This window comes from Apium graveolens, chromosome 3, assembly GCF_009905375.1.
Source record: "Apium graveolens cultivar Ventura chromosome 3, ASM990537v1, whole genome shotgun sequence".
Lineage (NCBI taxonomy): Eukaryota > Viridiplantae > Streptophyta > Magnoliopsida > Apiales > Apiaceae > Apium > Apium graveolens.
Window position 1 is genome coordinate 240,647,761 of NC_133649.1, and position 72,089 is coordinate 240,719,849.

The 72,089-nt window shown below is 34.1% G+C and overlaps 3 protein-coding genes across 3 annotated transcripts; all 3 read left to right on the forward strand.

Annotated features, from left to right (window-relative positions):
- Positions 1 to 28,578: 28,578 nt before the first annotated feature.
- On the forward strand, positions 28,579 to 35,959 carry LOC141713203 (mitogen-activated protein kinase 9-like). The gene is made up of 11 exons (XM_074516509.1): positions 28,579 to 29,063; positions 30,281 to 30,689; positions 30,784 to 30,911; positions 31,019 to 31,078; positions 32,220 to 32,369; positions 32,553 to 32,708; positions 32,824 to 32,961; positions 33,052 to 33,125; positions 34,485 to 34,586; positions 34,880 to 35,120; positions 35,600 to 35,959. Exons 1-11 carry the CDS (start codon positions 28,806 to 28,808, stop codon positions 35,669 to 35,671), a joined length of 1,788 nt encoding a protein of 595 aa, XP_074372610.1. The 5' UTR covers positions 28,579 to 28,805; the 3' UTR covers positions 35,672 to 35,959.
- Positions 35,960 to 36,407: 448 nt separating this feature from the next.
- Positions 36,408 to 38,833, forward strand: LOC141711008 (double-stranded RNA-binding protein 4-like). The gene is made up of 6 exons (XM_074513471.1): positions 36,408 to 36,595; positions 36,958 to 37,214; positions 37,314 to 37,524; positions 37,611 to 37,703; positions 37,796 to 37,827; positions 38,525 to 38,833. The coding sequence occupies exons 1-6, from the start codon at positions 36,568 to 36,570 to the stop codon at positions 38,615 to 38,617; spliced, it is 714 nt and encodes a 237-aa protein (XP_074369572.1). The 5' UTR covers positions 36,408 to 36,567; the 3' UTR covers positions 38,618 to 38,833.
- A 544-nt stretch (positions 38,834 to 39,377) lies between these two features.
- LOC141713204 (beta-amyrin synthase 2-like) lies at positions 39,378 to 46,238 on the forward strand. Its single transcript, XM_074516510.1, has 18 exons — positions 39,378 to 39,894; positions 40,233 to 40,418; positions 40,508 to 40,597; positions 40,698 to 40,895; positions 41,799 to 41,883; positions 41,974 to 42,140; positions 42,248 to 42,436; positions 42,550 to 42,663; positions 42,808 to 42,927; positions 43,048 to 43,170; positions 43,256 to 43,354; positions 43,728 to 43,784; positions 44,095 to 44,141; positions 44,217 to 44,360; positions 44,444 to 44,621; positions 44,914 to 44,994; positions 45,126 to 45,209; positions 45,336 to 46,238. The coding sequence occupies exons 1-18, from the start codon at positions 39,694 to 39,696 to the stop codon at positions 45,507 to 45,509; spliced, it is 2,337 nt and encodes a 778-aa protein (XP_074372611.1). The 5' UTR covers positions 39,378 to 39,693; the 3' UTR covers positions 45,510 to 46,238.
- The last annotated feature ends 25,851 nt before the right edge of the window (positions 46,239 to 72,089 follow it).

Sequence of the window (72,089 nt, forward strand, 5' to 3'; positions counted from 1 at the left end):
AAATTCTACGTAATTTATTTTTTTTATTTTACGTGATATAACAGTTTACATCAAATTATTGAGTATGATATATTAAATTTATATCAAAAAATATATAAATTTTTGAAAATTATCCTCAGGGGATAACAAAATATGATATTATTTGTAGTTATAATTCTTTTTTCTCTTAAAAGGTATAACTTGAATACCTTGTAATTATATTCACAAAACTATATAGTATATTTTTTTTGATATTATGTGCATTTATAATTATATCGAATGCAAGTTATAATTTTATCAAATTTATAAGTTTTAATAATTATCTAACAAACACTTTTATTTACTTTAAAACAATCTATTTATGATCAATTAAACTTGAGCTATATAATTTATTTTAGTTATTTTGTTTTTAAACTAAAAATGATTATTTCGGTTAAAATTAATGATTTTATAAGTTAACATTTTGTGAAGATTTAATTTATTTCTACTGATAATGAATAAAATTAAAATATTTCAAGCATTTGTAAAAAATTTATCTCTTCAATATCTAATTGTAAAAAAATGTAATAAATTTTATAGCATTTAAAAATTAAACATTTAATCTTTTTACAAATATCATAAATGATAAAGGATACTTCTTCTTTTTTTAACAGTTGATAAAGGGTATTTCATGCCGTATTTTTTTTTACAAACCAATTTGTTTACTAATAAAATCTTTTAAAAATAAAGTTAGCTTCACGTTTATTAAATTAATATAATATAATAAAAAATTAATTACGTTTTTTTGAAAAAAGGAAATCAACTTAATAATAAAAGTTATAAGGTATCAAGAACTTAAACTGTTTTATCATTTATCCTTTAATTAGGGGATTTTTTGAAAATGATAAAAATATATGTACTTGTTGTTTTGAACTATTCATCCGTGAAATTCTTTATCACTAATCAAAATCACGAAAATCTCCAATCACAAATAAAAGAGACTCAACATAATATAAATAAATTGGGAGATTATTAAATAAATAAAAATTTAATCAAGAAAAATAAACAAAAAAAGAATTGGAACTTTATCCCGACGAAAATCGATGGAAAACCAACAGATTTTTTTAAAAGGAAATTGATTGTTACACATAAAAATATATTTATCCTATATAAAAGGAAAAATAATTGAATAAATTTTGCAACACAGCAACAACAATCTCATTATTATGCGACAACAATCTCATTAATATATTCTTAAAACTAAATAATTACTTATATCTACATTTTTCTTTTAGTAGCTCAACACTTTTTCATTTTCATACTAAATATTATTTTCTTCACAAATTTTAATTTATATTTTTATCGATATAATCTTGCAGATTCAGAAACATTAACTACCGAATAAATATCATATTTAAAATATCAAAAAGATTGATACTAAAATCTGATGCCATTTTACCAAAAAATGAATACTAGTAATGGTTATTAATTGATAGTTGTTATTTATTATGAACCATAGTGAACATAGGGGTAAATATTTCTTGATTTTTTTTCAAAACTTTATAAATCACTCTCAAGAAAATAAAGTTTTTTGTTTTAGACTTTGGAAGTCAAAACACCTTCCTGAAAGATTACAAGAAATTCTAGACTGTTTTGTTACAACTAGAACTAAGGACCCGTGACATGTTTTATAGACAAATTTGCACTAAAATAGACTAACTTATTTTCTAAAGCGCTTTTGGCTATCTCTATTTTAAGTATTACAAATCTGCATATACAATCGTCCAGGTTTGTTACCTCCTTTGTCCGGTTCATCTTGACCCTTGATCTTGCACTCTTCAAGATGCATTTGTAGACTTTTTATTTTATGATAAAATGGTTTATTGAAAATAATCTTGAATTTTCATGATTGATGCATTGTGTAAATGAAGCTATTATCGAGATCTTCAAAGTGTATAGACTTTTCAATATCTCCATTTCTCTACATGTGTAAATGGCTTGTCGGTATCTTCACTTCTCTACATGTGTTTTGACCTGTCGATATCTCCACTTCTCTACATGTGTAAATAACTTGTCGATATCTCCACTTCTCCACATGTGTTTTGACATGTCGATATCTCCACTTCTCTATATGTCAAACTGACTTATCGACATCTCTACTTCTATAGGTCAAATTGACTTATATACCAGTAATGTGACTTCTCTACATGTAAAGTGATTTCTCTACGAGTAAAGATTGACTTCTCGATATACTTCATGAGATTACTTGATATGTGACTAGGGCTGTCAAACGGATAATTCGGATACGGATCTACCTATATCCGTATCCGAATCCGAAAATTCGTATCTGTATCCGTATCCGAATCCGGAAGTATTTAAAGAATAATATCTGAATCCGGATCCGACGGATACTATCCGGATACGGATAATATCCGGATCCGCATCTGATTTTCCATCAGATTTTTTATTTTATATTAAAAATTCAAAAAAATTGAAAAAAATTACAGTAAAAGTTAAAATTTCATTTTAAAAAATTAAATAAGAGTTAAAGGGATTTAATCCTATTTAATTTATTTAAAAATTAATTTTTATTTATCTTTTCAATATATTTGTTATCTTTAAATTGTTGAAATCAACTGATTTTTTTTATATATGTCAATACTGTTTTTACAATTATAGAAAATTTGTATAAAAATAATATTTAAATATATATATATGTGTGTGTATATATTTATATACACATACACACACTATAAATTTAATATAATAAATTTTAAATTATATGAATATTTAAATATAATATATATATTCGAATTCGGATATTATCGGATACGAATATGCCTATATCCGTATCTGTATCCGCAATCGTCGGATTTGAATACGGATAATATCCGCTTTGTTTCGGATACGGATAATATCCACTTTATTTCGGATACGAATGCGGATTTTTTGGACGATTATCGGATTTTTCGAATTTTTTTGACAGCCCTATCTGTGACTTCTTGACATCTGACTTGGAATAATTTTCAATCTACAATATTATTCTTCACCAAGTTGTTTATCATCATTCTGAGGTATGATCAGGCTTGATCTTTCTTTAGAGATTTATTCCTAGCCTTTTGTCTATTTAGTGAAAAATACTTCAGTCTAATTTATTCAAATATTTTTGCAGACTTAAGAAATACCATTATAGACTACATAAAAATTACAAGTCAACTAAATCTTAGAATTGTCAATGTGACTTGATCTTATTATGTTAAGGCATGTCTTGCACAATATCACTGAATCAAACTTATGAAAATACTAGAGATTTATAATCTCGGACATGAAGAACATTAAAATATACCAAATTAAATTAAACTCTCACAATTAAAATAGACTAAACAAAATCCAAATAAATTGAGAGATTACTGAATGAAAACAAAATTTTTAATTAAGAAAAATAAACAAAAAATAAATGATTGAAACTTTCTTCCGACGAAAATCGATGAAAAAGCCTCGATTTTTTAAGGAAAATGATTGTTATAAATAAAAAAATATATTTATAAAAGAAATAATAATTGAATAAAATTTTGCAACACATCGACAACAATCTCATTAATATATTCTTAAATCTAAATAATCATTTATATATACATTTTTCTTTTAATGGCTCAACAAATTTCTATTTTTATACTCAAGAACGTTTTCTTCACAAATTTTATTTTATATTCTTTTCGATATAATCTTGCATATATAGACACATTAACTACCGATTAAATACCATATCTAAAATATCAAAAGAGACTGATACTAAAATATGTGCCATTTTACCAAAATTTGAATCCGAGTAATGGTGATTAATTGATATTTGTTATTTATTATTAACCATCACGTACTATTTTTTTAGTTACGAACATATTTTATTTGTTTGTTGTCTATTAAAATTTATTACTTTCTTGTTTCTTGATAATTATTTTTTGTTTATTTTTCTTAATTTGATATAAGAATACGTTTTTATATTAAATAATTAGCATAATAAAATGTGCGAGACACGTGCCCTTTTTTAGGAATGTTCAGGAATACATTGTATATAATTTTTAAAATTTCAGGTTGCACGATTTTTTGTTAAAAATAAAGTGTGTACCACTGAAAACAGTTTATACTCAATGATTGTTTAGACTACTGAGTGATAGTTGTTGTGCCATGTTTACAGTTTTTTTTTACAGAATTCTATGATTCTAGTGATTAAAAATATTTTAGTTGTACGTTGTTATTCCCAAGCAATGCAACAAGAATTACAAAAGAGGGGTTGAATGTAATTCTGGCTCCTTTTTAAATTTTAAGACTGTTCTTACTTAATATATATAACAGTGTTTAATTTTGCAAGAAGTGCGGAATGAAACTTGAATTGAAATCAAAACACAAAGATTTAAAAATTTTCTGGTGGATTTGAATTTATCCACCAGAGATAAATATTAGTATGAGAACTTTGTGATGCTTGAATAGCACACATCTGCTTACAAGAGAACTTACAAACTTACAGAGAAATTATTAATAGATAAAGCTTTATCTATCTCTCTGAAAATAATGATTACTTAGTTATTAGTTCTACTTGCTACACTTGGTTTATATATTACCAAGTTATATGACAGTAAGACAAGATAATAAGAAAAACTATATCCAGTCTTACTCCATGCTGTTTCACTACTCTATTTTAACATCTTTGAATATCTTCATAATTGCATGGAAATGGTAATGCTTTTTTGTTCTCTAAAACCTGTAATTAGGCTGCCAAATTTCATTTGCAAACACCCGACACATGTGATTGTGTTGTCACTATCAACTGATATTTTGAATATTATCATCTGTCGGGATTATGTTGATCATCCGTTGGGAGCCTTGTTGATTATCCATCGGGAGCCTTTGTAGATCATCCGTTGATAGCCTTTCTGTCACTTGACTCTATTTCACTTATACAAAATTACAAGACATCTCATATTTATAATTAGTCAACCTATTATGTATATCCTACAGAATCTACTAGACTAAAAGCATTGTTGTTTGCAGAAATATGTTGCAATACTTATTGTTACATAAGCTACACTCTCGATGGATGTTCAGTTGTCATCCGTCGGGACTATAAAGATCATCTGTCGGCACTATATTAGAACACCCATCGAGAGCTACAAAATCACCAAGTTAAATCTACTAAGGTGTTTTGTTTAACTTATCATCAAGTTCACAACATATACCTAACAATCCCCCCCCCCAATTTATGTCTACTGGAATTGTAGCCATAAATTAAGAGAAACTTGATGATAACAAAACACCCTAAATGTACATATTGAAATATAATAGATAAAACTAATACGTGCTACTTTTTATTTGAAAAATTAAACAAAGTAGAGTGTACCAAGAGTTCTCACAATCATTATCAAGGTGCTCCTCTAGTCTGAGCAGATTTTTTCTATTTCCTTGATGGTCTTGATTTCTTCCCAAGTTTCCAGTTATTTTCTTCTATTTAATTTTGGAGTTGCCTGTGGAATTCAAATTCTTCAGCATTTGACAGATCTAGCTTTTCTTGCATTTCCAGTAGAGTCTCTTTGCTTGAGATGCTCAATTGGTCATCCAATCTGAAGAATCTTCTAACACCTTTATCATCCATGAATTCCATCAGCCAGTAAGGCCTCAAGTGCACTATACTTCATGTGAAGGGAATTGTTAGAGTTCTTGGAAGTGCATTTGAGGCTTTTCTGCTCCTCAGTTCTTCTATCTTCTTTAGAACCAATTTCTTGGTTGTCACGTTGAATCCAAAATTCTTCTTGAAGGATGAGAAGATCTTTATCAAAACATTACAACTTTCTGGGAGAATTCTGTGAAGGGGCCATATGATTTCTCTACCACCTTTGTATTTGAATACCAATCTTTCAGGGAGATGTCTGTGAGCATCAATCCCTCTTACTTCTTCCAATTCATCTAGGTAGAGATTTATATCTGAAAATTTCTTGATGTCATAGATATATAGAAGATCTCCCTTATTGACAGTTGGTTGAGCTTTGGCTAAGGTTTTGGTTCTGAGAGTCACGAGCTTGATCTTCTTGATTGCTCTTATCTTTGTCTTCTTTGCTTTGTTGAAAATTGGTAAATTAAGCTCATGTATAGGCAAACTTTCCCAGTCTATTGGCTCATCCTTGGGAACTATAGGCTCACCATGAAAATTTTTTATTGGATCCACCATAAATTCCTCATGTACTACTAAGGGCTTGGATGTTTGAGTTGAAGTTGTAGACTGTTTGGGAATGTAATCTTCCATTTCCTCATCACTGAAGTCCAATTTTCTTTTGGAATGGAGCTTGTATCTGAACTTTATTTTTTGTTAAGGTTCCTTGTGCATTTTCTCTAGCTGATCTTTAGCTACTACAGGTTGCTTTTCAGAGATTTCAGTTGCAGCTTTCACAGCTTGAAGCTTGGTTACTATAGCAGCTTGCTCTTTCTTCTGTTTGAGCTTCTTAGCACCTAAAACAGCTTGCCTCTTTTCTTGCCTGATTCTTTCTGTTTCCTCCTTTTTAGCTGCTGCAAATTAAGGGTGTCCAGCCACCATACAGATCTTTTTACCATTCTTGTAGATTTTGGCAATTATCTTCTTTTGTACTGAATCAATTGGATCTTTGAAGAATGCAATGGACCTTGACAACAGCTTCTTTTCATCTGGTTTTGGAGTCTCAAACATGAGATCCAAGGGATTCTTGTCTGATGACTTTGGATAATTTCTTTTAGGCTTCAAAACCATGTTGGCTTTTGGAGACTTAATGCATGAAGTTTGGCCCTTTTCAAAATAACTCAGACCCATTTCATTTACATAAATTTGCTTGACTTGAGAGTAGTGATGAAAAATCTTGTCTGGTTTCTTTATCTGACCAAATTTCTTCTGAATTTCTTCATCAATCTTCTTTCATTTATCATCTAATTCTTTTTCAGCTGCTACAACATGAAGCCTTTTAAAATCTGACTTTGAATTCAACTTAGCAGCTGCTATCTGGATCAGATCAATGCTGTCCAAAACTAGTGGCTTAGGATAAGTAATTTCTGGAATAATTACTTGGCTGACTTGTATATTGAGCACACTCTCCCCCTCACTTGTTGGCTCTCATTGACTAACTGGGACTATTGGATCTTTCTCCCCCTTTTTGTTAGCATCAAGTTGAGTGGAGGTAGAAGTTTGTGTATCCACTAGCTTTTGAAGCAACTGGGTTTATTGAGCTTGATGTAAATGAATTGCAGTGAGAGAGGCTTCCACTGCTTTTTGTCTTGTATCCAGGGAGTCTACTTTGGTTGCAAGATTAGAGTTTTTCCTCAGTTTTCTGTTGATGTCAAGCATGGTTGTGTTTGGAAATTTAGCATCCAACCTCTCAGAAACATCCTTCTTGACCTGATCAATCTCTGTTTTTATTGCAGTAACATCCAGATTGTGTTGAAGAGATTGAATTTGGTGCAGTTGGAGAGAATTGAGATGAGCTTGAAGAAGCTTCTTGGTGTGAGCATTAGTTGTGGCGCCCCAAAAACCCGGGGTCAGGAAACTCGGAGGCCACGCCATCTAAACTACTACAACCACATAACTCACACTACAATATATAAATACTCACGCTTTACGACCCCACACTTAACACACACACACACACACACACACTTACAGGTTATTATCTTGGAAACGAACCATTCATAGCTAGAGTAATTCAATCATAGAGTGATAATTATTACAATCCAAAAGTAATTAAGTCTTACCGGGGAGTAACCTTTAAGTAAGGCTAGTCCGTCGGTCAAATATACGTTTCTTGTTTGTTACCTTACATAAGTCATACTTATAAATAAGCCGAACTAAAAACAACTGAAAACCAACCCAGCTTATTCGGACTACCTGTGGTACAGCACCAAACAATCTACGGAACAACTGGCCATTTCCTACCCATTTCCTGGCTGTGGTTCTCATGGTAGGCATCATGATTCACTGTTGTGTTGTGTCAATTTAAGAAAACAAGGGTGAGCTATAATGCCCAACATAATAATGTACAGTATGAAAATGACTGTATGATAACTTACGTAAAACATCATATATGATAGTTATGTTTTATTCAAAATTAGTTTTCCTTGGTGATACACACCTTCTTATGAAAACAGTTCTTTAGGGGATTTTATTATCCTGTGAAAACCTTAATAGTAAACCCAGCACCAAGACTTGGGTTACGGTATTGCATCACAATTCCAATTGGAAGAATTAGGACACCCGTTGGAGCCACCGCATACGATGATCAGTCATAATATGATAATAGTAACCTTTTCTACTAGTAGAAGGACGACACCTTCGTATTCTGGTTATCACCCTTTCAGCATTCGGGCTACGTGTCCCATTTTTGGGTATACACATACTTCACAAGTTCCTAAGTACAAAGAGTACCTTCGCCTGCGGTACCTTTGGTAGTCCATCTAGCACACATAGTACCAGAGTCTACCCCTCCCTTGTCCTTTAAAAAGAATTCTATCAATCTCGAGAACTCGAACCACATCGAAGTTCCCCAAGCGTTTTGCTTGTTGATAGAAACAGTTTATCTTACTAAGATATAAATATATATATGTATATACGTACTTCCGAGATTTTCGGAGGAAGTACTAAGGATGTGAGTTGACCGTTGTCAACAGATAATTTAATAAGATGGAAAAGTTTCTCCTTGAAACTATATTAAATAAGTCGGGATAATAATCTCCGACGATCTGAAATTATTCGAATGATTTTTCGAAATCAGAAAGTATATTTTTAAATCATGATCTATGATTTTTAAATTTTCTGGAAGCTACAGATCCAGAATACCTTGACAGAATTTATGAAGGACCGCATAAGCCAACCAAGCTCTCTGTTGTAGTTGCAGATCAGCCAGCAAAGACCATACCAAAGGAGAAAAGTGAATACACGGCTGAAGATATCTCATCTATTGCCAAGGATGCAAAGGTAAGGCATTTGCTGCATAGTGCCATTGATAATGTCATGTCAAATAGGGTAATTCAATGCAAGACTGCAAAGGAGATATGGGATGCTTTGGAAACAAGGTATCAGGGAACTGATGCAATCAAGAAAAACAGGAGGACTATACTCACTTAAGAGTATGAGCACTTTGACTCAAAAAGTGATAAGTCATTAACGGACTTATATGACAGGTTTGTCAAACTCTTGAATGATCTGTCACTGGTGGACAAGGAATATGACATTGAAGATTCAAATCTAAAATTCCTTTTAGCTCTTCCTGAAAGTTGGGATTTGAAAGCTACTATTATAAGAGATAACTATGCTCTTGATGAAACTACTCTTGATGAAATTTATGGAATGCTCAAGACTTATGAACATGAGATGGATCAAAAAAGCAAGAGACATGGGAGAAAGTCAAGAACAGTTGCTCTTAATATTGAGGAGGAATCCCCCAAAGTGGTTGTCTCAAAGAAAGGAAAATGAAAAGCTCTCATCATAAAGTCTGATTCAGAATCATCAAGTTCTGATGATGATGATTCAGAAACTGAAAGTCTACCTGAAGTAGATGCTGATGAAGAGATGATGAAGCTGTGTGCTCTTATGGTGAAGGGTATCACAAAGATAGCCTACAGGAAATTCAGAAGGGGAAAGAAGTTTTCAAGAAAAGGTAGAAGTTCTGATAAGAAGGGCTTCAGAAAATCTGAAGGCAAAGGAGGAAAGTCTGACAGAGGAGATTACTCAAATGTCAAATGCTACAACTGTGGTGAGAAATGTCACATATCTCCTGACTGCAAGAAAGGAAAGAGTGACAAAGGCATGGCTCTTGTCACAAAGAAGAAAAGCTGGACAGACACTTCAGATTCTGAAGATGAGGAGAACTATGCATTGATGGCAAATGTTGATAGCAGTTCTGATGCTGCTGAGTTAAAGATACCTCAAACAACTTATGCCTTTCATACTGATGATATTACTGAGTTGAGATTATATCTTAAGACCATGTTTATTAGCTATAGGGATCAAACTTTAACATGTGAAAGATTAACTTCTGAAAATCTTGCTTTTAAAAAGAGGAATAATTATTTAGAAAAAGAATTAGTTATGTTCCATCAAACTCAGAAGGATAGAGATGATGCTTTCTATGTTAGAGATAATTGCTAAAAATGAATAAATCTCTAAAAACTGAGTTAGAAAAGGAGAGAGAGATTATCAGGACTTGGACTAACTCTGGAAGAACAACTCAGAATATACTAAGTAGTGGGAACTGGAAAGAGGGCTTAGGTTATGGAGATGAGAAAAGTGAAAAAGGAACTGAACAAGTTAAGCCAATTATTGTTAAAGAGACTACTAAGCCAAAGGTAAATCCTGTTAAATTTGTAGCTAAAACTGTAAAGTCTGATTCTGAAAAGAAGAAAGATATTGAGACAGAAGTGATAGCAGAGTCAACTTCTGACAAATTAGAACAGGATAAACCAACTGAAGTTAACATAGGCTTAATGACAAAGAAGCAGCTTAAATATAAGCAGAAAGATATTACCAATGTAAACAAGGTAAAGGCAGCTAGGAAAAATAGGAATGGAAAGGAAGGAGTGAATAAAAACAACAATTATATGCCTGTTCCTAATGCTCCTAGAAAGAAATGCTATAACTGTGGAAACTCTAACCATCTGGCTTCTTTTTGCAGGAAGAATAAGAATATAAACTCCTTACCTTCTAAGTCAGGAGTTAAGAGTCAGTCTGTTAGGTTTAAGTCACAAAATCCTTATTTTTCTTGTGGTAGTACATGGCATTCCATTTATACTTGTAAGGAATATCATAGTTTGTACTATGATTATTATCAGATAAAACCTTCTTTGAAGAAAGTTGCTTTAATTACTTCTAGTGTAAAGTATGATGCAAAGTCTGATACTGTTAATACTGATAAGAAAAATGTTAGCATAAATTCTCATGTTAAATCCGCTGCAAATGTTAACAAACTTAAAAAGGCCAAAGGATCCAAGCAAGTCTGGGTCCTTAAAACTAATCGTTAGTGGTCTTTGTGAGTGCAGGGCAACAGGAAGAACATCCTAGTTCTGGACAGTGGATGTTCAGGACATATGACTGGAAATAAAGCCCTGCTATCAGATTTTGTGGAGAAAGCTGGCCCAGAAGTTTCTTATGGAGATGGCAACATTGGAAAAACTCTGGGATATGGAAAGATCAATCTTAGGAATGTCATCATTGAAAAAGTAGCTCTTGTCTCAGGAATTAAACACAATCTGTTGAGTATAAGTCAAATCTGTGACAGAGGTTATCATGTGGATTTCTTTGAAGAACATTGTGAAGTTATAAGTAATTCAACAGGCAACATGGTTCTGAAAGGATACAGGCATGGTAACATTTATGAAGCCAGACTTTCAACAAGTACTGATGGTTCTGCAATCTGTCTGTTGAGTAGAGCATCAATTGAAGAAAGTTGGAATTGGCAAAAGAAACTCTCTCATTTAAATTTCAACAATATTAATGAGCTTGTAAAGAAAGATCTTGTGAGAGGACTTCCAAAAACAGTATTTGCTCTTGATGGCCTTTATGATTCATGTCAAAAGGCAAAATAAAGAAAATCTTCTTTCAAGAGCAAAACAGAGTCATCAATTCTTGAGCCTTATCACCTACTGCATGTTGATCTATTTGGTCCAGTCAATGTCATGTCTATTTCAAAGAAGAAATATGCTATGGTTATAGTGGATGAGTTCACAAGATACACTTGGGTGTATTTCTTGCACAAGAAGACTGAAACAACATCTACTCTAACTGATCATGTCAAACAGCTGGATAAATTGATTAGAGATTCTTTTAAAATCATAAGGAGTGATAATGGTACTGAGTTCAAGAATTCAATCATGGAAGAGTTCTGCAAAGATCATGGAATCAAACAGGAATTTCTGCACCTGGAACTCCACAGCAAAATGGAGTTGTAGAAAGAAAGAACAGGACTCTCATTGAAGCTGCACGAACTATGCTTGATGAAGCAAAACTGCGAACCTATTTTTGGGCTAAAGCTGTGTAGACTGCTTATTTTATACAAAATGCTACACTCATAAACAACCATGGAAAAATACCATATGAGACGGTGAAGAAAAAGAAGCCAAATCTGAAATACTTTCACGTATTTAGTTGCAAGTGTTTTGTTCTTAAGACTCATCCTGAACAGCTGTCAAAATTTGATCTAAAAGCTGATGAAGGAATTTTTGTTGGATATCCACTTTCCACAAAAGCCTTCAGAGTCTACAATTTAAGAACAAGAGTTGTCATGGAATCTATCAATGTCTCTTTTGATGATAAGAAGATTACTGGACTTGAAGATTTCGATGATCATGATCAACTGAGATTTGAGAATGAAGATTTAAATTCTGATTCTGGAAATTCCGATGACTTAAATCCTGATCCTGTAAGTTCTGATGGATTAAGTTCTGATGTCGTTGAAACTGTGGTAGTAACTCCAAAGGAAAATGCACCTGTCTAGGGGGAGCAAGCTGAAGAACCTACCACATGTCAAGACTCTCGAGAAGCATCAGAACCTGTTTCTGGCTCTTTAAGTTCAGATTCATCTAGTTCTGATGAGCCAAATTCTAATAATTTTGGAAGCTCTGATTCTTCAACTCTTGAAAAATTAAATTCAAATTCTGAAGTCTCAGAGAGCATAACTACAGGGGGCATCAGAAAATGCTGATGGAGACAACATGGATCATGGGGGGGGGATCCAGTTCTAGAGATCAACTTTTATCTGCAAGAAAGTGGACTAAATCACATACACCTGATTTAATCATTGGAGATCCTGAAGCAGGTGTCAGAACTAGAACTGCAACTTCAAATGAATGTCTTTATCATTCTTTTCTATCTCAGACTGAACCAAAAAAAGTGGAAGAAGCTCTTCAAGATGCTGATTGGGTGCAAGCAATGTAGGAAGAGTTAAATGCATTTGAAAGAAATAAAGTCTGGATCCTAGTGCCAAGACCAAAGAACAGATCAGTTGTTGGTACAAAATGGGTGTTCAGAAATAAAACTGACAGTGATGGCATAATTATAAGGAATAAAGCAAGACTAGTTGCTAAAGGCTACTCTCAACAGGAGGGTATTGATTATGATGAAACATTTGCACCAGTTGCTAGATTAGAAGCCATAAAGATCTTTTTGGCTTATGCTGCTCACAAGAAGTTTAAAGTCTTTCAAATGGATGTAAAAAGTGCTTTTCTCAATGGAGAATTGGAAGAAGAGGTATATGTTGAACAACCCCCAGGCTTTGTAGATCCTAAATTTCCCAATCATGTCTACAGGCTTGACAAATCACTTTATGGCCTTAAGCAAGCTCCAAGAGCGTGGTATGAGACTTTAGCTCAATTCCTTCTGGAAAGTGGATTTCACAGAGGCACAATTGACAAGACTTTATTCTACCTCAACCATGGAAATGACTTACTTTTGGTACAAATATATGTTGATGATATCATATTTGGTTCTACTAATTCCAAACTGTGTGAGAAGTTTGCAAAGCTAATGCAATCAAGATATCAAATGAGTATGATGGGAGAACCCAGCTATTTTCCAGGCCTTCAAGTCAAGCAAACTGTAGAAGGCACTTTTATCTGTCAATCCAAGTATACCAGAAATTTACTGAAGAAATTTGGAATGCAAGATTGTTCAACTGCATCCACTCTCATGGCCACTGCAACCAAGTTAGATAGGGATACTGGTAAATCAGTAGATATTACTAACTACAGAGGTATGATTGGCTCCTTACTCTATCTAACTGCAAGTAGACCTGATATCATGTATGCTACCTGTCTTTGTGTAAGATTTCAGGTTGATCCAAGAGAACCTCACTTATTAGCTGTGAAAAGAATTTCCAAGTACCTTAAGGGTACAGCTGATCTAGGTTCGTGGTATCCTAGGGAATCAGATTTTAAGCTAATTGGTTACTCAGATGCAGATTTTGCAGGATGCAAAATAGACAGGAAAAGCACTAGTGGAAGCTGCCAATTTCTTGGAGGCAGATTGGTTTCTTAGTTTAGCAAGAAATAAAAGACAATTTCCACATCAACTGCAGAAGCAGAATATATTGCTGCAGGAAGCTGTTGTGCACAAATTCTTTGGATGAAGAATCAATTACTGAATTATGGGTTAGAATTTTCTAAAATCCCTATTTACTGTGATAATCAAAGTGTTATTGCTATGACAGGTAATCCAGTTCAACACTCAATGACAAAGCACATCAGCATTAGGTACCATTTGATAAGAGAACATGTGGATGAAGGTACAGTGGAATTGCATTTTATTCCAACAGATCAACACCTAGCAGATATCTTCACAAAACCACTATGTGAAGCTACTTTTATAAGATTGGTCAATGAACTTGGAATGGTTTCAGGTTCTTTCTCTAAATCTGCTTAGTTTTTGTTCTCATGCATCAGACTTTATGATCAGTGTTTACAGATTATATTATTTATATGTAATCTGTGCTTAATTTAAAAATTCATTAAATGTTGATTGTTATCTGATGTGGATTTATATACTCTAATAAGTGTTTTGAATGTTCTGTGGCTATTCAATCCAATGAGGATAACTGTGCTAGATGCTGACCTATTAGTCTTTAACATACTAGAAATCCCATGTTTGAATTAGTTGTTTATGTGGAAACTCATTAACACAAGCAGATTCTGATATTGAGCTTAGTCAAGTTTACTTTGTGTATCTTATTACTAAGTCACAAACTAGATTCTTGTTTCTTATCTGTTAAATTCTAATGTCAGTAAATCTTAAGAATGAACTAAGTGCCGATAAGCCTCATTTATCAAAAGAAAAGAATAAAAGTCAAGTACTCCTTTACGATATAGAGTAAAAATGTGGAAGGGAAGACCCAAGTGCATTGCTGGTATTAAGTAATATGCATTAGAAAAGCAAAAAAAATTCTTGGTGACTTTTCACACTCTATGATTACTGGAGAAATACTCTGATAACAACATAAATTTTGATAAGCAGTCGTGACTCACTTACACTGAGAAGCCACTGTAAAAAGAAATTTCAAAAGATGCATAAAATGAGCACAAACAGTTGAGGTGGACTCATGCATAAATTTGTTCTATAGTAGACATCATGACTGATGACAGATTTTAAGCATTTTTCTTAGTTATGCCTTATTTCTAAGATGTACTGAAGTTGATCAGACTTTAATCTTTATCTAATATTTTGCTGAATGCACACACTTTCACTCCATATGAGTGATAAAAATTACTGTGGTGATTAAGTTGTTTTTGACAAACAGTTAAGTGTCATTTGCATAAATTCCGAGGACAAGTTCTGATGGAAGTTCTGATGATTAAACTCTGAAGAAAACAAGTCAGTATTTGTATGAAGAATCACAGAAAAAGATATTCACTTTTTGAGTACAGAAGCCATGTTCTGATGATTGTTAAAATCTGATATAAGTTAAGTTCTGATATTAAATCCTGATGGAATCTTTGATGCTTACGTAGCATTTTTCTTTACTTGACTTATTTGTGGTAAAATCTGAAACAGTCATATTTAAATCAAAATAAATTTGGGTGAGATAAAAATAGTCATAATCATTATGAGTTAGTGGTTAACGTGTATATCTTGAAAAACTGCATGTACACGGTAATTATTGCTTATTTTACGTGCCCATTAACTCCTGCTCTAACCGTTTATTGACTGTTCACACGGTGCTAGGTGTAAAGTGTATCCCATGTTTCAAAAATATAACTGTTGAGTTGAGAAAGTATATATATGGGAGTTAAAAGATTTTCTAATCTTTTACTTACTTTTCTAATTTTTAGTCTCTTTTACTTTCTCTCTCGCTCTAATATTCTCTTAAGCGTTTTATTTTAGGACTTTTAACAAACACTTTGCAAACACTCTCTCTCTCACTTAATTTCTTACAGAGATGGCACCAAAGGACGTAATTTTCAATGGGGCTAAGTTTGTTCCTAACAACTACTCCGCCATTCTTAGCAAGGCTGAAGCTCCATCGGAACTTCACTTCATTTAGGATTTTCTCGCTAATTATGATATTGGGTACGCTCTGACCCAGCCTGATGCAGTCTCTGGAACTCAAGTGCTGGAGTTCTGGAGAAGTGGAGTATATGATGATGGTGGTGCTAAAGGGTCCCCAAGTATTATCTTTTCATCAGGGGAGGATGAACATGTCGTGACATTGGCCACGGTTCGACAAGCACTGCAGCTTCCTGAGAACTGCGTTTACTCTACTGTTAAGGAGCCAGTTCTTCAAAATATGATGGCCAGTCTGGGGTATGAAAAGACATTGGCAAAGCTGGGTCAATTGAAGAGACCTTACCTAAGGAGGGAATGAAGTTTCTTCTTTGACTGCATTACCAAGGCTTTTGCAAACAAATGTTCTAACTTCGATGCAATCCCCATATTCAGTCAACTAATCGGGTATGCTCTCATTAATCAAACTGATTTTGATTATGCAAGTGTTGTCTTAGGTTTCATTGGGGATAGGATGACAAAAGACAGAAATACTGTTTATTTTACTAGATTCTGTCAGCTTATTTATAGTTTTTTTTGTGATGATAAGCTTCAATCAACTTGTGAATTAATTCCATCATTCAGACTAGCTAAAAGAGCTTTTAATGACTTATTATCTACTGATAATAAGAAGGTTGTGTTAAGACCCCTCCGAGTTCCTTTATCTGTCAAACACGCCTTAATAATCTATGATCCAGTTAAATACACTGCACTATATCCTGATGTCCAACCATCAGAACCTCAACCATCAACACCTACCACCTCTACACAAACACCTCAGACTTCTGAACCATCAGCAGAAACAACTTGACCTTCATCTTCCAAAACTTCTAGGAGGACAAAGTCTGTTCCTCAACCTCCACAAAAGAGAAGGAAGATGATTCTCAGAGATGAGTCTGAGAGTGAAGAGGAAATAATTGAAGCACGAGTTTATGCATCTGAACCTGTGATAATTGAAGCTGAGAATGTTACTTCTCAGAAAGAAAAAGCAGCTCAAAGTTCTGATACTTTGAAAAGGAAATCTGTAAATTCTGATGCTTCTGAAGCAACTCCTTCATTGGCAAGGAGATTGAATAAAATGAAGGCTAGGAGGTATTTGGCTAAGGCTATATCAGAAGATACTGAAGAAGCTGAGGAAGGGGATCAGGAATCTTTGATCTCACAAGAACCAATTATCATTGAAGCCCTTCCAGCTCAAGCCAAAGACACTGATAATGACACAGTTGTTACCCCTCATGTCTCTCCTATTAAAGCTACAGATGATGCTAAAGAACACACTGATAATTCTGAAATAGATATTCATAATTTGAATATACCTGAAGTTCTGTATCTGGAAGCTCCATCTACATCAAAGACACCAACTCTGGAGATAAATTCTGCTGATCAGAATTTAGATGATGTTATTCCTGAATCTCCAGTTGCTTCACATACTATTGAGCTATCAGAACAGAATGAGTCTTCCTCAAGTTCTGATGACAGTGTTTCTGTTGAGACTCCAGTACCTACTCTGGGCAAGGAAAAATTGGTAAAGAAATTTGTTGAAAAGGAAGCACCTATTCCTTGGGAGGATACTCACAGAGGTGTTGAGTGGACCAAGAAGTGGAATGAATCAGATTTTATTCCATGTTCTAAAATTCTGACAGAGCATATTGCAAAAGCTGATGAGTTGCTCACAAATGTTGATTTCAAAATAAAACTCAAGATCATAGCTCTGTCTACAAAACATCTTCAAGGTCTACATACATCTACTCATAAAAGGTTGATACACTCAGGGAACAAGCTGATAAGTTCAATCTACAGATCAAGCTTGACAAGAACAGGTATATCATACCTATTTCTGAAAAAGTTGCAACCATTAAGAAAACTCAAGAGAAGCAACAAGCCCAAATTGCTGAGATTCTGGCTAATCAAGCTTCTCAAAAAGCTCAATTGGATGAAATCCAATCTTCAGTTAAACTTCTTCGTTCTCTCTTACTTCCTGATGATGCCAAAAAGGGGGAGAAGGTAGTTAAGTCCAAATGCTCACCTACTCAAGAACTGAAGAAAAAGGATGATAAAGGTGATGACCAGGGAAACTCTGAAAAGAGCAGAGGTCAAAGAAAAGTTTAAGGAAAATCTTCTATTCTGAACAAGTCAAGTTCTGATGCTGTGAATGCTCAAAGTTTGAAGTCAAGTGGTGATAAGCAAAGTCTGATGTCAAGTTTTGATATTCTAATTAAGTCAGGATCTGAAGACTCTCAGAAGTTTTTATAAACTTTGAAGTTAAAGGGGAAGCAGACTATTGTTTATTACAAAGATCCTAAAATCCAGACACTTGATGAAGAGATAGAAAGAAGATTATTTCTGAAACACAATCCAGGAATGGATTTAGAAACTCTCAAGGAGGAAGAAGCTAGATTTGCTGCTGAGAAGATAAATCCTAAGTCTAAAGCTTCTGATGCAAAGAAACCTCCAAGGCCTAAGGAAAAAGGCATTGTGATCAAGGAAAAGTCAAATTCTGAAACTTCAAAGTTCAAGACTAGATCACAGACTGAGAGTGATCCCAAAGACAAAGGGAAAGGAAAATTTTATGAACCAACCAAGTCACTGGACTTGAAAACTTCTCAAGATCTGATGAAACCAGTATGTAAAATGGTTCAAGTAACTGATGATAATCTTGTTGAAGATGAAACTGTTCAAATTCTGAAAAGAAGAAAGATAATTGAAGATTCTAAAACAACCTCTGACACTGCTCAAGTTGTTATTCAGAATAAAGGACAGGAAGGTACAAAAGAAACAGCAAATTTTGATCAAGCTATCAAGACATCAACTACTAAAAATGCTCAAGTTGATTAGGATAAAATGACAATTGCTGATAAGAAGAAGCTGTTATGGAAGAAAGCTACTCCAGTTGAACCAAAATCCAATCTCATGATTAATCAACTTGCTACATTTGGGTTGAAAGCCAAGCAACCTAGAGATAGAACTAGATTAGGTTCTGACGAAGAGAAGATTCAAACAGGAGTAGAGGTTACTCTAAGAGATCCTTTCATATTGACAGACAAACCATATGAACAAATCAAACAAAGGCACCTTGACAAGGTGTTGTCTTCTCAAGTTGTGATAGATGCTCATGATAAGGAGAATCTACAAGAGAAATTGATCTTATATCTCAATGATGGAAGGACTTATAGATTAGCTGATACTGATGTATTAAAGAAGTCTATCAGAGAACTTCAACATATTCACGATCTTCTGGAACTAAAATCTGATGTTACAAGAAGATGGTCAGAATACATTTTGAAGGCTATAAGAGATCTATTCAAAATCTCTGGTACAAAGACTTCTCATTACAGTCCAATGATTACTGAAGGTGATGGAAGAGAAATTCCTATGCTGAAGAATTCTGCTAAGGTGGAAGTTATTCTGAAAGGAAGATGCTTATATTATAATGAAAACTCTTCACATCCTAAGGTTATCAGATTTGGTGATGGACTTGAAAGAACATCCATTCAAGCTCTCAGAACATCCATTTATCAAATTGGTGATAGTAAGGAAGAAGAACTGATGCAGGTCAAAGCACAGTTAGCTGAAGTTCTGAAGAAAGCTGAAGATAATCTGATAAATGATTTTGTTAAGAATCATTATGGATTCAGATTGATTCAGTGATGTTGGTAAAGCTGGAAGTTTTGTAAGTTGTAATTAATAGTCTTATTAAACTCTTATTGCATTTGAACTTAAATGTTTTTGACATCATCAAATCTATTAACTTGTATATTCTTGCATAATTTACAAGTTTGGGGAGATTGTTGGATATATTTGAGATGTCATGTCTAATATGTTTCATGTTTAGTTTTCAGATCTTAACTAACAGGAAATATCAGTTCTTACTGGAATCAGGACTTACTGGAAGTCAGGACTTAAGGATATCAGGACTTAGATTATCAGAAGATAATATCAGAAGATGGATATCAGAACTTAAGTACTGGAGGACTAACAGTTAAGGAATGAAGCTGATTTACAGGAAAGAAGATCGAGACTAATACAAGAAAAAGATATGCATGGAAATAGTTAGAGGACTAGAAGAATTATATAATATATCTGGTTGATATATTTTAGAAGACAAAATTATATTCTATATCAATTAGAAGTTATCTTGTAACTGTGTGTCTATATAAACACATACATAGGTTTACTCTATAAGAGTTACAATCATCGAGAAGATCATACAATTGTAACCTCGCAGCTCTCGTGATATTTGTTCATCACTGAGAGAGAACAGTTCCATTGTAACAGAGTTTATTATATCAAATACATCTGTTTTCTGTTACTTATGCTTTAAATCGATTTAATTGTATTCTACACTGTATTCAACCCCCTTCTACAGTGTTGTGTGACCTAACAAATAGTCTACTCATTGATCAAGAAAAATTAGATTAAACTATGATGAGGATGACACATTACACCCCTTTAGTTTAATTTATAATATGTGGTTAAAGGGATTATATTACATTGTACATTATTCACGAAAGGTTTAATCGATCACCTATTCAATTATTATTACTTGGGTAGCAATGATGTATTACTAAGTGTCGCTCATTATTTACGATTTTAAATTAGATTTAAAATTCATTTCCAAATCGTCTTTAAGACGTTTGACATCATTTAGGCCCTATAATCTGCGATTTAATTTTGTCATATTTAATTTCGAATTTTCTAAATTTTACCGTATTTGTTTTTTGTGAACATATCATGATGTATATGATATGTTAAGATCAGATTATGTGTTTAACATGTTCTTATGTGTTAATTGAGAATGGTGGATGTTTATGATTTATGACCTTAGGTTAATGGTTTTGGTTTTTTTAAATACGGCTTGCATATTATTTTATCATGTAATTTTTTAAATTTCGAATTTAACTCTAGTTCTTCTTGTAAGTTCTCTAGATTAGTTTTTATATTTCATTCTTGTAATTTACATGAAGACATGAAGATTTAAATATTAAGGAAGGATAATCTCACATGAAGGTCATCCAAGGAAGCAATACAAGGAAGAGATAACTCAAGAAAGAAGATATGTAACTTGTATTTATTTTCCACCTTAGATTGACCTAGATCTTTGTCATTATCTTAATGAAGATCACATAGGATGAAGCTATAGCAAACCACGTTTACTTTATTTCACTTTACATATATATGCTCATATGATGAATGTATGTGTAGAGTAGTTTAATGATGCTTAATTAGATTAAGGATGTATGTATAGATACGACACCCATGTCATGCTTGCTAAATAAGATAAAATCTGTAACGATTCAAGAATTTAAAATAAAAAAATGATTAGGAGATTATCGTGTTTATGAAACACAGAATAAAATACATTTTTCCTTTATTTTTGACATACGGAATTTTGTCAAAAGCGGGTTCATTGAACTTGTAAGGTTGTGAGTTTTAAGCGAGACCGTTGTTACTACCTCACTACCTAGAAATAAAACCATTGACGAATATTAATTTAAAATATTTTATTCAAGGAAAAATTGGGAATCTCTTTATGATGGGATCATGATCGTTTTAAAATTAACAAAATCCTAAAGTTAATATTAAGTTGATCAAATTCCTTCTAATGAGTCCAATGCGTTAACCCCTAGATCGATAAGGAGTGGGTTCGCCAAAGCGAAGTACTCCCATCTATAGTGGGAAATGCGTTAAGTATATTAATACTTTTTTACTATTGGGTTTGACTTAACTAAGTTACTACAATAGGATTGTGAGCTTAGAGGCATAGAGATTGGCAAGATTGATTAGATAAATATGAACAAATATTGTTCCATCAAGCTATCCAAGAGTTATATACTTGATATAATTGACAAATATTATCTACGTAAATAATCATATTTTAGGAGAAAAGCCAAAGATGACCTAACGCATGAAGAAATATGGATCTTGGGTTACTAGAAAGGATATATAAGATATTCTTTCCGAATTAATAGTTAGGGCTACTAATTTGATAAAAATAGTGGGAGATATATATTGTGAATATATATGAATAATCACTTGAACATAATTTAATGATCATCTGTAGACTAATTCATTTTATGCACTTACATATTGTAGATATCAAATGACAAATAACACAAATAACTTCACCATGTAATAGTCCTTAAAAAGGATAAGCTGACACGAAATAATTTTCTCGACTGACATGGGAACTTGAGGATTGTCCTCAGGTTCAAGGATGTCACTCAAACCCCTCCCTTATTTCTTCTAGCTGAGAATGAAACATGTGCTGAACAAAATGCTTACCAGAAGCAAATTGATTATGCAACTGATGTTTAATGTCTCATGCTTGCAATTATGAGTGCTGAACTTTAGAAGCAACACGAGCATATTGATGCTTATGATGTGATTGAGCACCTTCAAAGGATGTTTGAAGGATAGGCTCGTCAACAAAGATTTGACAATAATAAGGTACTATAAATTTGCATGAATGAGAGAATGAGTTCCAGTTGGACCAAATGTTCTAAAGATGATAGGTATACGTACCTTGATATTTTGGGTTTCAAGATTGGTCTAAAGAATTAGCTTGATTTGATCAAGAAATATTTGAACAACTTCTATTCTCAGTTTGTTATGAACAAAATGAGTCAGATAGATAAAACACCCATCCAGTTGTGAGGCATGTTTAAAATTGGTGAAAACAACACGGTAAAGGCATGAACTTCGTTCATATTGATGTTGTACACATGAAATGCAAGTGGGAAAGGTAAGTGGGCAGGCAAGGTTAAGATTTGATTTTATTCAGTGCAAAACCAGAGTCCAATCCTAATGGGGCTTTTGAAGCTTATTCGTTGTGTTGCTAAAAAAGACAATTGTCACTTTTATGATAATAACCGGATGATTGGATGTTAAACTGTCGAGTTTATTTGGAAGATCTAAAGAAGAAGACCAGTAATGGTCAAGCTTCAGGTTTCGGGTTAGAATTTGAGCAAAAGTTATTTCTCTAGTTGGAGGAACTCGGTACCTAGTTTCTCCCATAAGGTGAAGTTGAGAACTTGGTAAATTGTTATTACGTGCCTTCTTTTAGCGGATGCATATATTAATTTATTGTTAGGACAAAAAGGTACTTTATTTTAAATAAATAAACAACAATTGTTTATTCTATTTCAATGATAAGACTTGTAACGTTGTACACTTAGTTAACAATTTATATGTTCTAAGATGACTCAAATCAAACATTACCCCTAGCATTGTTGTTTAAGCCAATTAATGAGAAACACATTTCTGAGTTACATACAGATGGGTACTTGGATAAGTTTGATTTTGATCATACAAAAGATGCGAACTTTATCTCATTGGCAAAATGATTAAAGCTTCTTTTACCTGATTAGGTGAAAGGGCCACCGAAAGATTAGGACTTATACATAGTGATGTATGCGGTCTAATATGGACGATGGCAAGGGGTGGCTTTTACTACTTCATAATATTTACTGATGACTTCAGTAGATATGGATATGTATATCTTATGAAGAACAAATCCGATTCTTTTGAAATATTCAAAGATTGTAAGGCTAAAGTAGAAAAGCAAACATAGAAAAGTATAAAATTTCTACGATCAGATCTTGGAGGAGAATACTTAAGCCTCAAATTTAAGAGTTTCTTGAAGTAGCGTGATATTGTATCACAACTTACTCCTTCTGGAACATCTCAATGTAATAGAGATTCTGAGAGGAGAAATCATATCTTGTTGGACATGGTGTGATCGATGATGAGTCAAGTGGATCTTCCAATCAGTTTCTGGGGTTATGCTCTAGAAATGGATTCATATACACTTAACCGAGTTCTGACAAAAGTGGTTCAAAAGACTCCATATGAGATATAGACTGATAAACGTCATAGCATGTCATTTATGAAAATGTGGGGACGTGAAGCGTTTGTGAAACGTTTAGCCTCTGACAAATTTGGACCAAAATTAGATATTGAACTAGAGTCGGAACAAGATCATGATGTACATGAAAATGTTGAAAGTAATCTTGTTCAGGAAACACATGTTATTCGTAGATCAAGTAGGATTCACCATGAGCCCGAGAAAAATTATGAATTTCTCTTGTCTCAAGATGGTAATGTGATGCTTATAAATAACGATGAGTCTCTCACCTACCAAGATGCTATGAACAATCCAAACTTCGAGAGATGGCTAGAGGCCATGAAATCCGAGATGGAATTCATGTATCAAAATAAAGTATTGACTTTAGTTGATCCACTCGAAGAAGTAAAACTTATAGGGTGAAATTGACTTTTCAAAAAGAAAACTGACATGGATGATAAAGTACATACCTATAAGGTGCGACTAGTGGAAAAATATTTTAAACAAATTCATGATATAGACTATGATGAGACTTTTTCACCAGTTGCTATGGTCAAGTCCATCAGGATTTTGCTAGCAATAACTGCTTACTTTGACTATGAGATTTGGAAAATGGATGTCAAAACCGCTTTCTTATATGGGAGTCTTGAAGAGGATGTATATATGATATAACCTGAGAGTTTTTTTGATCCAAAATTTTCTAAGATGGTTCATAAGCTACTTCTATCTATTTATGGATTGAAGCAAGCCTCAAGGAGATGGAATATTTGTTTTGATGAAATGGTCAAATAGTTTGGCTTTATTCAAAACGAAGATGAACCATGTATTTACAAAAAGGTTAGTGGGAGCCATGTGACATTTCTAGTATTATATATAGATCACATATAACAAATAAGAAATAACATACCTTCTTTACAGACTGTTAAGACTTTGTTGAGAAATAGTTTCTCGATGAAAGACTTAGGCGATGCTACCTATATATTAGGGATCAAGATCTATAGAGATATATTGAGGAGATTAATCGACCTAATCAGAATACATACATTAACAAAGTATTGCATCATTTTTGGATGCATAAGACAAAGAAAAGATACATTTTGATGTCTCACGGGATAATGATCTCAAAAGGATAATTTCCCTAAATCATTAGATGATAAGGGTCATATGAGCAAAGTTCCATATGTTTCGATAATTGGATCTATAATGTATACAATGATATGTACTCATACTGATGTTTCGTATGCTTTGAGCATGACGAGCAGATACCAGTCTAATTAAGGTGAGGGTCACTGAATGGTTGTCAAAAATATTCTTAAGTACTTAAAGAGGACTAAAGATCTATTTTTGATGTATGAAGAAGATAGGGAACTGGTTGTAAATGGTTACACTGATGCTAGTTTCTGAAACTAATTTTTGAAAAGACAAGGATGATTATGTGTCTATGTTTGGTTTGTATTTTGTCTAAATATAAGTGATGTTAGCCGGAATAGTTTACAGCATCATCATTGATGATTCTATAATGGAAGCCGAATATATTGATGCTTTCGAAATAGCCAAAGAGAATGTTTGGGTGTGTACTTAAGCGATATCACTTTATTATTGAGATTAATGATCAATGAGATATATATGTAAAGTGCATAGTAATGATAATGTTGCAGACCCACTGACCAAGGCTTTGTCGCAACAGAAGAATGATGGTCATACTAGTTCCATGAGTATTAGATACATGGGTGATTGTCTCTGGTGCAAGTGGGACATTGTTAATTTTCGTGCCCTAGAAACAACACTATAATATTTTAGTTTAAAATATTTGGATTATTAATATTTATGTTTTATCGATTATTCCCTTTATAATTTATTATGTCTTAATTTTCTGCAATATAAATGTTAGATTAATAAATGTTCTTTAAATATGATATGAATTTTATATCTCTAAGTATGCGACTTAGAAATAAGATTATGAGAATAATATCAATATTCCTAAAGTTCCCTAATCGAGTATTATTATTAAGGGACAATAATAATGCATTAAGACTGGTGTATTTGTTGACTGATGATCACATCTCATTGATCATAAGTATAGTGATAATAAAGTAAAAAACGCAGGCAAATGTAAATGTACATGGTGCTGGACAGACCCAGTGTGAGATTCTACATGTATGTTGTGTCATAAGTAATTCTCAGTGTAATAATGATGTAATGAAACTTAGACTTAATATTATTATATTTTTTATACGAGAATTAATGTACTTTGATTATATTAAAAGTTACCTTTGACCGGGTAATGATAAAAGTGTATTTCAGGTATATTATGAATTGTATGAGATATGTGAATTCTCTAGAAAGAATTTAACTCTCCTAATTTTAGGAGTGATATTATTGGCCTCTTGTGTGAGTTAGACTATGAAATGCGGGGCCGCACTCAAATGTTGATTTGATATGATAGTCCACTTATTGATCAAGAAAACGTAGATTAAACTATGATGAGTATAACACATTACATGCCTTTAGTTTATTGTACAATATGAAGTTAAAGGGATTATATTATATTGTACATTATTCACGAAAGGTTTAATCGATCACCGATACAATTATTATTAATTGAGTAGCAATGATGTATTACTAAATGACGCTCATTGTTTACGATTTTAAATTAGATTTAAAATTTGTTGCCAACGTAATAATAATCTATATGGTCACACACAAAGAATGCTTGAAAGATTATTTAATTTAAATTTAATTTAAATTAAATTAAAGTAATTTGAATTATTTATAATATGAATTAAGTATGATTTAATTCATTAGATAAAAAATGATATTCGAATTTACTAAATTATGAAATTCAGTTGTTAAACTTAATTATTATACAAATAGAAATTTCGAATTAATAATAACTCCTAATTAGTTAAGAGTTATAATTCGTTTTTCTACTCTATATATAATATCTCTTGTGGTTGAATTTTAATAAAAGACTTTTGCTAAAAATCAGAGCCACCAAGAGAGAAGATAGAGAGAGAGTAAGAAGAGACGATTTTATGCTAATACACATCTGATCCTTACGTTCACGCATTCGTATAGATACCGATAGAGTGTAGATCGCAAGAGCGGGATGCGTGGTGACTGAACAAGTTTTAGATCTCTATTAGTCTACCAATTTGTGAAGTTTCTTAAGGTAAAAAATTTGATTAACAAATTAAATATCTACTTTTCGCATGGGTCATGCGATGAGTTTCGAAAATTCTAGTTTTTCACGTTTTTAATTACAGTTTCCATTGCGTTTTATATCTCGAAATCCTTGAGTTCAGTTCCTATAAAACCTATCACTAAAATACCCTACACTGCGATAAGGCTAAGTGGAGCGAAAATGATTTTGCATGAGATTGAAAATGAAAACTATTGACGCGACACGAGGTTTGTGAATAAGTGATTTCCTGATAATGATAATGAGGAAGTAATATCCGGTCTTTCTGCTAAACATGATTTATTAAACTCATAATTCATAAATAATTTTTATGAATGTCAACTAAGTATCATAAATAAATTGCCCCCATTTCTTCATCAAAAGTCATTCTTTGACAAATAATCAATGTGAGTTATAATTAGTAGAATTTTGTGCGTTAGACTTAGTAGAATTTGAACAATCCTCTTCTTTTTTTTTATGTCATTTAGGTCGAGAACTGAAAAAATAATTCATCCTTTCTTGTAGGATCCATTTTCCACGTTGAACAAGATATCTCAAATCGTGGTTGTGTTTGTTGGTTGCCAGATTCGACCTACATTAAGATCCTTGATATAGGTGCGTTTTGGATCATGAACCTCATTTTCATGGACCAGGTTTTTGGACTAGTTAATTATTTCTTAGGGCTTACTTTTAGCATGTATCAATGAAATTTTCCGCGTGTATTAACATAAATATACATAATTATATTTTTGAAATACATTTTTGTGTGTCTCAAAATTATCTTAAATATATTTTCATTTAACTCTAAAATAAATTCTCAGTTTCAATAATATTATTATTTATATATGTGCTTTAAGATTTTATAATTGTTTTTATAATAATGATATTGTTAGTTGAAAAAAGTTCTCCAAACTGATCGAAATTATCCGTTCATAGTGTCATGATATTTTTTCAAAAAATAACTTTGTACGAAAAAATGATAAAAATATCACTATTTTTAGACTTTGTGACAAAATACTATTTTTTAAATTTTTGGAAAAAAATACCTAAATAATACAGCATTTTGAAACTTGATAGGAACAAGATCATTTCACAGATGTAAGAGCGCATATGTATGGGTATTTATGTTTTAAAGAATAAAAAACAAATTAAACCGTGATACCAATTTCAAAAGGAGTATTATTGATACCTAGATTTTAAAATAGGTAACTGGGTGATATTTTTGGCAATTTTCTTTTAAAAACGCTAAATGTGACGTAAAATCAGTGTTCTAAAAATTCCCAATTAATTTTTAAAAAATATTTGGATGATTAATTTTTTGAAATCCGATTAACATTTAAAAATTATTTTTGAGTTATAGATTTCATAATAAATAAGATAAATATAGTAAATATTATTAAAATATTTAAATATATCCATTTTTTTGATTAATTTCTGATTTGCTGATTAATCCCTAATCGGTAAAAAAATATGATATTTTTGGAAGAAACCCAGACTAAATACAAAAATACGCCCTACAAAATCTCGTTAAAACTACACTTTGCTCCCATTTTCTCTACAGTGACGCCGCTATATACTCTAATTATTACCATCTCTCTCTCTCTCTCTCGTTCTCTCTCTGTATCTACTCTCCCACCTAAATAAATTGGTAAGAAAGAAAAAACCCCATTAACACACACCACACTAAATCCACCACAACACACACGTATTTATATATAGAGAAAGAGCGGGAAATGCTCAATTTGATTGGCTAATATAGTAAATATAAATATATATATATATATATATATATGGGGAGCAACAAAACATTCGTGGATGGTGTTCGTAGATTGTTTCAACGTCGCGCTACATCTTCATCTTCTTCATCAGTGAATGATAATAATACCAATAATAATGATCATAAAAATACCCATTTGACTGTTAAAAATCTTGGACCCGATTTGATTGCCAAAGAAGAAGAACAAGGGCTTGCAGATTTTGACTTTTCTGGCCTTTCTGTTATCAAAGTTCCTAAACGTGTTACTCTTGTTATGGATTCTCACAAAAAGGTTTGTTTTCTTGTTATTTGGTTTAGATCTGTTTCATTGATTTGGGTTTTGGTCCAATGCGTTGATTAAAGTTGCAAACTTTAGCCTTTTTTTATGTGGGTTTTTGATGGTTTGGTTGGTTGGGTTTTTGTCAAAGGGTTTGAACAAAGTTGCAAGCTTTAATTTTTTTGTGATATTTTGGTTGATGATTCGATCTTTAGTGGGGATATTCGTAATTTGGTATCTATAGGTATGGTTTTCTTTGGAAAGACTTAAATGGTGGGGATTTTTGGTTATCTAGTGATGGTGCTTCTTGGTCAAATGGGGTGAGTGAAGTTGCAAGCTTGAGTCTTTTAAATGTCAGTTAATGATGTTTTAGTTGATACTACTACCTGATTGGATTGTTCCTGGGGATATTGGTAGTTATTTAATTGGTCTAATGGTTTTAGCAAAGTTGGAAATTTTAGTTTTTTTAATGATAGTTATGGATGTTCCTGTCGATATGTAAATTAATCTTTGTGGGGATTTTGTGCGGTGTGTTCATTCTGATGCTAATAAATGATGTGCTATGGTTATTAAAGCTTACCTTTTTGAATGTTAATGTAAGCATTTAGGAATGTTAATGTAAGCATTTAGGAGTACTTGTTGGTGATCTGTCTCATCTGATTCAAATGGCTTATAGTCTTGCCTTTATGTGTTTAACAATGGTGTATACATTTTAGAAAAATTTGACCTGTTGGAAGTTGGATGAAAAATAGAATTAAAGTGCTTAGATTGGAATCTATATGGTTTTTCTTGTTGGACTATGAATATATTCTAATTGTATATGTTGATCATGTTATCTTTTAACAAGCAAATATGCCTGACCAAGTTATTTTTGGTCTTGCAAGTAATGCATTCAGGAATGGTTTGTGTAGTAAATCAGACCTGTCAAAAGAGAATGCATGAAGAAATTCTGGCAGATGATATGTATGCAAGATATGTATTAGTTTGATAACTGTAATTTAGTTTGTGGGCAGTGTGGATCTATAAACATGCAAGACTATGTAGATTACCCTCTGCTGTTTTCATTAACACAAGGTCTAAAAGAGATTAAAAAGAGTTTGCATGAAGAGCAATAATGTGTGTGTATATTCCCTTTGTTATTATGCTCACATCACATGTATCTGTCGTGTCAGTCATTTAAAAAAATAATTAACGGAATCTAATTTCTACTTGTCTCAATATTTATTCCTCAGAATTCGTTGGATAAAGAGTTCTTTACAGAGTATGGGGAGGCAAACAGATACCAAATTCAAGAAGTTGTTGGGAAAGGTAGTTATGGTGTTGTAGGTTCTGCAGTAGATACCAACACCGGCGAAAAAGTTGCAATTAAGAAAATTAATGATGTATTTGATCATGTCTCTGATGCAACCAGAATACTAAGAGAAATCAAGCTCCTCAGGCTGCTAAAGCATCCTAATATCGTCGAAATAAAGCATATTATGCTTCCACCCTCTCGGAGAGAGTTCAGAGATATATATGTTGTTTTTGAATTAATGGAATCTGACCTTCACCAAGTAATTAGGGCTAATGATGATCTTACTCGTGAACATCATCAGTTTTTCTTGTACCAGCTCCTTCGTAGCCTAAAGTATATGCACTCAGGTTCCTTGCTTGCACGAACATTTCATTACTACTTCTGCTCTGTCATGCCAGTTTTTTTGATTCATTTTTATCTTGTATTCTAATTTTTTCACAGCTAATGTATTTCATCGTGATTTAAAGCCAAAAAATATCCTTGCCAATTCTGACTGTAAATTAAAGATTTGTGATTTTGGGCTTGCTCGTGTATCATTCAACGATGCTCCATCTGCTATATTTTGGACTGTAAGTTTGCATCCATTTCTGTTTTTATACCTTCTTACTTTTGCCATATAGTATAATTTTAAATAATTGTTAAAATTTTATTAAAATATTTATTTCCACTATTGAAGGACTATGTTGCAACAAGATGGTATCGTGCTCCAGAACTCTGTGGTTCCTTCTTCTCTAAAGTAAGATATTAGCAAGGATGCTCGCTTTTAATTTCCTCTTTCATTCTTGTTCTTTAAACTAAATAATAAATATAAAGGTTAAATACTTTGGCTTAATATGGCTGTCCTTTTCTTTTTGGAGTTGGTTGAGGATTCTTGTTAACTTTTGTAGTAATTAATTTATCTAAACAAAAACAGTCTCACATTATAATCAGTTACTTGAACAATATTGCACACTTAATAAAAATAAAACATAACAATAACGATATTGTCTGTTGATATTGCGGTATTTCTTTTATCTCTTTTCTTTCAATTTTAAAGTTGAAAAATAAGCAAAATCATTTTTTGAATATCATTTTTTTTTTTAATTTGATAAACTTAAAAAAACAAGCCCCTTAAATTTCCTAATATTTGGAGGTCCACTGGGAGAGGGCTTCTTGCACCCCTTGATCAATGGCCCTGCTTGGCAGATACCTGACTATGGTGTTTTCCTTTGAAGCCTCAGTTTCTTTAATACAAGCGGAAATAGTAAACTTATATTCGAGAACGTAACGTGTCTAGTATTTGGTATTTTAGGGACTTCAGTTTGTTCTTCTCGGGTAATGTATTGCTGACTGTTCTTCTATCTTGTCAGATATAGATATAGGACTTAAGCAGGCATCTGTTCTTTAAAAAAAATAGCTAGGGGGACTTCTTTTATTTATCCTTATGCTAGTTGGCTTTTGGTGCTTTATGTGTTGTGTGTGTGTGGCGGGTTTACATGTGAAAAGTTTAGTGCACTGGTATAATTACTAATATTGATTATATACAGTTTTCCATTTTACATGAAGAGGTTAATTTATCACATGAGTTGAAAAGAATCAAAACCTAATGAGAAACTCACTCCATTAAATGCAATCTACAGCAATATACTTGCATGTGTATAAAATATTTGGTAGCGATTATATTCAGATACATTTAGAATCCAGCTATTTTACGGAGTCTGTGAAGATTTGTTGCTTTGTCCAGAAAGTAGCATCAGTTCTGTTCTATCAAGCTGCTCTTTGTTTAATTTAGGATGTTATATGCTGCATGCATATGCAAAATGCGTAATTGTCATAATCTATTTCTCCAACACAAACAATTTATGCGCAGTTAACAAAATGTTACTTTTTTTTTGCAGTATACTCCTGCAATTGATATTTGGAGCATTGGATGCATTTTTGCTGAGTTGCTTACGGGAAAACCTTTATTTCCTGGAAAAAACGTTGTACACCAATTGGATCTCATGACTGATTTGCTTGGTACTTCTCCCCCTGAAACAATTGCAAGGGTTGGTTCTCTCAATTTCAGATTTACTCTCTTTATAATTATACCTTTATCATAAGGTTTGAGCTAATGCTTTCTCCAAAGTCATCTACACACATTCTGTTATATGCCATAGATGTGATTTCTGTGGCTTCTTACGTTCTGTTTCCTGATTGTTATATTAACCCAATAATTGGTTTGTTGGTAGATTCGGAATGATAAGGCAAGAAGATATTTAAATAGTATGCGTAAGAAACAGCCAGTGCCATTTTCACAGAAATTCCCTAAAGCTGATCCTCTGGCTCTTCGGCTGTTGGAGCGCTTGCTGTCTTTTGATCCTAAAGACCGGCCATCTGCTGCAGAGGTAGTAATGTTTATGTTTTAATTCAGTTTTTATAAGTAAATTGTTTTAGGTGAAGGGCTAGCGTGATTTACCTAAAGAGTAGGGACCACTTTCATCATGGTTCTTGGGTTTGCAGGCACTAGCTGATCCTTACTTTCAAGGTTTGGCAAATGAGGAACATGAACCATCTACTCAACCTATTTCAAAACTTGAGTTTGAATTTGACCGGAGAAAATTAGCAAAAGATGATGTTAGGGAGCTGATTTATAGAGAGGTTTGGTCTTTATGCTTTTGGAAAATTATCGTCTTAACATTACTCATCACCTCTACTTATTATTACCAACTTCTTTTTCAAAATAAATAGATTTTGGAGTATCACCCACAAATGCTTCAGGAGTATCTTCGTGGTGGAGAACAGACTAGCTTTATGTACCCAAGGTCAGAACCTTGTCTCAGATCTTGGTCCAAGTTCATTTTTTTTCCCTTGCAATATGAATGGTTAGTTGTAAACAGTACCTGGTATTTGATGATAATTTATATTGAAGTTTATTATCAGTTTTAACTTTTATCAGATCTTCATTGTACTACTTTCATGCTCATCCAAGTATGTGATTAGTATTGAAGTTTATTATCAGTTTTAACTTTTATCAGATCTTCATTGTACTACTTTCATGCTCATCCAAGTATGTGATTAAAGGGTCCTCCTACTTAAATCTCAGGGGCTATTATGAAAGAGATATCTTTCAACAGATATATTGAATTGATAGTTTTAACTTTTAAGTAGAATTGAAATTTTACCCATCTTTACACTTTCTTAAATGTTTTCGGTTGATCTTATAGTATGTTGAATCCATCGGTGCACTATTTTATTAGTGCAGTACACAATTGCCTACAGATGTCTGTCGTAGATGTCTTTCATGACATCCATGGTTTACGAATGTTTATTTTTTGGTTGAATAAAGAGCAATGACAGAATCTTATATGATTGTTTTCTCTATCCAAAGGTCCTACTTTATTTCTCTTACCTTGTTCTGCTTGTTGCTTTGTACTGGGATCAAAGGTGGATGAATAGAAGATATGACTAGGATAGATATTCTTTCTCACTGGGATGGTACGTAGAGGAAACTAAAGATACAAGTAGGCTACATTAGGGGTATACCGTGTAATGGTAATTATCATGGGCTATGAACTTGTCAATAATTGAATGTACTTGCTTGGTATTGGATAAATAGGCGTTTTTGTATTCTATTAAAATTGCAGTTGACAATTAGCTCTTGGCAGGACTCGACAAATAGAAAAGTTTCTGGGTAGTCTGCATATTATATATAACAAACATAATTTAATAATCCTTTGACCACACCAAGGTTTTTGAAATTATTATTGAAACTTTCTTATAATGATAGCAGTTCATTATGACCGAGTGAAAAAAAGTGGGTATTAAAGTTATACTATTATGTTCATCTATTTTCGTACCAATTTTAGTGTAGTACATGCAGCTGACAATAATTAGCATTCTTTATTCTTATGATTCTTGATTTTCTGTTATGGATGTTTGTTTATAGTTTTTCAGGACCGTATCCTTCACAACAATTAGTTCTTACCCCTCTTTAGAAATTAAAGTGGAAAATATTAGATGTGTATGCTTAACCAAGCTCTGCTTATTTTAATACTTCATTTAAAAAAAGTTCATGGTATTACATTAAGGTTGCTTCTAATTTCTAGTCATTTAAGGTTATTAACTTATCATATAAGACATGTAGCGGAAAGCTCATTATATTCTATTTGTGTGTTGATTAGTGGCGTTGATCGGTTTAAGCGACAATTTGCGCATCTTGAGGAGCATCCTGGTAAAGGTGGAAAAAATACTCCACTGCAAAGGCAGCATGCGTCATTGCCTAGGTAAGTCTTTAGATCAAAATTTCTGTCAATGATATATTAAATGTGCCATTGTTGACCCGCATATATCAATCAATCTCTGCAAACTCCATTTGAATGATATGTAGTATGTCTAACATCTCCAACTTAAGCAATGCACAAATAGAAAAACTACGAAGTACCTTTATTGTCTTCCATATGAAAATGTTGTATATGAGAAAAAAGCTGTTTTATACAGCTCAAGTACTAATGCTACATTCAGTTGTACTACTATTTCCAAAGCTTTCTTTTGTTGCATCAATGCTGTTTTTTTTCAGAGAACGGGTTCCGGCACCCAAGGATGAAGCTAATATCCAAGAAAGTAATGATTCTGAGAAGCGTAGTGCAGATTCTGTTGCTTCAACGCTTCATAGTCCTCCTGGACAGTCTGATGGAACAGATAATGCAAATGCAAACGATGGAACAAATAAGCCAAACTACAATGCACATAGCTTGTTAAAGAGTGCTAGTATAAGTGCTTCCAAGTGTATCGGAGTGCAACCAAGAAAAGATGCTGAAGTAGGTTTACAGTTTCTTTTTGCATGTGGTCTGAGTAATTTTCTAGGATGACTGCTTTGTCCTTTCTCGATTATGAAGTAGCTCTTCCCCGTGTCACACAACAGATGCCAGTATTAGAACTCCTATGGTTGAGGGGTCTCCTCACACACACACCAGAATCCGTACTTCTTAGATTAGTGAGATTGCTAAAATTGTTTGCATCTGTCTCTAACCTGCGGGTTTATTGTCGACTATGGCAATGTGAATCTTTTCCACATTAGAAATATCATATAAGAATGTGGAGAAGTTGTGGTATGTGATCGACTCTGACCTATTAAGTTTTAACTGGTATATTTTTGTGTGCTAAAAGTATTGGAAACCAAGTAAAATTGATGAGAGTCTTTTGACCCAAAATCCTTGGAAGCCCACATGTAGACTTAATTAATGAAGATTATCTGCCATCCGCTTAAGCGTTAATAATTTTATGCTACATATTACAGGAAGAACCGCTAGCCGAGAAACTGGAGGAGGTTGATGGGTTGACTAAAACGATGGCAGCCGTTATTGTCTGAGCGAACTACAACAATCAGTGGCCTTGGAAGTTTATTTACGAGCTGATCCTTTGATTCAATGGACCCAAGACGCTTCTTTTACGAACTAATACCGTAGGACCATGAAGGCTCACCATAGTTTTGTATTAGAGAAGCTAAAAGATTGAATAATTTCCATTTTGATGAATTTGTATCATAGGTTGAATATATCGGTTAAAAATAGATGTATGATGTCTCTCTAGTCATATTTGGACTTGGCTAACACACAAAAAACGTTTGAATATATACATTGTGAAGCATTATAAATCATGTCAATTCCTCCTAAAATAACAGCAGAGCGGTAAACATCAGGTTTTCAAAAAGTAATTTTTTTTTTCTTTTTTTGTCAGGGCCAGAAAGTAAATTAAATGCATTGTAAACCCATTTTTATTGTAATATATTAAATATAATGAGATTTTCATCATATTAGTAAAGTGTAATATTTCAATTTTTTTTAATTGATCAAACGTGTAATGCAGGCAATCAATTGGCTTGTAAGTTGCAACTCTAGCTTGTCTTGTCTACATTTGGGAAAAGATATTAGCATCAACCAATTGTGTTTGATCTCTTCTACTTGAAATATTTAGGAGCAAAAATCAACTGAGCAGATCAAATTGCGTGTTGGTATTAATTTTATATTTGCCATTCTTAAAGTTTTTAAATTTTGACGTAGGGAAACACATGAATAGTGAATGTATGGTAAAAGCATATTCTTGCATGCATATAGCATGAGAATAAAAATGAAAGGACAGAGAGGAAATAAGTAGGAGTATTAGCAGATAGTATAAACCAATCTTGTTCCTCAGCCCTTGACACAAGTTGGGCTCCTTCATGCTTGTTGAGCAGGTGATAATAATATACATTTATTATATGTATGTATGGCTCCAATGACATTCTTCAATTCTGGTAAGTACTCCACATGGAATTGAGCTTGGGGGTTATGTTGATATGTTTCTTGATCCCTTACAAGGGAGATATATGAAGTAGAATTTAGACTTCAACGATTAGGTCTCCCCCTCGAGAGATTTGTATGATATATGAAGTACTCGATCTTCTTCGACCTAACACTTACATTTAGTTGCATTTTACTCCTTATTACTTGCGAATTTCATTGTTTTCACCCAACCTTCTAAACTTATTTCTGTTTTTAGGAGGAAACTTGAAACTTGTAGTTGTTAAATAGTCGGGGATTTATTATCTAGGTGTTAATAATTTTAATCCCAACACTAACATTTTCCACTGCCCCTCTTTTCATGTACCTTCCCCAGATAATGCAATGCATAAAAATAAATTGCAAGAGTATGCACAAAAGTGTGGCTTGCCGCTTCCTGTTTACACAACTGATAACAGAGGTTTTGTTCATAAGCCCAAGTTTCAATCCACTGTGTTAGTGGATGGAATAGAATATAGGTCGGAACAAGGGTTCTCACGTATATTATCTGCTGAGAATGATGTAGCAAAAATTGCACTTGAGTGTATAAAGAAAAATATGAAAATTGCAGGACCTTCAAGTTTTCACATGCAGGTTTGTTGTACCACTTATATTTTGTGTTCATACATTAATCAATATGAAGATTGTAATCTTCGATCATATGTCTATGACTCCTCGTGTAAATTTTTTCAGGAGCCAAAAATTTCAAAGTCAATTCTTTATGAATTTGCAATCAAGAGCAAAGTTGAAATTCCTACGTATAAAACTACCTGTGCAGAAGAGGCAGAACCAGTTTTCGTCACTACTTGTACATTCAAAGGAAAAAGTTACACCAGTGAGATAGCTGGAAGCAAGAAAATGGCGGAACAGTATGCAGCACGCAAAGCCATAAAATCACTTCTTGGTAATAACTAATAATAGATCATTAAGTTTGTTGAAGTTTGTACTTACAAGATGAGTTTTTACTGACATGAAGAATATTTGTTGAAGTTTTTGATTCCAGTAACGTTCTTTCCCAAATAATCAAGTCCAAGACAAAACCTAATCCGGCACAGGGCATTTCTTCCACTGCTGTAAAAGCAGGTAAATCAGCACACTTGTATTACTTGGCAATGATATATCAGATTGATTTATTGTGCTGAACTGATCTTATTTATTTCCATATATTCATCCAGAAAATTCTTCAGAACATACCACTACTACTCAGGTAAAATATTTATCTTTCTAATAGTTAACATAACCTCAAGACAACCTTCCTGTTGGTTCTTTTCAATGAAAATACCTAAATTTAGCATTGGACTTTTACTAGCACAATGTCGCAGTAGATACCAATGTTGAAAAACTTAGAGAAAAAAGACACCTACATGTACTGCTATATTTCTTGTTTTCTTTTCCTCTCCTAAAACTCAAGGTAAACTAGCCATTATATAGGCTTTACAAACATATTAAAACTAACTATTACTAAAACTAACCACTACTAATTAATGGGTAAATTACATGTCCATAATTTACTCCATAACTCCACTACCCCACTACTAAACAATTCTAAAATAATATTTTTCTCTAATAATTAATCATTGCTAAATATCTAATAATTAAATAAACAAATAATTAATAACTAAATTTAAGATTATTCCAACAACCAAATAGCGGTAACTTCATGGGAGCTTGTTTCGGATTATCTTTTGAAGAAAAAATTGAGCTCTTAACAACATAAAAATATATGTATTTCTTGCGATTACCTTTCTGGAAACTCTGACAGTGGCATCTGCCTAGTTGAATTATAAAACTTATTGTAATAAGTAATGCAAAGAGATATCTTTTTTCATTTGTCGTCTTTCCAGTTTAATGCTTTTATGAGCCATTAGACAGCAATAACATATCTTTTTTTCTCACTGTTGCAGTGTGGAGGAGTGATGGGTGATAGCAGCAGTGAGAAGCGTAGGGTTGAACAAAACAGCAGGGGAGCAAAAAGAGTCCGAATTGCTGAATATTGATTTTCTTATCTGCATTTGTTGATGCTAGCTTGGTATATTTTGTTTATCTAGTTCAGTCATAGTAGTGAAACATATGTTACTTGCTATTTTTCAGCATCTGAAGGTATGTACTTATATCATGAAAACGTGTGACCAAGTGGAAAAGAGAACATTGAACTACGATTTTTGTTAAACTTCAAGACACTCTCTCTGTTTGCGAACTGCTAGGTTATTACTCTCTGTTTGCGTACTGCTAAGTTATCTGACATGAATAGTTTTGGGCCGCTTAAATCTCAAGCCTAATCTAGGCCTGAAGCCAAAGAAATCAAACCATCCACCTAGTTCTCCCCTATTGTACTTAATAATTCCACACTTTGCACATGGTTGCATTCCTTATGTTTTATTCTCTTCTGTTTTGCATCCTTCCCGTCCACATATAATCTTCTAAACATGTATTCTAAGTATTCTAACCCTTACAATTAAATGAAACCTATTGTGTTGCTTTAACATTAATAATAAGTCTCAAATTCGAAGTAGTAGGTAATGAAATGCAGGATTTAAACCTGATGAATATTTATTCAGTAATCATAAATCTTGATTTATTATTTTTTTTCCATGTAAATCGTTCCTAAAACCTGGTCATGAAAGTTGTGTGTGTCTCTATATTAGGTCATGCACAAAGTGTGGTAGAACCGGTTTTCATAGATTCAAAGGTTACAGCAAAATCTGAAATAGTCTTCTAGCTTCCCAAGGAAATTCTTCATCTTGATTCGAATGAAAATATTATCAAGCAATAAAACAATATTTTTTAATAAGCAAGAAACAAATATAAATCTGTTCACAATCCGAGCATAAAATATAGCTTACAATCCACAAAAGCATGATACCTTAAAACCTGAAATATAATTCACTACTAATGCAAACAACTACAAAATTAACTATTTTGTAGTTGAACACAAGCCCAATGTATTCTATCAATATGCTTAAACATAAGAACCATCTTCATCATTCAGAAACTACAAACTCTTTTGAGTCCACACAGAAAATATTAGACAAAGACTAGTTTCAAACATTAAATTACTTTAAGTAAACTGAAGATGTGGAGGCTCAAAATCGGTGAGGGAGCAAGTAATCCCTATTTGTACAGCACAAATAATTTTGTAGGCCGGCAAACATGGGAGTTTGATGCTGACTATGGAACTCCAGAAGAGATAGCTGAGGTTGAGCAGGCTCGAATCCATTTTTGGAATAATCGTCACAGGATCAAACCTAATGGTGATCTCATCTGGCGTTTGCAGGTCTGTACTGTACTTGTTATTCTTTTGCTTTAAAAGTCATGTGTCAGTTTATATTACATGCACTATGGTATAAGCAAGCTACTGACGATAAACAAAAAAGAATTGCTGTTAGTAGAAGCTAAACGTAATATTGTGATTATTCATATTTAGTGAATCATAAACTGTAGTTTTTTGTTTTAGATAGTAGGACTATATGATGCACTATATAAATTCATGGGGTGCATTCGAAAGGTTTTAGATTATGTATGTCAAAATGGTTTGTGAATAAAATGAGAAGTTTTGATTTTTGAAGAATATGAGTGCACTAAATGTTGTAGATACATGTTTGATGAATCCAGTTTTTACGAGAGAAGAATTTCAAGCAAACAATACCCCAAGTAACGGTGAAAGAAGGAGAAGAGATCAGGTACGAAGCAGTGACAAGTACATTGAGAAGGGCTGTTCACTTTTTTTCAGCCTTGCAGGCTGATGACGGTCATTGGCCTGCTGAAATTGCTGGACCATTGTTTTTTCTTCCACCTTTGGTCAGTTTTCTTATATTCTCTGCTGCTATGTACACCTTCTGCTATCCATGGAAATTGACATTTATCTATTGTCACTACTCTTTGTGCAGGTCATGAGTGTCTATATTACGGGACACCTTAATACTGTATTCCCCTCAGAACACTGCAAAGAAATTCTACGTTACATCTACTGTCATCAGGCGAGACTACATCTTCTACTTCCTTTTTTTTTGTTCTTTCATAGTCTAAAGAAAAATATTATGAGTCGAAATTTATTAAGGCCGCTTAATCATGTTTCAGAATGAGGATGGTGGATGGGGATTACATATTGAGGGCCACAGCACCATGTTTTGTACAGTCCTAAGCTACATTACAATGCGCATACTTGGAGAAGAAGCTGATGGGGGTAAATACAATGCCTGTGCTAGAGCAAGAAAATGGATCCTAGATCACGGCAGTGCAACTGCAATACCTTCTTGGGGCAAGACATGGCTTTCAGTAAGACAAAATACGTTCTGGTGTGCATAAAGTTTTTCGTTGCTTAAGTTTTTGTTTAAATACTCATTTTGTTGGTTTTACAAATGGGTGCATCTTTAGTTTACTGTTGGTTTGAGGTGCCAAGAAAATTCCCAATATGATTGCACATGGAATGACCCTAATTCAACTGTAATAATTTGCATAAAGTTTTTTTTTTATCACAGAAAACACACATCACATATAATTCGTACAACATTTTAAAAATGCAATGGAGGGCACAATCCCTAAAAGACCATAAAAAGCTTGATCTTTCTACACTTTCGATCATTTAAACAGATTGAACCCCAATTATCTGAGCTTCTTCGTCAACAGTTTCTTCGTTTTTGGCCTGGTCTTGAATTTGTCTGCTTGTATCCCCTTCTCCACCCCCATAATTGACCTCATTTCCATTTGTTTTATCCTCCTTGAGTAGACCATAAGTAATGCTAGCAGGTCGGTGTGTAGGAATTGTCAGGAGCACATAATAATTTCTGGGAGGCCACCCCTGCACTTTTAGTTAAAACGAGTATGAAGCCCAATGATTTTATACATATCTCAATGGTAAAAAAACTATAAATCTGGGGCCCCTCTCTAACACCGCCCCTTGATGCTAGTAACATCTCTCCCACTACTAGTATTGTCATTCTCAGAGATTCATTTTATATGTATCAACTGCCTTTATATTTTGTCAAAAATGTGACAGTTTGACATAGTAGCCTGCAGTGTTTCAACTAATTTAGTACCCGACTGAACATTTCTATCTTGATTCATGTATGCACACTACATCTAGATACTTGGATCATCACAAAAATTGACGAATGAAGTTATTAAAGATATGTATGGAGGAGCTTGACAGTAACTTGCCTCGTATTTCTACTTCCTCAGATACTTGGTGTATATGAATGGTCTGGAAGTAACCCGATGCCCCCAGAGTTTTGGCTCCTTCCTTCTTTTCTTCCTATGCATCCAGGTTAGCTAGTACTAATGTACCAGTCAATAGCAGTATGCATATATATCATTATTTCTAACAAAGCATGGCCCTATCACTACTAATCTTTAGCCAAAATGTGGTGCTATTGTCGGATGGTTTACATGCCTATGTCATATCTATATGGGAAGAGATTTGTGGGGCCAATCACTCCTCTCGTATTGCAATTGAGACAAGAGCTCTATCTGCAACCGTATGAGAATATTAATTGGATGAAAGTACGGCATTATGTTGCCAAGGTAATTTTTTTAGTACAGGAACAAATTAATCGGCATTACATGCTATCTTACAGTTCTACATGCGCTCATACATTCAAAATAAATTAGACACCGACTTGTCATTGCAGGAAGATGTCTACTATCCACATCCTTTCATACAGAATTTAATATGGGATGGTCTTTATATATTTACGGAACCTTTGTTGAATCGTTGGCCCTATAAAAAAATAAGAGAAAAAGCTCTACAAACCACTATGAAACATATACATTATGAAGATGAAAACAGTAGGTACATCACTATTGGATGCGTAGAAAAGGTAATGTGCTGTACCATGTAGATCTATTCTGTTGAATACGATTACCAACATGAAGAAAGTATGTGTAAGACTGTAACTAAGATTTTTAATTTCAATTCAATTGTTTTGTGCAGGTTCTGTGCATGCTTGCTTGCTGGGTTGAAGATCCAAATGGTGAATATTTCAAGAAGCACCTAGCTAGGATCCCAGATTATTTATGGATTGCTGAAGATGGGATGACGATGCAGGTTGGATTCCAGTCCGACCAAATACACATTTCAAGATTGTACTAGACTAGAGATAATGACCACAGTGCTACATGAGTTTGAAATTTACACTTCACGATCGAATACAAGCATAATAATTGGCCTAAAAATGATGTTAAAATGCAGAGTTTTGGCAGTCAGGAGTGGGATACTGGTTTTGCGATACAAGCATTATTGGCTAGCGATCTTACTAATGAAATTAATAAGACCCTCATGAAAGGGCATGACTTCATAAAAAAGTCACAGGTTCCAGTTTGAATTTTACAGAATTAAAGCTTGTGTTTATAATAACTGCTGCTTCTCTGGAGGGTATTTTTGGTTCTACAAAATCCTGGAAAATTTTGGATTTAGATGTAATTTTTTCAGGTTAAAGATAATCCTTCCGGGAACTTTAAGAGCATGTATCGTCACATTTCTAAGGGATCCTGGACATTTTCAGATCAAGATCATGGATGGCAAGTGTCTGATTGTACTGCAGAAGGTTTGAAGGTATTTGGCATGCTTTGTATACTCAGAAAACACTAAATATGATACTTCAAAACCCTAACTCCCTCTTATTTTTCTTCTTTTCTAGTGTTGCCTTCTTTTTTCAATGATGCACCCAGAACTTGTTGGCAACAAAATGGATGACGCACAATTTTTTGATGCTGTTAATTTACTATTATCGCTACAGGTAACTTGAGATGAACTCGAGTTGTCATTTTAACGCCTTACACAGTAATTTATGGTGCTAAGATACTTGCATAATAGTTTTTTTAAGTACTTCTATCAAAATTTATGATCTACATTTTTATTTCTAATTACAAACACTAAAAGTACTGTTTTGTATAACTATATCTTAATTATACACAACATAGTAGGCACCCCTGACTCCCTGAGAATCTGATGTTGTAAACAACATGAAGTATGTAGCTTTGGAATTACTGTACAGTTTTCAGCACCCTTGCTATGTTCACACACTATAAACTGCTACAATATTGGCTCGCATGCACGCACACCCTCCCACCCATAGTTCACTTAATTAACCTTCATATACGTGACTGTAGAGTACAAATGGCGGTATACCAGCTTGGGAACCAACAGGGTCCTCAGAATGGTTGGAGGTATGGTTCTCTGGAAACATAAAAAAGTGCACTAGATTCTGTAATATTTATCAATATTATTTCATATCGCATTATGCCCTCCTTCTCTTCCTCTTTCATCGAAGTTCAGTTCCATATAATATTACAGTCTGATTACTCATGTTTTGACGGTAAAGAAGCTCAAAATTTTACTAAGATTTGATATAGGCTTGCCGTAGAGAAGTTCAATGTCTATTGTACCCTCTATAGTATATGGAAGTTCAATGTTTAATGTAACCTCCATTATGTAAAAGATGACATCTTTATTTTTAAAACTGTTTGCACCCTGCAGATGCTCAATCCTACAGAATTCTTTGAAGGCATTGTCATTGAACACGAGTATGATTCTCGAGTATCAGTATTTTACAAATATTGAAAGTATCATGAAATTATACTTAAGTAGGACTTCTCTAGGTATGTTGAATGCACTTCATCTGCAATAGAGGCATTGACGATGTTTAAGAAATTATACCCTGGGCATAGGAGGAGAGAGATTGAAGTTTTTATAGAAAATGCTGTACAGTACCTTGAAAATACACAAACACCAGATGGTTCATGGTATATTCCTTCACTTAATTACATTAGACGTTAAAGGCTTAAATGTTTTAAAAAGAAGGGTGACGCGACACACACACATGTAGGTATGGATGCTGGGGTGTGTGCTTTACTTATGGTACTTGGTTTGCTCTGGGAGCTCTAACTGCTGCCGGAAAGACATACAACAATTCTGCATCTATTCGAAGAGGTGTTGATTTTCTATTAAAATCACAATGCAGTGATGGTGGTTGGGGAGAAAGTTACCTTTCTTGCCCTGCAAAGGTAAATGCAGTTGCCTAAAGTATATCCATGGCCACTCTTTTGTAATTATAATTTCAAACAGTTAATCAACTGCCTGTCTGCCTTACACCATTGCTTGTCTGTCTGGCGCAGTCTCTATTTAGAAACATTTCTTTCTTACACCATTTATGAAGTAACTAGGTTTAGTTGCTATACTGCTAGTTGAGCTTCAGTTGAGTAGGTATCCTCAACAAATTTGAGGGAAACCTTAATTTCCAACAAAATGCATTAGCACTAACTAATTATGGGCTCATGTTAATAATGTGTTAAGCAGATATATACAAAATTAGAAGGAAATCGATCAACTTTGGTACAAACTGCATGGGCCATGATGGGTTTGATCTCTTCCGGGCAGGTCAGTGATTAAGCACTTGGGCTGTGTATTGTTAAAAACTCAAACTGCTAATTATCAGAAAGAATATTAAACTGGTCTCAGAGAGCAATGCACAAGTCATAATGTGTTTCCCATCTTGTATTCCTAAATAGGACAAGAGAGACGCGACGCCCCTTCATCGCGCTGCAAAATTGCTGATCAATTCGCAAATGGAAAACGGTGATTTTCCCCAACAAGTAAGTAAAGTCAAATCTCGAAATTCTAATTTAAGCTGCAGGTAGTTGTTTAAGAAAGCCAGCAAAGATGTGAATGTGCGTAGGCACTTTGAAAACATACTTTAAAATCTTGCAATTTGGTGGCAGGAAATCACAGGAGTTTTCAATAGGAACTGTACGTTGCACTACACATGCTATAGAAACATATATCCTTTGTGGGCTTTGGCCAAGTATCGCAACATATTCAAGTCATCATCATATTCAAAAGCTATTTGTAAACTTTCAAAATCGCAAGAGATTCTGAATTTCAAAATTAAATAGATTATAATAAAATTATCACTATTATTAACAAAAATATTGTACTCATATATACCTTAATGTCATGATCTTGACTATTTTTTTTTAAATTTTTGTTAAAATTAAACTAAGAAAATGAAGTAAGAACATTAAGAAAATTGCAGAAAGTAAGAGATAAACTTAACATTCATTTCATTTTATTGATAACCATAGTACATTATATATACGATAAAACTGTGCTGACTGCTACTCTATTGGGCCGAAATAGAACCAAAAGCCCGGTAATATATTTAGCCCAAATAAAGCATATGAGCAAACAGTGTCATTTAGCATGGTTTGTGACACTTAACTGATATATATATATATATCTTCATGATGCTGAAACGAAAGATCAAAGAAAATTAACTGTAGGATAAAATTTTAAATGGTGTTGCACGAAATCACAAGTACACAAGGACGGAAGACGTGCTGAATCACAGTGCAAGAGCTAAGAGGTCTCAGTGAAGAGAGGGAAAGCAATGACTTGGTAAAGGAATTCCACGAAAATGAATCAACTGCGATACAACAGTTTATATACAATCTACCTGTTAGGAGTTGTCCCACATCGTTTGTGGGAGGGGTAGTTTGCTATAATATAAGCAACCAGATAACTTCAATTAATATGAGGCCTTTTGGGAGTGATCCAAAAACAAACCCGTGCGGGCTCAGCCCAAAGCGGACAATATAATACTAATGTGGAGTTAGGCCTGCTCAGCAAGCCTAACAAGTGGTATCAGAGTTTCAGGTTATGGGCTCGGCCCAAAGCGAACAATATCATACTAATGTGGAGTTAAGGCGTGCTCAGCAAGCCCAACATCTACCCTCTAACTTTAACTAAATTACGAAGTGAATTGACTTTACGACGTGAACGTATTTACGACACCTAATGACGAAGCGTTAATTATTAATAACAAACACAAATCCCAAACGATAATTCTGTAATTCATCCAGAAAATGAGAAAACTCTCTAAATTTTGATTAATAATAAAATAATAATTCAATATATAATGATGATATTTATCTAAGAAAATGAAATAAAACCAAATTCAAAGTAAAAATAAAATATTAATTATAAAGCACAATGATCATGCACAATCTCTAAATATTAAAAAAAACTTATGGTGCATTATTACGTTTTGACATGATCATGCTATTCGATAGCCCGATCAAGATATTCGGTAGCCTCATCATACCATCATGCATCTTACTTCAATCCATCGCATCTTTACTCGCAGCAAGCAATCCTACATCACACTACAAGGAAAACAGGTAATACACAACGATTATACTCTATTTTTTCGTTCACTATTAAGGTACCGTTTGATACATGGATCAAATAACGGGCTAATATTGTTATGTGAACTTGTAGAGACAACGAATGAGTATTAAACCCGCTATATTACATCCAAAAAATATGTATTTTGGTTATTTCCATTGTAGCAGAAGACATTACTAAAGCGTTCTTACAAACTAAGTATTCTCACAAGCTAAGAAAATCGTTATGTAGACTATAACTTAGAGTTTAACATTAAAACCAAACATATAATCATTGTTGTATATTTTAACACACAACATAGTTAAACAGCTAAATTAAGAAATCATTTGTAAAAATGGTCTACAAACAATAATTTATTATGTTAAGAGTGTCGTATAAACAACAACATATAATATTTTTGTTCTTCCAACGTGTGGTCCGAGTACCTTTAATATGATTTTTTTAACTTTTTTAAGACAATAATGTTATGATGTTATATGAGTTTTCATATTACAAAAGTTTAGTTGCTAGAAGTATTGTTTTATTTTCGAAGACATAATGAAACTTAGGTATTAAAAATATTGTCTCATACAAAATATAACTAAGTATTCCAAAAATGCTCTCTTTGATAAGCAAATAAAAGTACTAAAAGAATTCTAGACAAAAAATTTGTATATCCAAACAAAACTAGGCTACAAATACTTTCCTCAGTTGGCCCTCATAGTCTTCTATCCTTGTTTAATATCATTTGTGCATCAACTTCGGAAACTGTTAGAAAATTAGGATTTTAGAGCTTAATTTAATTATGTTCTTGATGATAATCCTAAAATCTAATGATTGGAAATTGTTCAATGATATTTGAACTTAAATTTTCATGTATGGTTTTAAGAATTTTCTTAATGAAATCCATATGAAATGAGAGTTGAAAGTAGCTTGGAAAAGCTTGGAAAAATTTGAGAATATTTGTCCCACATTGAAATAAATAAAGGGGGTTGTGTGCTTTATATGGTATTACCCACATGAGTAGTATACAACTACTAAGGTGTGTGATGGTCCATTGTGTTGTTGTGTGCTTCACGCGCACACACACACACGCGCGCGCCCGCCCCGCCACGCACCGGACCGGGTCGGGTCGGGTCGAAGGGCGATTTGGGCGAATGTCTCGGCGTCTCGCGTACGCGAGGCGACCTGGGCGAGGATTTTATTTATTTGAGAATTATTTTAATTCGAATTTATTTATCGGTGATTGAATTATTGGGCTGGGTTCTGAAATAGGCTAAGTAGTCTAAATATATTGAACCTGCAAATAATCTGATCTGTAACAAGTTCTGATATTAGAATCAGAACTTAAGAACTGATGAATAAAATCAGAACTTAACAAGTTCTGATATCAGAATCAGAACTTAAGTACTGATGAGTCGAATCAGAACTTAAGTACTGATGAGTTAAATCAGAACTTAACTTAAGTTCTGATAATAATATGGGTGTTAATGTGAAAAGCTGTTACAAATAATTTAAATTCAAAAGCTGATCAGTTTTGATTTTTTCATTAATGAATTCAAAATCTGATCAGTTTTTATTTTTTATTAATGAAGCAGTTTAATTCAGACATTAAGTGTGTTGACAGTTTCATTTTTCCTCTCCTATAAATAGAGGCTAAACTGAATGAATAGTAAAAAGAGAACACACTACATTCTCATCTCTTCTCTTCAACCTCTCTGCATTTCTCTCCCACAAGAACTGAAGTGCTGATATTTTCCGGCGACTGAGGTGCTGGTCGAAGTGGAGGTTTTGTTGCTGCTGTTAACATAAACTCCGAGCTGTTTTATCCTGGTGGAGATATTGCGCACATCCCAAACGCAGCAGGTAGGGGGCAATAATCTCTTCAAGAGCAGCCAGGACTTCGAGCAAGGCCTGGTGACTCAGCTGTAATCATTTTCTTGGCCTTTTGTATCTGTAAACCTTTATTTCAGTCACTGTTGAAAGCTATGGTTTTGGGTACATCTTTCTTTCTCTCTACGTTATTTCAGTTACTGATTTTGTTTACCTGCATGTTTTGTTTTGTTAACTGTGGTCTTGGCCTAAACTTGTTAAATTCTTTATACACTTGCCTCTATGTTGCTATACTTGTTAGTGAGATTCTCAACATTCTTGAAGAGATTATTGCTTATTTAGAATTTAGCATAATGGTTAACGAAAGTGAGGTTATCGTTGGTGGTGGTAGCAGTTCGGGTGTAACTCCTGGGGCCATTGATTGGACCACCTATAGTTTCCCACAGGCTGTTGAACTAACCGGTTTACCGGAGAAATTCAACGGTGGCATTGGCTTTTCTCGCTGGCAGAAAAAGATGAAGCTGTGGTTGACTATAAAGGGTCTGTGGCCGGTTGTTGAATATGAGAAACCAGTAGTGGATCAAGAGAAGGCTGACACAGTTAAGGCTTTTGTGAAGTGGGCTGAAAAGGATGGGGTGGCTAGAGCGGCCATTCTTGCGGCACTAACAAACACTTTGTTTGATGTCTATTCTTCTGATGCCTACTCTGCAAAACTCTTATGGGAGAAGCTGGACCAGACACATAATACTGACTCACAAGGTCTAGAAAAGTATTCTGTGGCAAGGTTCCTCGAGTTCAAGCTGGTGGACAATAAGTCCATGACTGAGCAGGTGCATGAGTTCGAGATGATAGTGCATGCTTTGAAGGAGTCTGGAATGAATCTCCCGGAGAAGTTCAAGGTGATGAGTGTGATTGAAAAACTCCCGAAGTCTTGGGAAGAGTTCTCTCTCTCCCTGAAAAGACAGAAAGGAGAGATCACCTGGACCAACCTTATGCTGGACATCTCGGTACAAGAACAACACAAGTCCAAACAGGGACATGTGATGCCAACTGAACACGGTACCTCGAAGGTAAACATAGCAACTGTAGGACAAAAGAGGAAGACTTTTGCTAAGAAAGCTAATAGTAATAAACCTAAGAGTGACAAGGACAAGGCCAAGAAACCCAAGGCAAACAAACCATGCTGGTCTTGTGGGCAGGTTGGGCACTGGAGTAAGGACTGCCCTACGAAGAAAGCGAAGAAAACCGAGGTAGCACAAGCAAATGTTGTGCTTGGAACCGCAAGTGGGCCTGTAGTGAACATGGTTGTTGGTGAGGCTACGGCTTCTGAAACCAACGTTGACCGGTATGTATCCTACAACCCTGTGATATTTTCTACCTATCTGTCAAATGAATGGTTGATAGATACTGGAGCTAATGTACATATTTGTGCTGATATTAGTTTATTTGTATCTTATCAACAGAGTCATAGCCTGACTGTGAAGATGGGGAATGCTAGTGCTGCTCAAGTACATGGAGTTGGAAACGTGGATCTGAAGTTCCCTTCAGGACGTATTCTATCTCTGACGAGAGTGCATCATGTTCCCGACATGCGTAGAAATATAATAAGTGGAAGTTGTTTAGTTTCTAGTGGTTTTGAAATTTCGTTCAAGTGTAATAAAGTAGTTCTTATTCACACTGGTACATTCTTTGGCAAGGGTTACTTGTCAAATGGTTTATTTGTTATTAATGCGGATTCCGTTTTGGGAAGTTTGAATAATAATGTTATTCCTACTGTTAATTGTATTGAATCCTCAAATATATGGCATGCTAGACTAGGTCATTTAAACTTTGGTGCTCTTAAGAACATGATGAACTTAGAGTTGATTCCAAAATATACCATAGAAAAGAATTCTAAATGTCAAGTATGTGTGTCTGCTAAACAGATAAGGAAACCTTTTCATAACGTTGTTAGGGATTCAGACTTGTTAGATTTAGTACACACTGATATTTGTGAATTTGGTGGTGTGTTGACCAAGGACCAGTTTAGATACTTCATTACTTTTATAGATGATAGTAGTAGATATTGTTATGTTTATTTACTTAGACATAAGGATGAAGCACTTAGTAAATTCATTATATATAAAACTGAAGTAGAAAAACAAACTAGTAAGTTACTTAAAAGATTGAGATCTGATAGAGGTGGTGAGTATACGAGTAATACTTTTAATGAATTTTGTGCAAACAATGGTATAGTTCATGAAGTTACTCCACCATACACACCTGAGTCTATTGGGGTTGCTGAGCGAAAGAACAGAACATTTAAAGATTAATAGTATGCTTATTAACTCTGGGTTGCCTAAATACATGTGGGGAGAGGCTCTAAATACGGCTTGCCATATTTTGAATAGAGTCCCTCTGAAACACATGGATAAAACACCCTTGGAGTTATGGAAAGGCAGGATGACTAGTCTTAAGTATCTTCGTGTGTGGGGGTGCCTTGCTAAGGTGCTTGTTCCTGAACACAAGAGAAAGAAACTAGGTCCAAAGACTGTTGACTGTATCTTTCTGGGCTATCTTGAAACCACTACAGCTATGAGATTTTTAGTGTTAAAATCTGACATAGATGGTATAGTGGCAAACACAATAGTTGAATTTCGAGATGCGACATTCTTTGAGGATGTCTACCCTATGAAGACTGGAATACCTGAAACGACTTCTGAGGAAGATCCTACTCACACATCAAGTTCTATTCCTGATCATGTGGAAAAGATGACAAATGTGGGGGCGGAACCTAGTAGTAGCTCTATTCCTAAGGAATTAGAGGAACCAAGGAGAAGTAAGCGTGTAAAAATAGCTAAGGATTTTGGAGGTGATTTCATCACTTACAATATCGAGGACGAACCTTTAACTTTCCGGCAAGCTATGGATTCTTCTGAGTCAAGGCACTGGAAGGGCGCTGTCAAGAGTGAAATTGACTCTATTGTTTCCAATGGAACATGGGAGTTGGTTGATCTCCCTCCTGGGTGTTCTACTATTGGGTGCAAATGGGTCTTTAAAAGGAAGTTGAACCCTGACGGCTCAATAGATAAGTACAAAGCTAGACTGGTAGCTAAGGGTTTTAAGCAAAAGGAAGGAATTGATTATTTTGATACATACTTTCCGGTTGCAAGAATGGTAACAATCCGAATGCTTATAGCATTAGCTTCAGTCCATGGTCTTATCATTCATCAGATGGATGTAAAGACGGCTTTTCTTCATGGTGAACTTGAGGAAGAGATTTATATGGATCAGCCTGATGGATTTGTTGCATCAGGCAATGAAAGGAAAGTATGTAAGTTGATCAAGTCCATCTATGGCTTGAAACAAGCTCCCAGAGATTGGCATAAAAAGTTTGATGAAACTATATTGCCTTTCAGTTATAAGATTAATGAAAGTGATAAGTGTGTCTACACTAAAGTTAAAGGTAATGAGTGTGTTATCTTGTGCCTATATGTGGATGATATTTTATTGTTTGGAACCAATATTGAGATTATTAACGAGACTAAAGAATTCTTGAAAAGGCATTTTGAAATGAAGGATATGGGTGAGGCAAGTGTGATTCTTGGAATCAAATTGATTCAGTCCACTGAAGGAATAACATTGACTCAATCTCATTATATAGAGAAATCTATACTTGAGAAATATGGTTATTCACAGTGTAGAATCGCTAGTACACCTTATGATTCGAAAGTTGCCCTTGTCAAGAATACTTCAGGAGTGCCTGTGTCTCAGTTAAGGTATTCTCAGATTATTGGGAGCTTGCAGTATCTTGCTAACTGTACTAGACCAGATATTTCATATTCTGTGTCTAAATTGGCGAGATATACAAGCTGTCCAAACAGAACTCATTGGGATGCTCTTGATAGAGTACTTAGATATCTAAAAGGCACAATGTACCTTAGTTTACACTACAGGAGATTTCCTGGTGTGCTTGAAGGGTACAGTGATGCAAGTTGGATAGCTAAGAAGTCTGGTTCCAATGGAGTGACTGGATACGTGTTCACCTTGGCTGGTGGAGCAATATCCTGGAAGTCAAGCAGACAGACTATTGTTACTCAGTCTACTTTTGAGGCTGAGTTGTGTGCACTTGATGCCACAGGGACGGAGGCTGAATGGTTACACGGACTTATGTCTGCAATACCTGTAGTAAGCAGACCGCTCCCTGCTATTGCTATTCACTGTGATAGTCGAACAACTATCGACAAGATTAGCAGTAAAAAGCATAATGCTAAAACTAAGAGACACATCCAAGTTAGACTCAAGTCTATAAGGGGTTTAGTGACTGATAGGATCATAGCTATAGAGTTCATAGGAACTCAGAATAATATAGCTGATCCTCTTACTAAAGGACTGGGACCTGCAGTGGTCCTTAAGTCAAAGTTGGGGATGGGATTGTCAACCCATCATAATTCATCAACAGTGGGAACCCAATACACATGAGAGGAGATCCCTCGAAGTGTATTCAATGGGTAATAACAAGCTGTAAGGATGAGTTGGTAGTACCTTTGCTACATAGATGATACTATAGTATCTGAGTCTATCCCCTGTAAACCTAGAAGGTACTGACACTGCCAGAAAAGCAAGAGTGGTAAAACTCTGAATGGGATCAAGTCATTTGACGAGATAGAGGCAGTATATCTCTGGAGATGCCCAGCTAAGCGAATGTAATTGTGTGGTCGCAATTAGAGGATAGGGTTAATCCTTGAAGCATTCGACGAACAGGATCGAGACATGACCATTAATGTCTCAAAGCCGTAGATTGGCACCATAACCTTTGACTTGTCGTCGTCTATGGAATATGGTTATACTAAACGGATTAAGATTCAAGGTGAAACATTCCATCTGAGTCCGATAGCCATTGAAGTAGAGGAATTAGGAGGGTTCAAACCCGGAAGGGTACCGACTCTGAAAAACAAGTCATGATGGGAAATTGATCACATTTCTGTATGGATTTGTGGGGGATTGTTAGAAAATTAGGATTTTAGAGCTTAATTTAATTATGTTCTTGATGATAATCCTAAAATCTAATGATTGGAAATTGTTCAATGATATTTGAACTTAAATTTTCATGTATGGTTTTAAGAATTTTCTTAATGAAATCCATATGAAATGAGAGTTGAAAGTAGCTTGGAAAAGCTTGGAAAAATTTGAGAATGTTTGTCCCACATTGAAATAAATAAAGGGGGTTGTGTGCTTTATATGGTATTACCCACATGAGTAGTATACAACTACTAAGGTGTGTGATGGTCCATTGTGTTGTTGTGTGCTTCACGCGCACACACACACGCGCGCGCCCGCCCCGCCACGCACCGCACCGGACCGGACCGGGTCGGGTCGAAGGGCGATTTGGGCGAATGTCTCGGCGTCTCGCGTACGCGAGGCGACCTGGGCGAGGATTTTATTTATTTGAGAATTATTTTAATTCGAATTTATTTATCGGTGATTGGATTATTGGGCTGGGTTCTGAAATAGGCTAAGTAGTCTAAATATATTGAACCTGCAAATAATCTGATCTGTAACAAGTTCTGATATTAGAATCAGAACTTAAGAACTGATGAATAAAATCAGAACTTAACAAGTTCTGATATCAGAATCAGAACTTAAGTACTGATGAGTTAAATCAGAACTTAACTTAAGTTCCGATAATAATGTGGGTGTTAATGTGAAAAGCTGTTACAAATAATTTAAATTCAAAAGCTGATCAATTTTGATTTTTTCATTAATGAATTCAAAATCTGATCAGTTTTTATTTTTTATTAATGAAGCAGTTTAATTCAGACATTAAGTGTGTTGACAGTTTCATTTTTCCTCTCCTATAAATAGAGGCTAAACTGAATGAATAGTAAAAAGAGAACACACTACATTCTCATCTCTTCTCTTCAACCTCTCTGCATTTCTCTCCCACAAGAACTGAAGTGCTGATATTTTCCAGCGACTGAGGTGCTGGTCGAAGTGGAGGTTTTGTTGCTGCTGTTAACATAAACTCCGAGCTGTTTTATCCTGGTGGAGATATTGCGCACATCCCAAACGCAGCAGGTAGGGGGCAATAATCTCTTCAAGAGCAGCCAGGACTTCGAGCAAGGCCTGGTGACTCAGCTGTAATCATTTTCTTGGCGTTTTGTATCTGTAAACCTTTATTTCAGTCACTGTTGAAAGCTATGGTTTCGGGTACATCTTTCTTTCTCTCTACGTTAATTCAGTTACTGATTTTGTTTACCTGCATGTTTTGTTTTGTTAACTGTGGTCTTGGCCTAAACTTGTTAAATTCTTTATACACTTGCCTCTATGTTGCTATACTTGTTAGTGAGATTCTCAACATTAACTGCATCAACTTCCCATATTAGATTCACTTGGGTGTCCAGAAGTTCATAACTTTGTGTGTGTAGAAGTTCATAACTCATTTCCCCGAGAGCTTGTTTACTGCATAACATTGTTTATACACTGTGACAAAATTCAAATGTCAGCACAACTTACTCTAACCAAAAAATCATTGGAAACACGTTAAAAAGTGATCAAGGAATAATGAAATAGCGGGCAAAAAAAGTGAGAAGGGGATCGGGAGATGACGTTAAATTGATATAGTTAATGACAGATAATGAAGATGAAGGTGAATAATAAAATAGGTAGAAAAAGGAAAAGTGAGTAGGAGTGAGTATTTTCCGGAAATTGAAATCTGGTAGACAGAAGTGTGATAATTTAAGAGATGAGACAGTCGAGGTTAACAAAAGATACCCAGCCCCATATTCACAACTATGCTACCAAATAAATCCAAAATTTGTGCCCATCTTACCAACCCACCACTCACATTTCTTCTTATGTAAAAGAATAGGAACTATAATAAACAGCTTAACAACTTTTAAATATTGTTTTACCAAGCACAACTTTGTTTGAACCGATTGTACCTGTACTTGTTCATTTTTATATAATTTTCTTTTTACTACTTCTCTCTCAATTTTATAACTACATTCACTTACTATCACTATTTTTCTCTTCTACTATACCCATTTTATATATTAAATAATAACTAGTCCCACTTTTCTTATTTTTTTTTACTAAATTATATTTTTTCTTACGCCCCTACATATATTATCTAATGGAACCGAGGAAGTATAAGTCAAAATTGCCTGTAAAAAATAATAATTATTCTACACGCACATAAATCGGTGTAATGAACACGTTTTTACATTGATCCACAACAAATATGAAAAATTAGGGATTTTTTCTAAACCCAGCTAGACATCATTTTTAAATTTTTTTGGCTTCGATGCAGAACTAATATTTATTAACCTCTTTCCCATAGTGTTGGTATTCGATAATATTTTAAATTCTTATATATGTTTGTTATTTAAAATAAATGCGAAGGATTGGGTATGGATTCCCGAACCAAAGATAAAAGGTTAAAAAGAATAATTGAATACAAACACATTAGTTATTTTCGATGATCTAAGCTCCATTTGAGAAATTTTCAAATAAATAATTTATAACTTAAAATTAATAAGTGGTTTAAAAGTGATAAGTAAATAAATAATTATAAGTTATGTAAGTTTTTGGTTAACTTTACTTATAAGTCAATTTTTTTTTAACTTAAATGAATTAAAATAAATAATTTTTAAGTACGATTATCTTAATCCATGACTTTTAAATTAACATAACATTTAAAAATATATATTTAAAAACTAAAATTAATAAAAAAGTAAAAAATCAAAATAAGTTGAAAAAAAGTACGTCGTTACTAACATTCAACTTATCAACTTATAAATTATAAATTCAACTTATAAGTTGGGTCGACAAACAGTCCGAGATAAGTATTTACGTAAGGCATAAGATAAATATGCCCTGAGCTTTTAAAAACATTATTCTGTTTGCTATTGGAGTAAAAAAAGTAGTTGGATGGTAGAGGAGAAGGCATCAACTGATTTCTGTACGAAACCGAGGAATCGACCGGCATCTAATATGGAATCACTCATCCCCCTTCTATACTCCCTCCTTGCGGTATATTATTCCCTCTCTAGTTTACTAAATTAGTTTCCGGGTCCATGACCAATTAATATTTAATTTCTTTGAAATGAATGTGTTAATTAAGTAAATAATTATGTTAAATATATATTAAATAAAAGGTTATATATTAACATTTTTATAATAATGTAAAAATAATTTTTTTTGTGTATGTTATATAAAGGTCATAACAAGATTTTATTTTACAAGTTTTACTTAAAATTTTAAAATATTACGAATCAGTCAAAAAATAAAAAATGAGTGAGTAATTAGAATTAGAGGGGGATGAAAAATGGGGAGGACCGAGAATTAGTAGAGATTAATGAGTTAGAAATGGAGGATGACAATTAATAAAGAGAGAGAAATAGAGAATATGAAAGAGGAGATTTTAAAATAATATAAATATGAGATTAAATAAGAATTGACACATAAGCAGCCATGACATCATCATAGCATAATAATTTGACATATTAGCTTGGATGACACCAGTTGTACTCTATTTTAGTATATTGTTAATTTATTTATACTTTTCTTTTCTTGATATTGCTCTCGATTCATTACACATAATTTTTTTAACAAGTCACTTTCGTCTATTCCATCAATGGACATATTATAACTTTTAAGGTACAAACTGAGAGCATCGCCCCAAAGGTTAACTAGTATGTAACAATATAAGAACTGCAAGCACATAATATTTTGTTGTAGAAATTACAGGTCGATCCACAAATACTACGAATTTTCAAAATCTTAACAATTTAAATCAGGCAAACTAGAAAAATAAATTTGAGATGAAATTTGTTTAATCTAGTTAGCAAATAACAAATAATATGAAAAATCTAGGAATCCGAATCCGTTGATCAATCACAATTAATATCAACTCGCCCTAAAATCTATTCTTTTTTTTTTCCACAAAAATAACGTATATCAATTAACAAGATAAACATATACTTTGAAACTTGTTATCTAAAAATAATCCATCAAAATTTCATGGAGTAAGCATAGATAATGAAAAATAAATACGGTAACAATAATATATCAAAATCACTTTGTCAATTGAACAATTAAGCACCAAGAAAAATCATGGAAATCAAATAATAGGAACGAGAAGATGTCAAAGCAATTAAATTAACTTCATCTTAATACTAAAGAATAAATTTAGCTACACATGATAAAAATATGAGAAAAATAATTAATTAACAAAATTCTAGCTCTAGATTGGTGTTCTAGGTGTTGAGTTTTGGGGTGTGTAAAATACAAGAGGGGAGACCAATATATATATATATATATATATATATATATAGGAAAAATATGAGGGTTTGAGTCTTGAAATATCAAATCCTGCTTAGGATATATTTCTTTGTTTTCCTTTTTTTTCTCCAATAAGTATTCAAATTTCTTTAGCTTTAAGTATTATCCACCTCCTTGCCATTCTCACCTTTTTCTGCTCAAATTCTGATTTTATTTATTTTCCTACAAAATAAAGTAAAACAATTTATTTATTAAAAAATTACGAAAATGAACGTATAATATGTATTAATAATATACAATAATATGGACCTATCAGATGCCCCCATACTTATCTTTTGCTCGTCCTCGAGAAAAATCAAAAAGAAAAATGCTACCTAAGAAAAGTCTTATTCTTCTTTTCGTAGGCGTGACAAGAAGTTTTAGGTTTACCAACCCGCTAAATTCATAGACGATCTCTACAAGAGGAGTGTTGTCTCTTAAGGGTTTACAAAAGATATGCGCATAAAATCTGTTAAATAATTTAGTAAGTGTCCAAACTCTATCAACAATAACATTTATCAGTGTCAACATAATAATTATTGGAAAAATACATGCCTTTAAAACTCTTCTAATTATAACCAAGATGTAGATATCAACAATCCGCTTATATCGACTCTGAATGTTCATAAAAAATCTCAAGGTGTGTCGTGAAAGTAGGTCTCTGAAGAATCAATTGAGTAAGTATATTTTCTTTTTTTAACCAATATTGAACATATCCAGTCTCGATCAAAACAAGTATCTAGCCAAAATTTACAGTTTTTTTCTTTTTTTAATTGATTGTGTAATGTCCGTTTTCTTAGGCTTTCTATGTTACCCATTTAGCGAGTTTTGGGCCAATGACTCCCAAACCAGATGGTCTTAGGGCACTAGGTTTTGAAATACCCATACGGACATAATTACTCGAGTAACAAAGACCACAAAACAAGACTAGTCAATTATACTACTTGTGCCCATCATCTTGTTAGGAAATGAATAACACACATGGGGGTGAATGTGTTTTACTGTTTTTGACCTTTTCTTGAATCTTTTATGGTTGAACAAAGTAAATTAAATTTTGTAGTAAAAAATTTGTTCATGCAGAAATTGAACTTGCAGAAAATAAAGAACACAAGTCTTCAAAACTCACTTAATTTTATATTAAAATTAAGAATATTTGCTACAAAATTTCTAGGCTCTTTGTTGATAAAGAGCTTAGCTTCTTCTTAAGAGAGTTACAAGATTTTATATCTAAATTGTTACGACTGACTAAAGGACCAAAGTTAACTTTATAATTCAGTTAACTACGGGTTTATACAGTGTACAATAAGACATGCTATTAGCTTTTGTAAACAGTCACTTGTCATTTCCATTTATAGAAAAATGTATCTTCTATTTCTGGCTTAGCATATCGTTAGCATCTTGTGATCATCTTGATCTTCCTTTGTCAGTTAATCTTCACCATTGATCTTACACATCCTTAAAGCTACTTTTTGTAGACTTGTCAATCCAACTGTTTGGATTGTTTGTTGATTGTTAATCTTGGATATTGAACTGATCTGCAATTTTGTACTTTGAGATTTTAACTCGAGATCTCCATTTGGTCTATAGAGAACTTGATATCTCGATAAGTATATTGGTTTATCGAGATCTCTAATGCTCCATATTAAATTTGACTTGTAGAGGTCTCTGAGTTCTCTATAAGAGAATTTGGCTTGTAGAGATCTCTAGTCTTCATATCTTCACTTTGACTTATCGATATCTCTGAATTCTCTAATGGTTAATCGACTTATCGATAACTCAGAGTTCTCTAGTCCAATTTGACTTGTCGACAACTCAGAGTTCTCTAGTAAATTTTGACTTACCGATATCTCTGAGTTCTCTAGTGGAATTTGACTTATCGATAACTCAGAGTTCTCTAATGAATGTTGACTTGTCGATAACTCTGAGTTCTCTAGTGAAGAAATGACTTGTCGATATCTCCAATCTCCATGTCTTCAATTTGGCTTGTCGATATCTCTGTGAGTTCTCTAGTGCCTTTCCCGACTTCTCGATAAGTCATTTTGAGTTCTCGAATGATTTCTCTGTAACACTAATCTGTGACTTGTGGAGATCTTGACTTAGAATATTTTTCCTAAAATAGATTTATTCAACTCCAAGCTTCTTCATAATTCTTCTAAGGCATGATCTTCTTGATCTTCTTCCAGATAGAATTCTTAGGCTTGACACTGTTTATAGAAAAAGACTCCAGTCTGCTACTTTGACATTTTTACAGACTTTAAGTATTACAAGTACAAAATACAAACTTAGATAACAATACAACTTACTTAGGGTTGACAAATTGTCTTAGTATTGTTAAGGTACAGGCATGTCTTGCACAACAATCTCCCCCAATTTGTGAGAAGATTGTTTAACACAAATTCATGCTTGTTAACAAGACTAACCCCAAGTTTAAAATGATGGAAAATAAAATTTAATACACAAAGCTTGATAGAATTACAACTTTTGTCCAACATAAGATTTACAAGATTTAATGGTTACAAGTATCAGGTAAAGACAGTCTTTGTATCTACTTCTTCCTCTAAGAACATCCTTCAAGTGATCTAGAATTTCAAGTTCTTCTATGATAGGTGTTCCACTTAGAGCTTCTACAAGTTTTTATCTTGCTATCTTGGGGTAATCACTGTCGAGCAAATCTATTCTGAACTTTGAGAATCCACCAGCTTTAATGTTTAGAAATTTCCCATCTTTAGAGATTTTGCTCATTCCTTTGGCCTTTAGCTCTTCTGATCTTTTTATATACATCTCTATTTCTTCATCATACTTCCTCCTTCTCTCTTCAGCTTCAGCTTCATCTCTTTTCTTTGTTTCCTCCCTTTCAATCAACCATTCAGCTAAAACTGATCTCCATGCCATTGTAGCAGTATCCTTGTCCTTTATCAAGCTTATTATTATCTTAACTTCCGTGTTTGAAAGAGGGTCCATTAATTTTTTTCCAAGAAAGGTGAATGAACCATCTTTATAGAAAATTCTAACTTCCCTAAGAGATACAATCCAGACTTTGACTATTTCCTCAGCAAGTTGTTGAAAAATGGTCTTCATCTGAGATGCACCATTTTAGAGGTAGAAAGTCAGATTGCTTGAAACAGTTCCAGATGGCCCTTATAGTGACTTCTCCTTTCTTTGTGAGTTTGACTTTCTTAGGCTTTCTTCCAACAGATTTGAGATTGACTTTAAGTGAAGGCTTGGTTAAGGGTAGGGTTGTGATTTTCTTGAGATTTTTCTGGCTTGTGGTGATTGGATTTTTTAGGAAAGAGTTGGCTGTTTGTTTGTACAGAAATTTTGACTTTGAGGTTTGAGGTGGTTTGATGTTTGAGATAGTTGATGTTGTAGGTTGAGCTGAGATTTGAGCTAGTTGTGTTTGGATTTTTAAGGATGAGTGTGGTTCTGAGCCATCATGAAGCTTCTTGCTCCTCCTCTCCTCTCACCTCTTCTCTTCTTTTCCTCATCTTTCTTGTCATCCTCCTTCTTCTTCTCTCCACCCTTGCTGCCAGATGGCTTACCGGATTGACTTGGATTTGATCCATAAGGATTTTGATCATCTTTCTTCTGCTCATTAGCATCCAAATCATCCTTGTTGATTTGTGTTTTGGGCAAGTTGGCTTATGCATTATCCAGATATCTCCTGAGTAGCTTTATCATTTCCATCTCATCATTGTTCTTGTTCTTCTTGGTTTTTAAGCCAATTTTTAGGACCATGATAAGCTTCTTGTTGCTCATGACACACTGCTTAGGGATCTAAAAATGTTTGAATTGTTTAGTGTTTGGACAAATGTATGCTATAACCTTGATTGACTGTAGATATGCTTCAGTAAAAGCAACCACTTGAGCATTTCTCAATTCAGTTAATAGCAAGGTATCTCCATGAGTTATAACTTTGACTTTGTTGATGAAGATATCCAACTAAGATTCCCTCCTTGATACAAGGTAATTGTGGGACACCTGCATACATCTGTCTGTCCCTGAGTCATTTGCATTGATCACTATCTTCTTTTGCAGAAAATTATCCTGATTGACCATGATCACTCTTATGAAATTAATTGTCTTATCCATGGCCTTTTTGCATGTGAAGTGATTGTTGTTGAGAGAAGCTTTTAAGGCTTTGAGTAGTTCATCAAACTCTTTGCTCAGACTAGGTCCTTCAGCAGCCTTAATAAGTCTCTCCATGTCAAGATCAACTTTTTTAGATAATTTCTTTTCAGCACCCTGATAATTTCTTTTCAGCACCCTGGACTTGTTGTTGAGATGACCTTGATTGTGCCAAACTAGCCTCTATCTCCCCCTTAGTCTTGTTGGCAGGCATGAGGAGGGGAGTAAGAATTTTAGGCCTTACCTGTTCAGGTAGAGAAGGTAGTGGTATGTTGAGTTTGCCCATGATGGCTCCCAAAGCTATAGAATTATGCATTTGAAGATGCTTATGGGAGTCCACCAGGGTCTGGATATCTGTTTGTTGACTCTTGACAAGAGATGTCAAGGCCTGAACTTGTGCAGTGAGAGAAGAGTTGGAGTCTTTCAGTGCTGAGACTTGACCTTGTAGAGATTGAATCTGTAGATTTGTTGAAGTAGATGCAGGTTGATGGGAGCTTGATGTAGAGACAACAGTAGATGACCCAAATGTAGCTTGCACAAATTTCTGAATCTCATTCATGACCAAAGGAGAATGAGTGTATCTTGTGATGGATTTTAATCGCAGCGGAGGCATGGTAAAACACTTTTACACATATAAAATCCAAATAAAAGCATATAAATCGTGATTAAAACATATGAATCGATTACTAACCTTTAATAGCGATCCAAAAGCAACGATCGGAGATCCTTAGCAGCTGCTCCTCAAACGTGAAGCACTCCACCGGTATCCACCAAGAAAACGATGCTAAGGAGGAGGAGGAGGTGGAGAGAATTAGATTTTCTGAAAAATTTGGGTTGGGGTTAGAATAAAAATAGGGTTTAAAATAGTATATTTATAGGCAAAATTTTCAGCTGAAATTTTCCCATAAAATATTATTATTATTAACCCATTTATTATTCTCATTAATAATTAAAACACCTTTTAATTATTAATCCTTTTTCTAAACACTTTAGAAATAATTCTCTCTCTTGATTTAATTTCCAAAAATTAAATTCTTAATTAATAATATTAAGAACTTTTCTTAATTAATTTATAATCAATTAAATCTCATTTAATCAATTATTAAATTTGCCAATTAATTATTTATTTCATAAATAAATAATTATTAGCCATTATTAATTAATTCCTCCACCATTAAATCATTCTCTTTTTATGGTGTGACCCTGTAGGTTCAATATTAAGCCGGTAGTAGAAATAAATAATAATAAAACTATTTTATCATTATTTATATAAATTCTCTAATTTATTAAATATGATTAATTAATTAATCATATTTATTCTACATCGTGAGGGATACTTCTCAGCATATCGCGACTATCCGGATAATACGAATTCACTACTTAGAATACCAAGAACCTATTCAGTGAATAGTTACCGTACAATAAACTCCTTCTACCCTACAATGTCCTGATTAAATACAAGACATGGATCTTGTGTCAAGCCTATCTAATTTAATCACTTGCTTACCATTTACTATGCTTAGTTCTATGCAAATTAGAAACTCCTTTCTAATTTTATTCACTCTGGCCAGAGATTCCTGAACTAGCATAAGTAGATCAGCCTTGAACATTCGCTTCCTTCACTGGAAGGGGTAGATCCTTTATTGATCATACACTATCTTCGTGTACAAATTCCTATACCCAGTAGAGCCCTAATAATTGTCCCTGGAGACTAAGAACTAAACCAATGCATAGTTCAGTGTACACAAGATGACTATGATGACCTCAAGTCTAAGGATACTTGTACAACTATCACTATGTGAACAACTGCTGACACGTGAGTGAACTCCATCAGTTGTTCAGCTGTGCGAGTCATGTTCAGTGAACTTATTCTATAATAAGCACCTACATACTAGCTATAGTGTCACCACACAAATGTCTATGAGAACAGACATCCTTCATAATGAAGCAAGCATAGTATGTACCGATCTTTGCGGATTATTAATTACCAGTTAGTAATCCTATGATCAGGAACTATTTAAGTTTAGAGTTATCATCTTTTAGGTCTCACTATTATGATCTCATCATAATCCATAAAAAGCTTTACTCTAAACTATGGTATATCTTATTTAAACACTTAAATAGATAGAGCCCGTAATAAAAACAAAACAAGTCTTTTATTAATATCAATGAAATCAAAACAGATAAAAGTTATTCCTAAATCCTAATACATGATTGGACTTAGGACATATTCCTTTCAATCTCCCACTTGTACTAAAGCCAATCACTCTGGTATCTAATACCCATCTAGTCTTTATGACGATCAAAGTGACTTTCATAAAGTAGCTTTGTGAGTGGGTCTGCTATGTTGTTATGTATGTCAACTCTATTTCAATACAACACAAGAAATATTATCGCGCTCCCACTAACCCTTTTGTAGACACATGGTTCATCTACGTTTTTCATAAAACCAAACTCTTTGATTGTCTCATCAAAACGGATGTTCTATCTACGAGAAGCTTGCTTTAAACCACATATGGTTCGCAGCAGCTTACACACTAGGTTTTCATTTCTCTTGGAAAGAAAACCATCTGGCTATTTGCCAGATCTCATAGTCGTAGTAAGCAGCATTCGCAAGCAAAATCCGAACTGATTATAACAGGGCTACAGGTAAAAGGTTTCATCAAAGTCAATCCATTGCCTTTGTTTGAATTCTTTTGCCAAAAGCCTGGCCTTAAAGGTCTCCACCTGGCCATCTGCTCTAATCATTCTTTTGTATCCCGCATACATAGATTTCATTCCGGATTTTATGGCACTATGCCATTTCTCTGAGTCAACACTACTCATAGCCTCATTATAGGTCACAGGGTCGTCATCATCAATGATCGACAACTCATTGTCATTCTCAATGACAATGCCATGTTACCTCTCAGGTTGGCGAGACACTCTCCCTGACCTACGAATGGGCTGTTCCACAGAAGGTTGTTCAGTCAGAACAGGTGTTTCCACTTGATCCGTAGTAGTTTGTGCTTCTTGAACTTCATCAAGTTTAATTTTGCTCCCACTGTTTCCTTCAAGGATAAACTCCTTTTCCAAGAAGGTAGCATGTCTGGAGAAAAACACCCGATGATTGGTGTAAAAGTAATACCCTAAAGTCTCTTTAGGATATCCCACAAAACTACATTTTACGGATCGATATTCCAGCTTATCTGGGTCAACTTATTTGATATAAGCTGGACATCCCCAAATCTTAACATGTTTAAGACTCGGTTTCCTTTCTTTCCATATCTCATACGGAGTTTGAGGAACAGATTTGGAAGGCACCTTATTTAGTAAATATGCTGAGGTTTCCAATACATAACCCCATAGGAATACTAGAAGATTTGCATAGCTCATCATGGACCGTACTATGTCTAACAAAGTTTGATTTCTCCTTTCAGATACCAATCTGGAGGCGTCCACTGGGAGACTATACCATTTACTTTGAGATAATCCAGAAACTCTCCATTCAAGTATTCACCACCTCGATCTAATCGAAGAATTATAATACTATGTTTGGTTTGTTTCTCCACTTCATACTTATACTCTTTGAACTTTTCAAAGGCTTCAGACTTTTGTTTCATCAAACACATATCCGAATCTAGATCTATTATCCATGAAAGTAATGAAGTATGAAAATCCACCCATGGCTTGCGTAGACATTGGTCCACATACATCTGTGTGTACCATTCCTAGCAAATTTGCAGCCCTCTCTCCATGTCTACTAAATGGAGACTGCAGTGCCACAATGAAGTGAGATTTTCATCATCCCTTTTCTTTTATTAGTGTGTTCAATCTGAAGTAAATTATGTCACATTTATACAAACCATTATTTAAAGTATCACGTCCATAAAGAATATTATCTCTAAGAATAGAACATTCATTATTCTCAATAATAAATGAAAATCCAGCCAAGTCTAACATGGGAATAGAAATAATATTCCTCACAATCGAGGGAACAAAATAACAATTATTTAAAACAATAGTCTTGCCCGTAGGCATATGTAAATGAAATGATTCTACATCTTCAGCAACAACTCTTGCTCCATTTCTCATCAGTAGAATCACCTCCTCTTCCTCAAGAGTCCTACTTCTCCTTAGTCCCTACAACAAATTGCAGATATGAGAACCACAGGCGGTATCTAATACCCAAGTAGAAATTTGATTTAATGACATATTCACTTCTATCATGAACATACCTGAATGAGAAGCGGTAGTCTCACTACCCTTCTTCTTCTTCAATTCTGCAAGGTAAACCTTGCAGTTCCTCTTCCAGTGCCCCACATTGTTACAGTGAAAGCAAACAACTTTGCTCTTGGGGTCTTCAGCTTTTGGTGGAACCAGCATTTTCTCACCTACTTTCTTCTTCTTGGAAGGGTTCCTCTTCCTTTTCTTAGGATTGGAACCTTCACCAATTAGAAGAACAGAACTCTTCTTAGGGGGGAAATTCGATTCCGCAGTCTTCAACATGTTGTGGAGTTCAGGCAGGCTGACATCCAACTTATTCATGTGAAAGTTCACAACAAATTGCGAGAACGAACTCGGAAGCGATTGCAAGACCAAGTCTTGGCTCAGCTCCCCATCCATGGCAAAACCAAGTTGTCAAAGACGTTCAATCAAATTGATCATCTTAAGTACATGGTCATTCACAGATGATCCCTCAGACATCCTACAACCGAACAGCTCCTTCGATATCTCATATCGAGCTATCCTCTTTGCCACATCATACAACTCTTGTAGATGCATGAGGATAGTATGAGCATCTGTAATAACCCCAATTTTTGAGAAATTTTGAAACCCTTATGAATAGTGTTTTTGCTGAACGAGAAAACTTTTCATGCCACGCTATGTAGGGGTTCTGTTATTGATCTTATGGGATATTATTAGTACTCTATGTGGTATATAAGTGTATGTAAAGATCGTCATAATCCAATTCCGAACACTTTGATTTTCTTCCCGGAAATCCACAAGATACGGAGAGAATTGAGTATAAGGTAACAGGATAAAAAGGATTTAAATTAAAGGATTATAAGAGAGGATCATAGAAGGAATACAATATATTGCGAAAGGTTAAGGGAACCTAAGTAATAAGATCCCGGGTATGATCCCTCAAACGATAAACGAGAACGAAAGATAAGCGAACCGTAAAACAAATAAGTGACCAAGAGACAAGCTTGTACAAGAAGCCAGGGATTGTGACATCATCAAACCACAAGGTGTGGACAAGTGGGAGCATTATGACATGTGCAAGGTGACACAAGCATGACATGGGAAGGAAGGAGGTGTGGTGGCTTTTTAACCACACAAATTCAAGGGCAACAAGGTAATTAACTAAATCAAACACAAAAACAAGCCAACCAAGCCAAGCAAAATCATTTTCATCAAAATCAAAAAGAAACCAAGGCATGGTTCATCATGCTCTCGGCTTTTTACTATTGCAAATGGGCAAGAATTCAAAAACTCATGATCCAAGCCTCCTAAATTGGTGAGTTAATTCCCTAATCATCTTCATGCTTAGTTAGGGCTATATCATGAGTTTAAGCCATCAATTCCTTCTCCATCTTCTCCATTTAATCAAAGAAGAAGACTATGAATAGTGTTTTCAAGTTTTTAACTTGAAGTTTTTCTTGTTTTTCTTGAAGATCCAAGCATTCTTAAGACTTCTCAAAGCTTCTTAAGGCTTCCTAGCTCCTCCCACCACTCAAAGGAAGGTATACCATCTCCAAACCCTATATTCCTATATATTATAAGATGATTTTGATTAGTAGGATGATATTGTAGCTTGTTGTTGTGATTAGAGTTTGGGATTTGAAATGGTAGTGAAATGGAATGGTAAATGTTGAGGTTTTGATGAAAAGAACTTAAGTATGATTAAAGTTAAGCTTAGGCATAAGTATGAATGATTAAATTGAATTGGTTGGGGTTGTTATGATGTGATGAGGATGGATGTTGGTTGTATGTTGGATTTGAGGTTGATTTGGAATGGGTTTGAATGGTTTAAAATATTGGAAATCGCGTAAACATAGCCGTCGTAACGTCCGATTTTCTTTGGACTGTTTTTGTGCATAGCATTAGGACCCGAGAACCCCCTGCTAGATTATGACCACTGCCATGTTTAGATAGCTCATGTTACGAGCTTCGTTTTGATATGTAGTTCGTTCGATTCCGATGCACGGTTTAGGAGAAACGACCGTTTCAAGTAACGGCGTTTCACGAACGAAACTTTTCCCCTCGCCTTACTTTGAAACATAGGTTAAAGACCAAAAAGGGTTAATTAATGTATGAAACATTTATGGTAAGTGTGTTAGGCAGTTGGTAAGACACTCGCGAAGGAATCGCTTTAAAACTCGTAAAGGTTAAATTATTAAAAATGGTGGAGCCGAGGGTACCCGAGTGACTTAAGCGAATCAGTGAGCGCAAAACAAGCGTTAGAGTCTAAGTTAGTTAAAGTATAGATTTACAAGTGAATTTGGTTTAATTCCAACTTACTTGTTGTTTATAGGTTACCAGACTCGTCCCGAGCCTTTTATCACCCCAAGTCGCTCAGGCAAGTTTTCTACCCGTTATACTGTTGTTGTGATGTATATATGTATATGCATTATCTTGTAATAGATGCATGTTGGTTAATTAGCAAATTTTGCGATATATTGAAGCATGCTGATATGGTATATATATGCATGCCTGTTTCGTATTCTTGCCATATATATCTGTTGGTTCAGTTGATAATACCTATGCTAGAGAATAGTGGTAATTTGCATATACCCTTAGTATAGAGACCCAAAGGTGAAAACATTTTCTAAAACCGGGAGTCGAGGATCCCGAGTAGATTTTATATATATATATATATTTATATATATATATATGGTTATAGTTTTCAAAAACTATTAATCGAATAAGGTTTATTCGATAACTTTATTTTATTAATGAATATTATCTTGAATATTCATTCGAGGATTTATGACTCCTTTTATTTTATTTCCTGAATATTACTTGAATATTTATTCGAGGATTTATGACTCCTTTTATTTTATTTAATGAATATTACTTGAATATTCATTCGAGGATTTATGACTCCTTTATATTATTTAATGAATATTACTTGAATATTCATTCGAGGACTTATGACTCACTTTATATTATTTATTGAATATTATTTGAATATTCATTTGAGGACCTATGACTCCGATTATTTACTGAAATATATTCTTTATTTTATTAAAGAATAAGGTGTCGATAATCAAACTTATTTTTGATTATTCAAATAAAGATAGCACTTTCGTATAAGTATATCTTTGGTTATTTAATACTCATTTCAAGTATAAGTTTTACAACTTCTACTTCAAGTTATTTATATAGAGATTATCCTTATGGGAATATTATTTAATAATATTCAGATATTTTCTAATATATCGGGACTGATTTATTTTAATAAATCAGCAGTACTCCAAATATTCTTAAAAATGTTTTCGAGTCTTCAAAATGATTTTTAAAGTTAGAGTGGACCCCAAAACTCATTTTTTTATATTTAAGATCTTCCTTTCAAAGGGGATTTAAATACTCACTCAAAACCTGGGGGATCCAGCTCTGTGGTGTATTTTACATTCGCAACGTGGTTGCTGTTTTGAGAAAACAAATGAATTGATTACTTACCCAACGTTCGGGAAGTAAGCCCATCTAATTGAGTCGGCATAAGCGACAGGCCGGGGTACGGTCTATCAAAGTGTAAGTGGCTGGGTGGCAGTCCATCAACGCGTAAGAGGCCGGGTGGCGGTCCAGCACAAGGTCCTTATGTGGCCAGGGTGATGACCGGTGGGGGATTCATCCATCTACTAGTAGAAAAGGTTACTTATTGGTATCTTTGCCTGATCAGCAAGATATCGGGTTTATGCCAAAATTCTTTTCCTTTCCAAAATTCATTGGATATTACAACTCTGTTCATACTTTACATGACAGAGATTTTCAGGAAATGTTTAAGAGATATATATGTGGATATATATATCAGGACTAAATAAAGTATCTCGTAACTTTATTTCATTCAATAATATTTCAAAGATTGAATCTATTCAAGTATTATCTTGTAGTCTCATCGATGTGATGAACTTTTGAACTAATTATAACTTGAACGGTGGTAGTTCAAGTAGTATTTGGAGAAGATATAAGTATATTGGAGTATCTTGTAACTTCATCTTTTAAACTTATATCTAGTAAATGATTATCTTATGCATGACAAAGATTTTCAGAAAAATATTGAGACAAGGTTAGATATATGAGATCACCTTGCAACAATATTTTTATGCAGTTATAAACTGGAACTCTGTGTATATTAGGTATGGAAGAGGACTTCCAATATTTTGAAAAGTATATATGTATATATACTGAATATTTTGCGACTTCATCGCATTAAGATATCAAACTTGGTTCATTTCTTTTGACCAAGACTTTCATGAGTACTAAGAGAAGGCTCATATACTATTAATCATTATGCATATTATTTTGGTGGGCTTGCTGCTCACCCTTGCTTTCTTCTTTCATCACACAACATCAGATAGACAAGATGAACCGGACCAAGCTCCCGATTCGCAAGAGGTTAGGAGACGTTCCGCAGTTTTCTAGAAGCACTGATGCCGCCGTAGCTGAGGTAGGAACTACCAATAGGCTAGGCTTTCAACTTTTGATGTATCAGATTATGTATATTTATGAATTATAATAATGGCAAAGAAATGTAAATTTATTCAGAAACCTGTTTAAGGTGTATTGGCATATAATTGTGGAATAAAACGACTTGTGATTATTTTTGGATATTCATCTCTGAGACTATAACTTGTGGTGTGTGTGTTTATTGTGGGGTCACAGTACAGAGTAGTTGATTATTTATTAAGATTGGGTGTTATTAAGGGAAATGGAACTCGTGACAACCCGGATCCCCAACCCCGAATTTGGGGGTGTTACAGAAATGGTATCAGAGCTAAGCGTTATAAACCTCAGAGATGATGGGACGTTAAGATAATAAGTTCACTAAGATAATAAGAACTCTTGCCAAGTTCATAGTCGGGCTACCTAACGTAGTACTGACAGTTAAAACCCTTATGGGAACCCTTATAAATATCATGATAGGAGTGTAGTTCGTTATCGTATATGGTAGCGGAACTCCGAACCCTGAGGTTGAGGAGCAACAACGCGATGATGTTTTATTACTCATTGGAAATCAGATTATGGATCCGATAGAGCGTCCTAACGCAGGACCGGATGATGTTGATATTGAGGATGTAGCGGTTGAGGAGGTTGTCCTAAAAGGGATAGTAGTTGAGGAGGATCCCAAGGAGGATCCTGACAAGAATAAATAAAGGACCATTGAGGAATTGATAACCATGGTTAGGGAAACTACCAGAGGTAGGATTGGTCGGTCACTACCGGAGGTTCGTTCAAGTTTGTAAAGATAGTAGCCCCTTTAACGCGGCTTACTCGTAAGACTGAGAAGTTCGAATGGACAGAGAAATGTGAGAACAACTTTTAAGAACCGAAGCAAAGGTTGGTGACGTTCCCTATGCTGGCATTGCCGGATGGAAAAGGAGATTTTGTGATTTGTAAGTGACGCTTCACATAAGGAATTAGGGTGCTTCTTAGCACAGCAAGATAATCGCGTCTGCGTCAAGACAATTAAGGTAATATGAAATTCGATATCCCCGCCCATGAGCTTAGGCTCATGGCAATAGTTTTACCCTAAAGATTGGAGGCACTACTTGTATGGAGAGAAGTGCGAGAATTACCTAAGCCATAAGTGCTCTAGTACATTTTCACGTAGAAAGAGCTCAACATATGCTAGAAAAGGCAGTTAGAGCTAATCAAGAATAATGATTGGGAGATTCTTTATCATTCGGGGAAAGCCAATGTGGTGGCTGATGCCCTTAGTAAAAAGGAGAGACTCAAGATGATAATGTCTTTGGGAGAGTTTATAAGAGATTTTGGAAATAGTAGTGAAGGTAACCGAAGCCGGTACCGAAAAGCTGTTTGAGATTGCAATACAGACCGAA

Coding starts and splice junctions, on each gene's coding strand:
- LOC141713203 (XM_074516509.1), top strand. CDS start 28,806: ATGGGGAGCAACAAAACATTCGTGGATGGTGTTCGTAGATTGTTTCAA. Junction 31,079..32,219: donor GTGGTTCCTTCTTCTCTAAA/GTAAGATATTAG, acceptor TTTTTTTTGCAG/TATACTCCTGCAATTGATAT. Junction 32,962..33,051: donor GGGAGCTGATTTATAGAGAG/GTTTGGTCTTTA, acceptor CAAAATAAATAG/ATTTTGGAGTATCACCCACA.
- LOC141711008 (XM_074513471.1), top strand. CDS start 36,568: ATGGCTCCAATGACATTCTTCAATTCTG. Junction 36,596..36,957: donor AATGACATTCTTCAATTCTG/GTAAGTACTCCA, acceptor TACCTTCCCCAG/ATAATGCAATGCATAAAAAT. Junction 37,704..37,795: donor TTCCACTGCTGTAAAAGCAG/GTAAATCAGCAC, acceptor ATATTCATCCAG/AAAATTCTTCAGAACATACC.
- LOC141713204 (XM_074516510.1), top strand. CDS start 39,694: ATGTGGAGGCTCAAAATCGGTGAGGGAGCAAGTAATCCCTATTTGTAC. Junction 40,896..41,798: donor GGGGCAAGACATGGCTTTCA/GTAAGACAAAAT, acceptor CTACTTCCTCAG/ATACTTGGTGTATATGAATG. Junction 43,355..43,727: donor ATTTACTATTATCGCTACAG/GTAACTTGAGAT, acceptor ACGTGACTGTAG/AGTACAAATGGCGGTATACC.